Below are 71,695 nucleotides of genomic sequence, written 5' to 3' on the forward strand. Positions count from 1 at the left end.
GTTGAGGTAACCTAGTGTCACTTCAAAATTTCTTCGGTTCCGTGTTATTTGGAATGAGTTTGTTAACAAGACTTGATCAACCTTGTTAGTGGATTCATTTTGATGATCATGAGATGGATAAACTAGAAGGCACAACCTTCTATACTTTTTTTTTACTTTCTGTTATTTTAGAATAAATAAAGCAAAAATAGCATTATCCGTCTGTTTTCTGAATTATCCGTGCAATAAAAAATATCCCGAAAATAAAATTGCTAAATGCCCTGCAAATTTAGTATGATTTTTTATGGAATATTTGAGGATTTTAGGCACTGAAATCACTGCAGGAGGGGCAAGCACCAGGCCACAAGAGTGGAGGGCGCGCCCACCCCACCTGGGCGCGCCCCCTGTCTTGTGGGCCCCTGGTAGCCCCCCTCCACCTATGCCAGCACCCACACACTTCATCTTCTACCCAAAAAAATCCCCATCCAGCTCAAGCACGAGTTCTAGCTCATTTTGCTGCGATTTTCGATCTCCTTGCTCAAAGCTCCATTCACAAAAATGCTTTGGGAGATTGTTGCTTGGTATGTGACTCCTCCATTGGTCTAATTAATTTTTGTTCTAGTGCTTTATTCATTGCAAATCCTTGCTATCTTGGTGACCCTGTTCTTGAGCTTGCATGTTAAATTTATGAGGTTCCAAGTAATTCTAATGCATGATATAGGCTCTAGGCACTTGTAGGAGTAGTTGCTACCATTCTTGTTAAGTTTTATTCACTTTTATTTTGAAGTTACTAAATTTTCAGAAATTTTCAGAAAATGTTAAGGAGACCTTTAAGGGGCTCTTCTAGCCAAGGCTCTCAGGAAAAACAAGCTAAAGAGAAGGGAAAAAGTCAAGTATAATCTTCCTCGCTTAGTGGAAGTACGGTCGTGTGAATGACCATGTGATAATTTCTTGAAAGAAGCTGGAATTCATGAAGATTTTTATTCTTTGATCGAGAGTGCGGGCCTCACCGATTTCCTCCACGACCGGATAGATCAGTATCTCTTACTTACCAATACCTTCGTGCAAATTTTTTATTACTATCCTAAGAAGTAACCGCCTTCAGTATCATTTCATTTATATGATGAATTCAGAGAAATGGCTTTACATGATTTTTATGCGGTATGTAGGATACCTTTTGAGGGAGAGTTAGAGGAACCCCATCGTGAAGATGTGGATGGCTTTGTTAACACTATAGCTGTAGAGGAGCCAAAGAAAGGTTTCGAGGCAAAAATCTCTAGCATATACTTTCCTGTTTTATGTTACTTTGCCATATTTGCTAGTAGATGCTTAATTGGTCGTGGAAATAGTGGAAACTTTAATGTTCCTGATATTATCATTCTTCAACATGCCTTGTTTGGAGACAATAGTTTTAGTATGGATGACGTCATTGCTAAACGGCTAAGCCTGAATCGTATAAAAGGCCCCATATTTGGAGGTATCTATGCTTCACGTCTTTCTAGACATTTTAGGATACCTATTAGGCACTATGAGAAAGAGGATACAATCTTGCCCTCTTACATTTTAGATTACAGGAGCATGGTAGCACACAACTTTATTGTTCAGAATGATGATAAGACGCTCCTGTATAACTTGAGATTTAATAAGAAACACGGTGAGACTATTATTCTGCCTGCACCTTTGTTGTTTGATTTGACTGCAGATAATTTTCTTATTACACCGAAGGCGGTGTACGCTCATTGAGGCCAAGCATCCACTCCAGAACCTGAACCTGAGCCGGAACCTGCACTGGACCCTTATCGTGCATCATCTTTCCAGTGGGATCCGGAGATGGCCAGCTAGTGGTATCCTGATTACACTTCCCAGTACACCGGGGAGAGTAGCAGCGGTCCTTGGCATTAGGCCAACTTAAGCCAAAAGCCTAAGCTTGGGGGAGTGCGTATTTCTCACCGACTTTACATTCATGTTCACACACTAGTCGTCGGTGCTCATACTCTTTCTTTGTATTATCCATGCTAGCCTAAATTTCTTTTTCTAGTACTCTTCTTATGTGTTTATTAAACCTTAAGAAAAACCAAAAAAATTAGTTAGTTTAATTCCCATGCTTGTAGTAGAAATTAAAATGAAAACCCAAAAAAGATTTCTCGTTCTTCTTTTTACTTGGGAGCTTTTCCGTGTAAATAGTTTTATTTTCTTTCCTTTTCTTTGGGGGTTGTAGAAGACCATATTGAAAATGCTTAGTGGCTCTCATATGCATGATTGATTATTTAATTAGAGCCCATATTACCTTGTCTTCTCTCTTTTGAGTTGAATGCTTGCAGATTCTAGCTTAGTCCAATGCATGTACACTCTTATTATTTTACACATCGTTCGGTCATGCGAGTGAAAGGCAATAATGACGACATATGATGGACTTATTGAGATGAGAAAAGCTGGTATGAACTCGACCTCTCTTGTTTTTGTAAATATGATGAGTTCATCATTCCTGATTCAGCTTATTATGAAGTAAACATATTTGCAATAACATTTAGAGATTATAGTTGCTTGTGCCATGTTTGATTAGCTATGAGTTATAATGGTTTACCTTGCGTGCCAACATGCTGTTAGAATGATTATGATGTGATATGATGGGATGGCATCCTCCTTTGAATGAATTGAGTGACTCGACTTGGCACATGTTCATGCATGTAGTTGAAATAAAGTCAACATAGCCTTCACAATATTTATGTTTATGGTGGATTATATCCTACTCATGTTTGTATTCGGTGTAAATTAGTTTTAATGCATGTTTATGACTGTTGTCGCTCTCTCAGTTGGTCGCTTCCCAGTCTTTTGCTAGCCTTCACCTGTACTAAGCGGGAATATTGCTTGTGCATCCAAACTCCTTAAACCCCAAAGTTGTTCCATATGAGTCCACCATACCTTCCTATATGCGGTATTTGACTGCCGTTCCAAGTAAATTTGTATGTGCCAAACTCTAAACCTTCAAATGAAATTCTGTTTTGTATGCTCGAGCCGCTCATGTTTCCACTAGGGCTGCCTATATCTTCCATGCTAGGTGGGTTATTCTCAAGAGGAGTGGACTCCGCTCCTCATTCACGAGAAAGGGCCGGTAACCGGGATGCCCAGTCCCATGATCCAAAAAGATCAAAGCAAATCAAAATTATTAAACAAAACTCCCCCAGGATTTTTGCTAGTTGGAGGTACTCGTTGTTTCGAGCAAGCCATGGATTGATGATTGTCGGTGGTTGGGGGAGTATAAACTTTTACCATTCTGCGTGGGAACTGCCTATAATGCATGTAGTATGGAAGATACAGCCATCTCATAGTTGTTGCATTGACAGCGAAAGTATGCCGCTCAAAATGTTATTCAATCTCTATTTTAAAATCGAGCTCTGGCACCTCTACAAATCTCTGCTTCCCTCTGCGAAGGGCCTATCTATTTATTTTTTATGTTGAGTCATCACCTTCTTATTAAAGAGCACCCGCTGGAGAGCACACTGTAATTTGCGTTTATTATTATTAGTTTATATTGGGTATGACTTGACTAGATCTCTTTTATCATGAATTACAATGTTTAGTCAGTCTTTGATCTTTAAAGGTGCTCTGCATTTATGTTTTGCGGTTTCAGAAAGGGCTAGCGAGATACCATTTTGTTATATCATGTTATGATTGTTTTGAGAAAGTGTTGTCATCCGAGTTTTATTATTATCGCTCGCTAGCTGATTATGCCATTGATATGAGTAATTGTGAGACCTAAGTGTTATTGTGAGTATGGTTAGTTTATAATATTGTTGAAACCTGAATGATGGCTTTGCATATTTACAACAACAAGAGCAAATAGAGTCTGTAAATTTTTTTTCTTTATCACTTTCAGTTTATCAACTGAATTGCTTGAGGACAAGCAAATGTTTAAGCTTGGGGGAGTTGATACGTCTCCAACGTTTCTACTTTTCCAAACACTTTTGCCCTTGTTTTGGACTCTAACTTGCATGATTTGAATGAAACTAACCCGGACTGACGCTGTTTTCAGCAGAATTACCATGATGTTGTTTCATGTGTAGAAAACAAATTTCTCGGAATGTCCTGAAAATCCTCGGAGGCACTTTTGGGAAAATATAAAAAATACTGGAGAAAGAATCGAGACCAGGGGGCCCACACCCTGTCCACGAGGGTGGGGGGCACGCCCTCCCCCTCTTTTGAAATTTTAAACTCAAATACAATTGTTGATTGGAGCTTACATAGGTGGTTGAAAACACACACAATGCATCCTACATCACATCTTCAATGCCATGATAACAACACACACAATGCAGCACGGTCCAGTCAGCCTGCATATGCCAACTAATAATTGGGAAAAGTTGCATATGCCAACTCAGCACGGTCCAGTCAGCCTGCAGAAAAGTCAAAACCACCGAAATCTTGTCCAAAACAATCATGGGGGAAAGTGATATGGTTTTGGAGAGTTTAGGGGCTGATTGATCCGGTCTTAGACAGACCTGGCCAAACGGGCCGGCCTGGCACGGCACGGCCTGGCCTGTGCTAATCGTGCCTGGCCCGGCACGGCCCGCCATGGCACGTTTAATAGCCGGGCCGTGCCGTGCCGGCCCACGGGCGCTGCTCCTTGGCCCAGGCACGGCCTGATTAGTAAACGGGCCGGCCGGATGGCCCGTTTAGCACGCTGGGCTGCACACTTTCAGCCTGCTGGGCTGGTTTTAAGGCCTATTGGGCTATATTTGTGACGCCCCCGATTCAATCGTACACTAATCATGCACGCAAATGTATACGATCAAGATCAGGGACTCACGGGAAGATATCACAACACAACTCTAAAACATAAATAAGTCATACAAGCATCATAATACAAGCCAGGGGCCTCGAGGGCTCGAATACAAGTGCTCGATCATAGACGAGTCAGCGGAAGCAACAATATCTAAGTACAGACATAAGTTAAACAAGTTTGCCTTAAGAAGGCTAGCACAAACTGGGGTACAGATCGAAAGAGGCGTAGGCCTCCTTCCTGGGATCCTCCTAAACTACTCCTGGTCGTCATCAGCGGGCAGCACGTAGTAGTAGGCACCTCCAGTGTAGTAGGGGTCGTCGTCGACGGTGGCGTCTGGCTCCTGGACTCCAGCATCTGGTTGCGACAACCAGAAAGAAAGGAAAGGGGAAAAAGGGGGGAGAAAGCAACCGTGAGTACTCATCCAAAGTACTCGCAAGCAAGGAACTACACTACATATGCATGGGTATATGTGTAAGGAGGCCATATCAGTGGACTGAACTGCAGAATGCCAGAATAAGAGGGGGATAACTAATCCTGTCGAAGACTACGCTTCTCGCAGCCACCGTCTTGCATCAAGTAGAAGAGAGTAGATTGAAGTCCTCCAAGTAGCATCTCCAAGTAGCATCTCATAGCATAATCCTACCCGGCGATCCCCTCCTCATATCCCTGAGGTAGAGCGACCACCGGTTGTATCTGGCACTTGGAAGGGTGTGTTTTATTAAGTATCCGGTTCTAGTTGTCATAAGGTCAAGGTACAACTCCAAGTCGTCCTGTTACCGAAGATCACGGCTATTCGAATAGATTAACTTCCCTGCAGGGGTGCACCAACTTACCCAACACGCTTGATCCCATTTGGCCGGACACACTTTCCTGGGTCATGCCCGGCCTTGGAAGATCAACACGTCGCAGCCCCACCTAGGCACAACAGAGAGGCCAGCACGCCGGTCTAAACCTAAGCGCACAGGGGTCTGGGCCCATCGCCCATAGCACACCTGCACGTTGTGAGGGCGGCCGGAAGCAGACCTAGCCTAGCAGGCGTTCCAGTCCAATCCGGCGCGCGCCGCTCCGTCGCTGACGTCTGAAGTGCTTCGGCTGATACCACGACGTCGGGATACCCATAACTACTCCCACGTAGATGGTTAGTGCGTATAGGCTCGTAGCCAACTCAGATCAAATACCAAGATCTCGTTAAGCGTGTTAAATATCCGCGAACGCCGAACAGGGCCAGGCCCACCTGTCTCCTAGGTGGTCTCAACCTGCCCTGTCGCTCCGCCACAAAGATCCACACAGAGGGCCGTCGGGACAAAGGTCCTTTCAGCCCCCAATCCGTGAATCACTCGCGGGTACTCTTCGAGCTGACCCGACTTTAGTCACCATCTGTATAGTATGTATGTATGTATAGTATATACCCGTGATCACCTCCCAAGTGATCACGGCCCGATAGTATAGCAAGGCAGACTGACAAGAATGTAGGGCCAATGATGATAAACTAGCATCCTATACTAAGCATTTAGGATTGCAGGTAAGGTATCAATAGATGTAGCAACAATGTCAGGCTATGCATCAGAATAGGATCAACGGAAAGCAGTAACATGCTACACTACTCTAATGCAAGCAGTATAGAGGAGAATAGGCGATATCTGGTGATCAAGGGGGGGGGCTTGCCTGGTTGCTCTGGCAAGGAGGGATCGTCAACACCGTAGTCGAACTGGGGGTCGCCGGCAGTCTCGGGGTCTACCGGAAAGAAGTAACGGAGGGGGAACACAATAAATAACAGAGCAATCAAAGCATCACAAAGCGTAACATGGCAATACGCGGTCTAGAGTGACCTAACGCGACACTAGGTGGTACCGGCGAAGGGGGGGGGGAACATCCGGGAAACTATTCCCGGTGTTTCGCGTTTTCGGGCAGATGAACCGGAGGGGAACAATTGTGTGTTCTCTATGCTAGGAGTGTGTGGCGGACGAACGGAGGGTGTAACCGGATTCGTCTCATCATTCTGAGTAACTTTTATGTATAAAACTTTTTCATCCGAGCTACGGATTATTTTATATGTTTTTTTGAAGATTAAAACAATATTCGAAAAACCCTGAAATTTTGCTAAGTCTGAGAATTCGACAGTTTTAAATATTACTTGGCTGTTTTCAAAACACTACAACTATTAATCTGTAACTCCTATGATTTTGTGCCTTATATCAATATGGAGCATTTTTCTGTGGTCTATAAGATAGTAGAACTTTCATCTCTGTTAGAGTCCATTTGATTGATCACTAGCAGCTCTAAAGTAGCTATGGAATTAAAGCTGTTTTCAGCTTTCTATTAACAGAACATTGGAATTTGTGATTTTTGTAGGAATTAAACCATACATCAAAACGATTTGGTCCAGTGGGATAAAATGGAGTTTGTCATGTATACTTTCTACTCATATTATTTTTACCCATGTTAACCGCTGGTTAGATGTTGTTTAGAGGCTGTACAGAGGGTCAGACAATGTCAAATTAGAAAAGCTAGCACTAGCTACAGTAACTGAATGTTACTGTACCCGTGTAGCATAGCAGCAGGCAGAGCTGCAGCGAGCAGCACGGGCGCCTGGTGCGTGCGGTGGGCGGGCGCAGGAGCTCAGGCGAGCAGCAAGCCGCGGCGTGAGCAGCAGCAGAGGCCAGGGGCGACAAGGGGTTCGCGCGGGCGCACGCGGGAGCAGTGCTCCATGCGCGGCCACGGGAGGATACGGCGGCGACGGAGCTCGGCTCAAATGAAAAACCGCCAAACGCAATGCGAACGGGCTACCTAACTAGCTAAATCGGACCTATAGCTCACCCGGAGCGTGCTGGAGCGCTCGGACGGAGCATAGGAGCTCGGGCGCTAGCGACGAATAGGCCATGGCGGACAGCGGCGCCGGACTCGAGCAGGGGAGGTGGCTACGGTGCGAGTTCGAGCTATGGAGGAAAGGGGAAAGTATGCGGGGCTCACAGCAATGCTCACAGAAGACTCGGGGAGGACGGGGTGGCGCCGAAGCGGTGGTGTCCGCCGCGGATCGACGGCGGCCGAGGCGGTGCAGAACAAGGCGATGGCGGTGCCGCGGGCTCTCCGGCTTGGTCTCGAGGGCGCAGGCGACGAACTCGTCCACGGTGGACCTCCTGGACCCGTCGGTGTGGAGGACGGTGGCCGGTGGCCGCGTGCATGTTGACGACGCGGCCATGGAGGCGCTCGGCGAGGTGAGCAGAGAGGAAACGGCGTGTGTGTGGGGAACGGGAAGGCGGGCTAGGGTTTCAGGGTGCGGGGCGACGTTTTGTAGGTCGACGGGGGCGCGGCGGATGGCCGGCACGTGGCCATCGCGGCCACGGGCGGCTGCCCGGCGTCCACCTCCCCTCTGTGAACAGAGGAGGAAGGAGAGGGTCAAGTTGGGCTGGGCCTCCCGTATAGATAGCAGGCCTAGTGCACAGTAGTAGGCTTAGTGCATAGTAGTGTAGTTGTTTCATTTTCCAATTCTGTTTTCATTTTCTTTTCTGTTTCTGTTTTATTTTTATTTACAAAAGCAAATGACTTTTAGTTAAGTATGAGACTTGTCCTAAATTAGCATAGTTATTTTAGGCACTGCCACAAAAAGGTTTGATGAGCATTAGGATTGTGCATAAATGAAAATGGATTAATGAGGCTGTTTTGGTCATTGTTTTAATTGTTTTAGGGCAATTAAAAATTCTATATAATGTTGGATGTTATTTGATAATTAGTTAGTGAATATTTATAACCCTTTGGACATTTTTAATTCACTGTTTTATGAAACTATAATTTGACTTGTTATTTGAATTTGTATTTGAACTAAGTTTGATACACATGAGGTTTAGCAAAATTTTAATCATGATGACCTGGCATCATTAACGAAGGTTTACTGTAGCTTGATTACCCGGGCGTCACAAATCTCCTCCACTACAAGAAATCTCGTCCCGAGATTTAAGAGGGGGAGAAAGGGGGAAGGGACTTGGTTACGAGAAACCTAACGAGTCTTCTCGGTCTTGGTTGTCCTTTCGAAGAGGTTGATCCCTTTCGTTGATGTATTCATTTCTCTGTGTTCAAATCACCATGATCAACTCGTCATCCTTTCTTCGGGATCTCCATCGTACTTACGAATAGGTAAGGGTCAGCTTTACAACAATTGAATGTTATAAGGGAAAATCATCTGGGGGGGGTATCCCAAGAATGATCATAAGAGTATCTCTTGAATTGAACAAATACAACACAACGAGAGCAAGGTAAGAAGGTACCATAAGAAGTTTGAAACGGATAGACAATCGTTGTTGCCTGAAACAAGGCAACGGGTATAGGTATTGTGTTTAATACCAGAATTGATGATCCCTCGGAAGGTGGCTCATGAATTACATACGAAGCCAAGCGTGAGGAACAACCTTGGGAACAGGGGGGTGCAGGAGAGTCAGGTTTCGATCATGTGGAACTGTGGGTTATGGGCCCACCATGTGGGTTAAAGTAGAAAGGGGGTTGACACCTTGCACGGTCACGATAGCAAGGCATGTCTGAGGGTAGCCTGTCAGTTATGTCGGCAACAACATCAATACCAAGGGCGAGGGACGAAGAGAACCATTTTCCTGCTCGTTGAACGAGGCGGACCAATAGGCAAAGTTCTTGTCCATCGGTGGTTACCGGAATGTCATCAACAATAGTAACAGGGTCTTGCCGACAGAATTGTACACCGAGGTGTTTACATAAGCCGAAGAATATTACTGCTTAGATCACAAGAAGGTTTAAACAAACCAACGGTAAGGAAAAGTGGTAATCAGGTTAAAACAGAACAATGGAAGGAAAAATGTGTAAACACACATATTACAAGGGTATATCCTTTCCAAGGACAAGCAGAGCATGATATCCATGACATGATAGAAGTAGAAATCTTTTAGGTAAGGGGAGAGGAATTTCATGGCATTACCCATATAAACATTTAGCATGGTGCTTCAAATGTTCTTATTGAAAATCGAAGTACCACAGACATGCTTCGAGATAGCATTGACATGGTCATTGGTAAAGGTCAGACTTTGGATACACAAAGGATCCATCAGGGACAACTTGTAGAATAAGTCTTACAATTTCCTCACGGAAGAATGACTAACCTTGCCAAAAAGGAAACTATAACAATAGGTCCTCCGACCAGGTGTGCTAGAAACGACATCACCTTAGCGGGTCACATAAAGACCATTGTTATAACTCTTGGAAATATGTTCCAACCATCATCTCTGACCGAGATTCAGATCCGATTGGTGTCATGATACCTCAGACTCAGGTTGTCCGAGAAGAAAAGGTGCAAGACAGGTCGACGAAATGACATTGCAAGATTCTCGGGAAATGAACTATGGGAGCGGGTTCCTGAAACAATAGTTCATCATTAAACCAAGAAGAGGATGAGGAGGTGACTGATGGACTCAGCGATAACTCATTGAGGTATCCAAAAGATGGATCTCCACAATTATGTGGATAAGGAGATAACATTTGTCATATCAAATGATATAAGGTAAGCTCGAGGAAAACATACACAATTAAACACTGGTTGAAAGGTGCGCCCGAAATATGGGTTGGGTTGCACGACCAATGTCAGAATGGTGATTCAATAATTAATAGTCTAAGAATGAACGACCAACCATTAACTTCGAAGCAATAGGGTTGCTAGAAGTGCAAAATCCAAACAACACCGCTCACCTGTAGGTACCCCGGTTGGAATCAACATGAGGACCAAGAAAGAATGGTGATGGTGAGAAGTATCACTATACCAAGAATTCTTAAGAGGTGGAGTAATCCTCACGACATTCTTGACATAAAAGATGGTAACACTCCAAGGTAAAGAAGAATAAATGCTGGATAGCAAGGAACTCAAGGTATAACACAAAACACGAACAAGTTTGTGTTGGAGGGAAGGCAATAAAGTGGCCGATGATAACACAACTCATCGAGGGCAAGGATGGTATTCCTCTTCATGAATCCGGTTGATATCCTGGAAGAGCTCATAAGGTTGATGATGATCACGACACATTTGTCGAGAGATTTCATGAAGATGTAATCACTCAGCGACGACATCAAGTCAAAGGAATGACGAAGCAAGAGGTTATTGGAACCACAGTTACGACACAAACTCGAACTCAAGCTTGTTGTTTAAGGTGAAAGGGTATGACGAGGAAAATCGACATAAGCTTAGCTATCGTCGCAAATTTTGCTACGGGAAGACGGACCAGGTAGCACAGTTAAAATTTAGCACAGTAAGATATAGCCGATCAGGCTAGGAATGGTGTGATGGAGTATTAAACTTCTCAACCACAAAGTACTAGGAGTACTGAATCACATGGGCGATTCGATTCACTAATCGGTGTTCTCGGTTGACGACAACCCAGAACCCGTGGAGTGATTATAACGGGGGAAAGGTACGACTTCATTAGAAATTCATAAGATGAAGTGCAATGGGTTGATATCCTCGAGATACTAGGGGGTAATACTCGAAGGTAGATCAAAGTAAAGGTTGGGCAGGTGCAATGATCTACAGAAGACAAGTACTTCAACTTGTCCGAGAAATGGTATTTAAAAGGAGAACATGGCTGGAACAATGATTGCAAATGATCGAACCACGGATACAAGATGAACTTATAACAAGGGGGTAATTATTTTTACGAGCAGCTTCCATGATAAGTTATACATCGTGTCCATGGGCATGAACGCAAGGTTCAAGGTCGACTCCCACTTCTTCAATGTATAACCTTCCATTCACTTCTCGCTTTGATAAAGGCATTAGTGTTGAAAGTCTTACGTGGTGAAATACCAGATGAGTATGACTCGTGAAAACTTCCGAGTTCACACATATTAAGGAAGGCATAGGTTCAACCCGTCAGGGTATCGTGGAAACATATACCACAAGCTTCAATAGTAAATACCACCAGCTCGAAAATAGAGCATGGTTGAGAAAACAGAGGATACAATTTACCCAAGGCTTTATATATCCGTGGAAAGACTCACAAGGTTATTTGAATATGAAGGACGGTGTCGGGTGAAATCCAACAATGGATCGGGCGATCCACACGGAGCTGGTGTGAGTATCGGTACTCAATCAGAGGAAGAAAGAATGCACGGGCATCATATTATAGAACATCTGAATAATTCGATGCTTAGATAACAAAGGAACTATGATTTCCAAAACAAAGGATCAGAAGCAGACGCTCTGATCAAGGATGGATCAGTTGGATAGACCAGAGGCACAATTGACGACAAATAGTTTGTTCGAGAACCAGCTCATGTTCAAAATGACGTCTGAGCCGAAAAGATAATTTAGAAAGGTTGATCGATGATTGCATGCATTCGCACACATGTTGAAGCAATAGGATCAAAATGACGGTGTCAAAAGATACTAGTGAATATTGCTAGTGATACGGGAACATCCATACTGTAAGTAGACAAGTATTTGTAGAGCAATAAGCTGCTAAGGATTTTTTTTGGAGGATCGAATAGCATTTCGAAGACTTTTGTGAAACACCAGAACAACTGGGGATGAGCTGATACTTGGTAAGTGCGAGAAATTACCCGTAGGGGTAGTTATGGGGCTAGTAACTGCAAGGCAGTAGGCACAAAGTATTTTTGGAATATCCGAAGTATCTCAGGGTATCTTGTAATAACAAGAACAATCGGAAGTGAAGCTATGGACAACAAGTGTATGTAGTTATCCATATGGGTTATCGATGGTCGGGAATAACAAAAGCGGTGGGCACAAAGTCTCGAGAGAATATGGAAGAGTATCTCCGAAATCTTGTGGTGCAGCTGGCGATCACCTGTAATAAGGGGTTCTCCGGGTGGAAGTAGTTGCGAGAACCTAGAGTCAGAGTTAGTAAAATCGTTTAACCCGAGTAGAAGAGAGTGCAGAGTCCCAGAGTAAAGGTCGAGGAGTAAAAGATCCTAGTATCACCCAAATGGCGACGTGGGCCCGTAAGGCACACAACCATGTTAGTAAAAGTTTTGCAATGTCTAGACTCGACTTCGGCCAAGGAGTTGGAAAGGGGGATTCCTACAGGCAGTCGGCTCTGATACCAACTTGTGACGCCCCCGATTCAATCGTACACTAATCATGCACGCAAATGTATATGATCAAGATCAGGGACTCACGGGAAGATATCACAACACAACTCTAAAAATAAAATAAGTCATACAAGCATCATAATACAAGCCAGGGGCCTCGAGGGCTCGAATACAAGTGCTCGATCATAGACGAGTCAGCGGAAGCAACAATATCTGAGTACAGACATAAGTTAAACAAGTTTGCCTTAAGAAGGCTAGCACAAACTGGGATACAGATCGAAAGAGGCGCAGGCCTCCTGCCTGGGATCCTCCTAAACTACTCCTGGTCGTCGTCAGCGGCTGCACGTAGTAGTAGGCACCTCCAGTGTAGTAGGGTCGTCGTCGACGGTGGCGTCTGGCTCCTGGACTCCAGCATCTGGTTGCGACAACCAGAAAGAAAGGAAAGGGGAAAAGGGGGAGAAAGCAACCGTGAGTACTCATCCAAAGTACTCGCAAGCAAGGAACTACACTACATATGCATGGGTATATGTGTAAGGAGGCCATATCAGTGGACTGAACTGCAGAATGCCAGAATAAGAGGGGGATAACTAATCCTGTCGAAGACTATGCTTCTCGCAGCCACCGTCTTGCATCAAGTAGAAGAGAGTAGATTGAAGTCCTCCAAGTAGCATCTCCAAGTAGCATCTCATAGCATAATCCTACCCGGCGATCCCCTCCTCATATCCCTGAGGTAGAGCGACCACCGGTTGTATCTGGCACTTGGAAGGGTGTGTTTTATTAAGTATCCGGTTCTAGTTGTCATAAGGTCAAGGTACAACTCCAAGTCGTCCTGTTACCGAAGATCACGGCTATTCGAATAGATTAACTTCCCTGCAGGGGTGCACCAACTTACCCAACACGCTTGATCCCATTTGGCCGGACACACTTTCCTGGGTCATGCCCGGCCTTGGAAGATCAACACGTCGCAGCCCCACCTAGGCACAACAGAGAGGCCAGCACGCCGGTCTAAACCTAAGCGCACAGGGGTCTGGGCCCATCGCCCATAGCACACCTGCACGTTGTGAGGGCGGCCGGAAGCAGACCTAGCCTAGCAGGCGTTCCAGTCCAATCCGGCGCGCGCCGCTCCGTCGCTGACGTCTGAAGTGCTTCGGCTGATACCACGACGTCGGGATACCCATAACTACTCCCACGTAGATGGTTAGTGCGTATAGGCTCGTAGCCAACTCAGATCAAATACCAAGATCTCGTTAAGCGTGTTAAATATCCGCGAACGCCGAACAGGGCCAGGCCCACCTGTCTCCTAGGTGGTCTCAACCTGCCCTGTCGCTCCGCCACAAAGATCCACACAGAGGGCCGTCGGGACAAAGGTCCTTTCAGCCCCCAATCCGTGAATCACTCGCGGGTACTCTTCGAGCTGACCCGACTTTAGTCACCATCTGTATAGTATGTATGTATGTATAGTATATACCCGTGATCACCTCCCAAGTGATCACGGCCCGATAGTATAGCAAGGCAGACTGACAAGAATGTAGGGCCAATGATGATAAACTAGCATCCTATACTAAGCATTTAGGATTGCAGGTAAGATATCAATAGATGTAGCAACAATGTCAGGCTATGCATCAGAATAGAATCAACGGAAAGCAGTAACATGCTACACTACTCTAATGCAAGCAGTATAGAGGAGAATAGGCGATATCTGGTGATCAAGGGGGGGGGGCTTGCCTGGTTGCTCTGGCAGTCTCGGGGTCTACCGGAAAGAAGTAACGGAGGGGGAACACAATAAATAACAGAGCAATCAAAGCATCACAAAGCGTAACATGGCAATACGCGATCTAGAGTGACCTAACGCGACACTAGGTGGTACCGGCGAAGGGGGGGGGAACATCCGGGAAACTATTCCCGGTGTTCGCGTTTTCGGGCAGATGAACCGGAGGGGAACAATTGCGTGTTCTCTATGCTAGGAGTGTGTGGCGGACGAACGGAGGGTGTAACCGGATTCGTCTCATCATTCTGAGTAACTTTTATGTATAAAACTTTTTCATCCGAGCTACAGATTATTTTATATGTTTTTTTGAAGATTAAAACAATATTCGAAAAACCCTGAAATTTTGCTAAGTCTGAGAATTCGACAGTTTTAAATATTACTTGGCTGTTTTCAAAACACTACAACTATTGATCTGTAACTCCTATGATTTTGTGCCTTATATCAATATGGAGCATTTTTCTGTGGTCTATAAGATAGTAGAACTTTCATCTCTGTTAGAGTCCATTTGATTGATCATTAGCAGCTCTAAAGTAGCTATGAAATTAAAGCTGTTTTCAGCTTTCTATTAACAGAACATTGGAATTTGTGATTTTTGTAGGAATTAAACCATACATCAAAACGATTTGGTCCAGTGGGATAAAATGGAGTTTGTCATGTATACTTTCTACTCATATTATTTTTACCCATGTTAACCGCTGGTTAGATGTTGTTTAGAGGCTGTACAGAGGGTCAGACAATGTCAAATTAGAAAAGCTAGCACTAGCTACAGTAACTGAATGTTACTGTACCCGTGTAGCATAGCAGCAGGCAGAGCTGCAGCGAGCAGCACGGGCGCCTGGTGCGTGCGGTGGGCGGGCGCAGGAGCTCAGGCGAGCAGCAAGCCGCGGCGTGAGCAGCAGCAGAGGCCAGGGGCGACAAGGGGTTCGCGCGGGCGCACGCGGGAGCAGTGCTCCATGCGCGGCCACGGGAGGATACGGCGGCGACGGAGCTCGGCTCAAATGAAAAACCGCCAAACGCAATGCGAACGGGCTACCTAACTAGCTAAATCGGACCTATAGCTCACCCGGAGCGTGCTGGAGCGCTCGGACGGAGCATAGGAGCTCGGGCGCTAGCGACGAATAGGCCATGGCGGACAGCGGCGCCGGACTCGAGCAGGGGAGGTGGCTACGGTGCGAGTTCGAGCTATGGAGGAAAGGGGAAAGTATGCGGGGCTCACAGCGATGCTCACAGAAGACTCGGGGAGGACGGGGTGGCGCCGAAGCGGTGGTGTCCGCCGCGGATCGACGGCGGCCGAGGCGGTGCAGAACAAGGCGATGGCGGTGCTGCGGGCTCTCCGGCTTGGTCTCGAGGGCGCAGGCGACGAACTCGTCCACGGTGGACCTCCTGGACCCGTCGGTGTGGAGGACGGTGGCCGGTGGCCGCGTGCATGTTGACGACGCGGCCATGGAGGCGCTCGGCGAGGTGAGCAGAGAGGAAACGGCGTGTGTGTGGGGAACGGGAAGGCGGGCTAGGGTTTCAGGGTGCGGGGCGACGTTTTGTAGGTCGACGGGGGCGCGGCGGATGGCCGGCACGTGGCCATCGCGGCCACGGGCGGCTGCCCGGCGTCCACCTCCCCTCTGTGAACAGAGGAGGAAGGAGAGGGGCAAGTTGGGCTGGGCCTCCCGTATAGATAGCAGGCCTAGTGCACAGTAGTAGGCTTAGTGCATAGTAGTGTAGTTGTTTCATTTTCCAATTCTGTTTTCATTTTCTTTTCTGTTTCTGTTTTATTTTTATTTACAAAAGCAAATGACTTTTAGTTAAGTATGAGACTTGTCCTAAATTAGCATAGTTATTTTAGGCACTGCCACAAAAAGGTTTGATGAGCATTAGGATTGTGCATAAATGAAAATGGATTAATGAGGCTGTTTTGGTCATTGTTTTAATTGTTTTAGGGCAATTAAAAATTCTATATAATGTTGGATGTTATTTGATAATTAGTTAGTGAATATTTATAACCCTTTGGACATTTTTAATTCACTGTTTTATGAAACTATAATTTGACTTGTTATTTGAATTTGTATTTGAACTAAGTTTGATACACGTGAGGTTTAGCAAAATTTTAATCATGATGACCTGGCATCATTAACGAAGGTTTACTGTAGCTTGATTACCCGGGCGTCACAATATTTTAGGTATATATATATAATATTTTTTGAAAATATATAAAAAAATTAAACGGGCCGTGCCGTGCCGGCCCGCGTGCCCAGGCTCCAGGCCCAGGCACGGCCCAAGGCGTGGCGCGCGCCGGGCACGGCCCGTTTAGCCCGTGCCGTGCCTGGCCAATGGCGGGCCGTGCCGGCGTGCTAGCGGGCTGGCCTGTTTAGCCCGGCCCGTTTGGCCAGCTATAAGTCTTAGACCGGGGGGGGGGGGGGGGGGGGGGATTTTGATCCACGGAAAACGATACTTTCCTCTGACCAAGCCCAAGTTCGGACTTGAGTGCAGCGCAGCCCAGGCAAAAATGGCCCGTTTCTCCCTGTTGGTCGACCTAGCCGCTCGCACCGCCTCTGCCTCTCGATATCTCCGTCCGGCGTCCGCCGCCGCCCCGCTGTCCGCCACCCGCCCCCCTCGCCCCCCCCCCCCCCCACCCCCCGGCGCCTGCGCTGCTCCGCGCGGCGCTTGTTCCTAACCTCGCTGACCGGTGACCAGAGTCACCGTTCCTGCCTCAGCCCCGGGCCCCGGCCGGCGGCCGCCGTTCCCGACTGCTCCGCAGTGCTGCTGCTGTCCTTCTGCTGCGCCAGGATTGGGTAAATTTTTTGTGCCAAATTGATGCGTTTGAGTTCCTCTCTCCACTGTATTTCAACATTGTATAGAAAGGGTGAAACTGAATTGAAAAGAATTTTGTTTATCACTTTACTCGAACTGATGCAGTGTTGTGTCAACATTTTTTTATGTCATAGAATTAGAAGAATTTTGCTGGAAAAAAATTATGTTGCCAATTATTTTTTTTGGCCTGGGGTTTGCCTCAATCCTGACTCAGCCCACAGATCTTTGCCGGTCACCTGTTCTTTTTCTTATGTGTCACTCTGTCATGTGCATGTCAGGTGTTCAGCAAAACTCCTAATGGGTAGCTGCATATCACTAATTTATAATACTAGGGAGAAGTTGATTGTTGAGCCTTTTCAGCTTATATCACCATCCCTGGGCGCGCGTGGTAGCCACCTCTTGTGGCAGTGGTGCTGGCTTGCTATACTGAACCTGTTGTTTATATTCATCTTATTTGCACCTTCTGAGTGCATTTATTTTGTTAGGCCAGTTATGGATTCTTAGATGCTGGGAAATGTTAGTACAATATGCAATATCTTATTGTGGAGTAGATACCTAGATTTGTCTAACTAGTTGACCCTCTGTATAACCAGAAACTTCCCTACATGGGGAAGAAGCCGGGCAAGGCCGGCCCTTCCTCGGCATCCAGGCCCATGAACCAGGCCATGTCACTCCGCGAGGAGACATCCGGGAAGGCGCAGGCCGACGTGCCCTCCCTGCTGAGGGTCCAGCACCTGCAGCGGCTGGCGGCATGGGCGAGCGGGGTGGCGGGAGTTGACTCGATCGGGGCGCTGCTGGGCCACCGCCTCGCCACGAACGCCGAGGCGTCCAGGATTCCCATTGAAGCCTCCACCTTCCTTTGCCAGAGGTGAGAGTTAAAGCTTACTGTGTGTTTTTAAAATGCTCCATTCATGTGTCTAATTGTTTGACCATATCAATCTGATTATTATCTACCCATTTGAAATTCTACTATAGTTTATTTGTGTGCGACGTATGTACTATTATATTGTTTTCGGACAAATGCTTGTTCTATCAAAGTAGCATGTCTGCATCTTGTGATGTGGCAAACTGAGACTTCGAGAAACAAACATGTTGCTGATAATATTTGATTGGAGAAATGGGGAAGTATTAGGGGCTTATTACCTGAGTTTTGTTCTTTTGTTCACATAGGCAAAACTGTAACAGAATGACTGAGTGAATGAGATGTATCTCAGATTCTCAATTTTGTTTTTTACTTTTTACATGGAAAGTCTTATTTGAAATATCTAATGGAAACTTCCGCCAAATGATTAAGAGTTGAGCTACAGTGTACCAGTCCTACCTTAGGTGTCGACTGGGCACATTGACTGTACTGGTTGGCACAGTCAAGTAACTGACTAACTGGTTGGCACAGTCAAGTAACTGACTAACTGGTTGACTAGTCGCTGACTAATCTCGGCAAATTGACCCCCTTGATTCAAGCGACTCAAAATCTTAGTCCCTGCCCGCGCAGCCTCCAGACTGAGTCACCTCCTGGGTGTTACAAAGCCTAACCTTGTCAGGCCAATGCCGGAGTAACTGGGGGCCACAACAATGGCCGTTGCTGCCCTCCTGAGTGATATTCTCATCTGCCCTCTCCGCTCCTTGCTGAACTCATGATTTGTGCTTTCATCCGTTCCTTCCAATCCTCTGCCGTGCTGACTTATTTGTTCGATTTATGCTTTCCTCTCTTCCTTCCATATCGTAGTAGCAGCATATCATAGGCAGAGGTAGCAGGCAGAGATAGAGCCATAAGTTGCTGCCAGCGGGAGCTGTTTAGAAGTAGGGTCCCTCCATCCTGAGATCCTAAGAGGAAGCCAACTAAGTGCAAGGACCCCAGTATCAGTATATACACATACAGTTGGCATGTTGAAATCGGTCTACAATTGTGTCAACTCTGCTGTACAATTATCTTGCTGGATCCATGTTTGCTTGGACTTCCAATTACCTTCCTGAAAGTTTCTCAATGCAGTATATCAGTTCAAGCACTTGTTTTCTGCTAAACTCCTGGCACTCACTAAGCAACAATATTTGTTGGCTTACATTGATTAAGTGGTACCACTTTATTGCAGTGATTTCTGTTCTGTTTTCAGCACCCATTGTTGCTGAGATGCTGTCTCCTATAGCTTTGAAAAACTTGTTTTATTCAGTGAGAGCAATCTGTCAGGTACAGATAATGTTTAGATGGGTGGTCGTAAGGCAAAAAAAATGATTGAACATGCAAAATTTAAGTGAAACATCTTGTGTTTAAAACAATGAACTACACAAAAGCGAGAGAATGGACGGGAAGGTTATTGGTCGTCCAGTTCGCAGGACCAACATTTTGCATGTTACATTGGTTCTTTACCGGAATGCACCTTAGCTGATGGCTCTGGATCCTTGTTTGTCAAAATGTGAGCTTACCAGCATACAAGAACTGGAAATAGAAAACTGTGCTGATAATGTTGTATGAGTATTCCGTCTTAGAGCAAATTACCGCAAAGCTTGTCTGTCTTGCTTAACCTTTGATCTCAGATCTGTTATAGTGCTATGTATGTATCAATTTATTTTTAATACGCCTTACAGTTTGTAGTAATGCTAGAATATTTGGAATTATGTGTTTAGCTCAGAGCACCACATTCAGACTCTTTTGATTTAGCAAGTCTGCAAAAAGGTCCTTCAGAATATACTACTCCCTCCGTCGCAAAATTCTTGTCTTAGATTTGTCTAAATATGAATGTATCAAGTCACCTTTTAGTATTAGATACATCCATATCTAGACAAATCTAAGACAAGAATTTTGGGACGGAGGGAGTATTAACTAACAACACTAACACTAATACATCTCCAATCTGCTGTATGTTTATAAGCAGCCAGGTTGAATGGTCGGCGGTATTCTTGTACATTTATAGATTATATATGTGGTCAATGCAGTTTGTTATTTATGCTGCATTTTATTTTCTATTTTTGTACCTTTGTCCATATCAATAAGCCTAAGATGTACCTCTGAAGAAAGATTATTCGAATATTGCAGGTGTGAATCAATCTTACAGCCAGGTTTCAACTGCACAATCCGCATAAAGAACAACAAAAAGAAAGCAAAGCGGCGCAAGAAGTCAAATCCTGGCCAAAACAGTGTTGTCTATGCATGTCATTTCTGTGGAGACCAAAACCTGATACGGGGTAGTGGAAAGGGTATCGTGAAGGGCCTGTTATCATCAAGAAAGCCTGTTAGCACAATGTTGAAAGGAGAAAATATGAACGTGCCAACAGTAACTACTAAAAAGGGGATCGAGCATTCTGTAACAGCAGCCTCACAACTGGAATCATCCAGGTTGAAAATATCCACTCCTGAAGATTATAGAATGGAGAAAGGGGCAGTTTTCTCAATGGTGGATCGTGGTCAGTTAGCGGCTGCACACGAAGACATCCTGCAGAAAATCGAAGTAGAAAGCGCACATGATAAATGTGTGAATGGGATTGAGTCCGCGGCTTCTAAAAATACTACAACATGTGAACCCGATGTCACTTCTCAAGCAGAATTTCTAGCTGGGTCAAACTTTGTTACTCCTCTGAAGAGCAAACTGGCGGAAGTGGCTGCGCCTATAGGTTCAGCAGAACCATTGAAGACTAGAAGTACACTGAACAATAAAGCGAAGAATTGTGGTTCAGTTGCTGCCAAGGCCCCTGGAAGTTATAGCAAGTCAGCATCAAATAAAAAGTCTGCACCAGGTGATTCTACTCAGCCAGCTGGCAGTTCAAGGAAGCGGGCAAGAAAAGGGTGGACTACACTGAAGCAGATTGCTGAGAAGGACGAACTTGAGAGAAAAGAGAAGATGGATAACTTTGTAATCCCGTTCTTCATGCAGTAGAATGTCTTTTACTGTTGGCCCCTGTTGTAAACGTTCGGCTGGGAGAACTGTTACATTTTTAGTGGTATTTTTTAGTTTTGTACTTCTGCACCAATCATGTCGTCAGTAGTATGAAAGAAATATAAAGTTACCAAGAAATTCAAAATTAAACCTAAGGTAGATAGCTATCAGTCAAAGGAGAATGAAAGCAATGTAGGCGTGCTTGGCTCGAGCTGCCAATCTGTGAAAGGTAAAGTCAAGTACTCTGCTTTGTTCTTGGCTAAAGGATTAATAATCCAGAGATCCATTCATGCAGTTCTTTTCCATATTATAATCAGATCCAGGTTGCTAGTTGTGCTCCAGATGCCATACAATTCTTTTTGTTTTTGGGATCAACATTGGCTAACAATTCCTGACATGTGAATTGGCTACGTTCTTCAGCATGACCCACTCCGTCAGAAAGTAAATTGAAATTGCATGTGTACTAGTGCACCAGTGTAGTAGTAACTCTGTGAACTATTTGATGACTATAACCTGATTCTGATAAGACAAGGGTACTTGCATAATTACATTTTTGCTCTTATTTCTGTACGCATCAGCATGATTTCTTCAGATTTTGTTCATGTTATGTAAACAGTTTTGTTGCTAATTAAGTATTCCTTTGTTTCTGTCAGATACCATCGCAGTCATGCTATGGAGTGGAGTTGTACATGCAGTTCACCACTCTGGATTTGGTAACATCTTGAGACTGATTTGTATGGCACTTCTTTAGTTGACCTGGTACTAACCTATATAGCATCCATCTTTAGTTCTTGGGGAATCTCGTGCCTGAATCCTGTAGATTTGGCACGAAACCAGTGTTCCAAACATACTGGCATAACAGTGCCAGACTGATGATTCGCAGTTGCATTTTCACTGTAGATCACATTTCCTTCGGTGCTTCCACATATAGCAGTAGTTGAGTATCATTTGTTTTCCTGTCATCAAAAACATCAAACAATTAGCACAATGGAGATGGCATTGGCCAATTGAATATGTCATGATTTTGCTTCTGCAAACCAATCAGTACAACACTCATCTAGGTAAACAGAATGATTGGTTGGTGGGTGCTCTGAATTGAACTAGACGGTCGACAACAATTGTTTATACTTCTCAGTTTTTTCGGAACAAACATACTTTTTTTTTTTCTTGTACTCGCTCCTATGAGATGGCACATGCTCATGAGCTTAGCGAGCCATACATTCGTCTGGTGGCATTCCGGACTTAGAGCCATGTATAGCTACATGCATGCATGTTATGATTTTATTTTTAGTGTTATAATTCACTGAATAGTTCCGAGGCAAGCGCCACCTGATGGCTGTGACCAATGTCACAGCTGAATGAACTAAATTGAACATGCGCTGAGAGGTCACTGGGATCGTCGGTGGTGTTCCTCAGCACCAGCGGTTAAGACAGCAGTTGTAAGCAATGACTGTCGGGCGACAGCCCTATGTCATTACTATTGACGGGCAGAAGAACACCCCCAAGAGTGTGGAGTGGTCGCTTTTGGTTGACAAACTTTTTTTCTACTTCACTTTAATTTTCTAGTGTGCTTTTTTCCTTTTCTTTGTCCACCCGATTATTTTTCTGTTCTTTCGTGGTTTTCTTTTTGCTGCAGTATTTTGATTTTCCAGGACTTCATTTTTACCGACCTTCTCACTGCTACAATACCTCTCAGTTATTGGAGTAAGCTCCAGGTTGCATTCATGTGAAACAGAGGCAGGGTAACTCAGATAATTGACAAGACGTAAGGAAGCTGCACATTATATTCAGGGCACCTCTCATTTTCTCTGATCAGTTTTACAATTAAAAATAGGAGAACATTCGTTTCACAATGGATGCTATTCTCAGTACCTATATATACAGAGCAGATGCGCCCGTACACAGATAGGCGAGAGTGATGAATCATTCGGATGCATGACTCTGTTCAAGTGCTGATTTAGCATACTCCTTTGTTATTTTCTCCAGCATCACAACCACATCGCTCATCGTCATCCTGTCGTCAGGTGCGAAGCTGGTGCAGCGCAAACCCAGCTCGAATACTGGCGCTAGAAACCCTTCAAAGCTGCAGCCAGAAGCGCCTTGGAGTAGATGGACATCTACAACATGGATGAGCTCCGCAGGAAACGCTTCAAAAACCCATTGCCTAAGGCTTAGATCTCCATTGAAAAAGGCATCGGTTGGTCTCTTTCTAGTGAAGACTTCAAGGAGCATGACCCCGTAGCTGAACACATCAGCCTTCCGTGATGCTTTTCCAAGGAACCGTACTCTGCTAAAGGAATTCATGAAAGGAAATTTAAGGCATGATTGATTGACCAAAAGGGCTTAACAACAATAGACCGAGCAAGCTTAATTACAAGGTCTAGCCGAGTACCTGGTGCCATGTAGCCAATTGTCCCAGGCATGCTGGCAGAGATCATAGAGTTGTCATCCCGGAGTAGCAACCTTGCGATGCCAAAGTCTGCCACATGCGCCGTCATGTGCTCATCGAACAACACGTTGCTAGGCTTCAAGTCACAGTGCAAGACCACCTCATGGTGTTCATGGTGCAGGTACTGCATTGCCAGTGCCACTTCAAGCATGATGCCTAGCCTCTCAAGGAACCCCAAGTATGTTGAGCCTTGAGGGTAGTGTAGGAGCATCTCCAAACTACCATTAGGCATGTACGGCAACACAAGTGCTCTGAAGTCCAAGTTGGAACAGGTGTTGAGTATCCTTATGAGGTTGCGGTGTCGTGCCATGCGCAATACACCACACTCAGTATTAAAGCTTCTGATAGCCTGCTCCAGCTGCATGTCTAGGACTTTTATTGCAACCATCAAACCGTTGCTCAATTGTCCCTTGAAAACTTTTCCAAAGCTTCCAGACCCCAACATCTTATCATCACTGAAGTTATCAGTAATACGAACTAACTCATGGTAGGAGACTAACTGATGGCCTATTACAGAATCAGTCGGATCGGCCGAGGCATTAACAACATCTCCTTGTGTAAGCTTTCTTCCTATCAATAGGTATGAGAAGATAGCAACACCACAAAAAGCTACAATGGCAGCAGGGAGCAGAAATTCCAGCAAATGCCTACTTCTTGAGCGGGGATTGGGCAAGGCATGGCAAAAATCCCAAGTGTGGAACACCACATAGTCCAGCATTCCCAATCAAAGATTGCAATGTGAGGGTTGAGAAAACACCTCCCTCTGGTATTTGTCCTTCTAGCCTATTGAATGAGAGGTTTAATGTAGTCAAGTAGGTAAAATTGGCAAGGAACTTGGGAATTTTGCCGGAAAGATTGTTGGAGGAGAGGTCTAATGTTGCCAAGCTGGTTAACCTTTGAAGCTGGTCTGGGATTGAGCCATCGAACGAGTTGTGTGACATATTTAGGTAGGTTAGCATGCTAAGTAGAGAAAATGATTGTGGGATGGTTCCCGTCAAGAAGTTCGAAGAAATGTCCATTTGATCGATTTGTATTAGACCATCAACATTGGTCGGTAATGCGCCAGCAAGGAAATTTTGGAAAAGAAATAGCTGGATAAGTTTATCAAGCTGGAATAAGCTTGTCGGTATCTTTGAACTTACTTGGTTATTGGACAAGTCAATGTATTCCAACATGCTAAGATTGCCGATGCTGGTTGGTATAGAGCCAATGAATTTGTTTCCTTGGAGAAACAACCTTTGTAGACCCACGAGCATGCCAATTTGTGTTGGTATTGAGCCCAAGATACTGTTTCGAGAGAGGTTAAGAAGCACCAGATTTTTCATTGTAGTGATGGACTCTGGGATTGCCTCGGTGAGTAGGTTGTTCGAAATATCTAACCATTCAAGGTTGGATAAGTTTGAGAAAGTAGCTGGAAGTCCACCGGTTAACTTGTTGCGACCCGCACGAAAAGTGGTCAACTGTGTAGAGAGGTTTCCAACGTGGCTAGGGATGGGCCCGGTGAATGAATTTCCCTCTATGAAAAGGAGTTGGAGATCCCTACAACGGGAAAGATCTGATAGGAAGCCCAGATTCCCCTCTAAATTGTTATCTGTTAGAATAAGCATGTTCAAAGCTGCAATGTTGCCAAGTGTTGCTGGTATGGATCCAGACAGTGGATTTATTTGCAAATCGAGGTAAGTTAGTTGAGATAAATTGCCGAGGGTAGGTGGAATTGCACCTGTTAGATGACTAGTGGCAAGGTGCAATTCGGATAGCTGGCCAAGTTGTCCAAGTTGAGCCGGAATGGATCGTGCCAACTTGCAGAATGACAAGTCTAGGGCATACAGTGAAGTGGGGTTGCTGAGAGCAACTGGGATTGGACCAAAGAGCTCATTCCCACCCAAGAGAAGGTAACGGAGATTGACCAGCTTGCCCAGCCATGTTGGCACAAGACCCTGAAATGAATTGCTTGAAAAGGAAATAGCTTGAAGGTACTGACAAGACATGAGCCCCAATGGGATCTGACCTGTGAAACTGTTGTCTGCAAGGCTGATTTTTTCTAGCGATGGTAGATTAAAACTTGAGTTGGTAGGGAAAGAGCCAGTTAAGTTGTAGTTGTCACCGAGCCATAAAGAATGCAGTTTGGACATATTGAAGATGGCTGGGGGCACCGGACCGGCGAGATGATTTACTTGCAGGTCCAGTAACTCTAGCATTTCTAAGGACGCGATGCAAGGCGGTATTGCTCCGGACAAGCTGTTGTTGCCAATGTCTAGAACAGTCAACATTGCTGTGTTGTTGAATAGATGGACCGGTATGGTGCCGGTGAAGGAATTATGTTGCAGCTTTAGGAGGTTGAGACCATGTAGGTTCTGTAGCTCGACCGGGATTGGGCCAGAGATACTGTTAAAGCCTAGGGTAAGAACCTGAAGCCTGGTGAGGTTTCCTATAGTGGGTGGGATGCTACCCGACAGGCCATTCAGCATAAAGTTTAGATATTTTAGGCGATGTAGTCTTCCTATGGAATCAGGGATTGAACCGGTGAGGTTTGTGCTGGTGAGGTTGAGGACCGAGAGGAAAGAGAGGTTACCAAGCTGAGGAGCGAGCGATCCATGGAGGGGTATGTAGGTGAGGCGCAGAGCTGTGACGCGCCGCCTCCTTGAGCTGCACGAGACGCCGACCCAGTGGCAGAAAGACGTGCCGGTGGTCCAGTTGCTGGCAAGGATGCCGAGAGGATCAGAAAGTTGGCCTTTGAAAGCCAACAGTGCGGCAAGGTCCGTGTCGTTGCCGTTGCCGTTGCCGTTGGCCGGAGTCGGAGAAGAAGTACCTAGAGCAGCTAAAGAGAAGGCTGATAGAAGAAGAAGTAGGACGCTGGAAATGGATGCGGTGGCCATTGAGCTGCTTCTGCCTGATGTTCATTCATCTAGCTTTGCTGGTGATATATAGTGCTGATGTTCGTATGAGGTTTCCGCGGACTTTCGGACGTATTGGATGCTACCCAAACACTCAAAAGTTCTTTTTGGAATGCCTAATCGCTACTAGTCAAACTTTAGTCCATCTGCCGGCAATCACAAAGGACTCTAGCGAATGATTAATTCCACTAAGCATGGCACGATAGAAAGCTCTCCCGTGCTTGAAAGTGGCATATTAACAACATGCCTAGGCTAGGTTAATACGTCTTCCGAAGAGGTTATATGTTGGCAATAGCCCTCACTCTCTCACCTTGTTCCCGGTGGATGCACACACATGCGCATGCAAGCTGCTCCAGCAAATGGACAGAAGCAAAAACATAGGAGGAGCAGAGCAGCACACACACATGTTTGTTTTACAGGCAACGAATGCCTTCCGGCTCTGCTCTTTTGATGTCCTCTTAGGGTGTGTTTGGTTCGAGAACCAAGTGTAATGTAATGGAATGATTCCATTCCATAGGAATCGGTCGGTTCCGTTCTTCAGTTTGTTTGAACTACAAAATGGAATGGAATGGAATTAATTGGTTATGTTGTTTATGTGTTTTGTTGGAGAGATGGAACTTGCAATAGTCAGCCCGTTCAAAGTGGAATGGAATGGAATGGCGGTTGCTTCTTCCGATTTGCAGATTGTTCATTGGTCCATTGCTAGGATCATAGTGTGTGTTCATGACTAGACTGATTGGTAGGATTGCTCACTGATATGTAGACATATTGCTTGGATTGCTATGTGATCAGTGCATTGCTTTCTTTGATCAATGCACTGATCATAAAAATGCACATTGCTATCATCACTGTGCATTGATCAAAGCAGCCAGTTACTAGATGTGCATTGTAGTGGTAGATCGGCTCCACATCGATGTGCTAAGGAGGGAGACGGCAGCGATACCTCTGTCCATGCTTGGCCGCAGGCCAAAGCTTGGGCATAAGGTAGTAGAACTGGTTTTGGAAATATGCTATGGAGACCATAATTAATATATTATTATATTTCTATGTTCATAATTAAGTTTATATTTTTGGACTATAATTGCATTGATTCTCGTCCCTAGTCATGCCTCTAGGGCTAGCTCATGTATTGATGGTGATCATGTTTTCTTGATCATGGGCATTGTTAAAGTAACGAGGATACCAACAATAATGAGAGAACACATTGTTATCAAAACAACAATGTTGGATATACCAAGTTATGAATTAGTACGTGATACGTCCATTTTGCATCATGCTTTTATATCGATATTTATTGCATTATGGGCTGTTATTACACGTTATGTCACAATACTTATGTCTATGCTCTCTTATTTTACAAGGTTTACATGAAGAGGAAGAATGCCGGCAGCTGGAATTCTGTACTGGAAAAGGAGCAAATATTACATACCTATTATGCACAACTCCAAAAGTCCTGAAACTCCACGGAAGTTATTTTTGGAACTAATAAAAATATTGAGTGAAGAAAGTACTAGAGGGGGCCCACACCCTGGCTACGAGGGTGGGGGCACGCCCCCTGCCTCATGGGCCCCCTGTCAGGCCTTCGGTGCCCATCTTCTACTATATGAAGTCTTTTACCCTGGAAAAAATCATAAGCAAGCTTTCGGGACGAAACACCGCCGCCACGAGGCGGAACCTTGGCGGAACCAATATAGGGCTCCGGCGGAGCTGTTCTGCCGGGGAAACATCCCTCCGGGAGGGGGAAATCGTCACCATCATCATCACCATCGATTCTCTCATTGGGAGGGGGGTCAATCTCCATCAACATCTTCACCAGCACCATCTCCTCTCAAACCCTAGTTCATCTCTTGTATCCAATCTTTGTCCCAAAGCCTCAGATTGGTACATGTGGGTTACTAGTAGTGTTGATTACTCCTTGTAGTTAATGCTAGTTGGTTTATTTGGTGAAAGATCATATGTTCAGGTCCTATATGCATATCAATACCCCTCTGATTATGAACATGAATATGATTTGTGAGTAGTTACGTTTGTTCCTGAGGACATGAGAGAAGTCTTGCTATAAGTAGTCATGTAAATTTGGTATTCGTTCTATATTTTGATGAGATGTATGTTGTCTCTCTCTAGTTGTGTTATGTGAACGTCGACTACATGACACTTCACCATTGTTTGGGCCTAGAGGAAGGCATTGGGAAGTAATAAGTAGATGATGAGTTGCTAGAGTGACAGAAGCTTAAACCCTAGTTTATGCGTTGCTTCGTAAGGGGCTGATTTGGATCCATATGTTTCATGCTATCGTTAGGTTTACCTTAACACTTCTTTTGTAGTTGCGGATGCTTGCAATAGGGGTTAATCATATAGTGAGATGCTTGTCCAAGAAAGGGCAGTACCCAAGCACCGGTCCACCCACATCAAATTATCAAAGTAACGAACGCGAATCATATGAGCCTGATCAAAACTAGCTTAACGATAATTTCCATGTGTCCTCGGGAGCATTTTCCTTCATATAAGAATTTGTCTAGGCTTGTCCTTTGCTACAAAAAGGATTGAGCCATCTTGCTGCACTTTATTTATTTTTGTTACTTCTAACCCGTTACGAATTACCTTATCACAAAACTATCTGTTACCAATAATTTTAGTGCTTGCAGAGAATACCTTACTGAAAACCGATTGTCATTTTCTTCTGCTCCTCGTTGGGTTCGACACTCTTACTCATCGAAAGGACTACGATAGATCCCCTACATTTGTGGGTCATCAAAACTCTTTTTTGGCGCCGTTGCCGGGGAGTGAAGCGCCTTTGGTAAGGAAAAATTTATATAGTGTGCTGAAATTTACTGTCACTTGTTACTATGGAACATAATCCTTTGAGGGGCTTGTTCGGAGTATCTTCACCCCGACCAATAGAGCAAAGAGTTGCTCCTCAACCTACTGAACCTACTGAAAATGTTTACTTTGAAATTCCTTCGGGTATGATAGAGAAACTGCTAGCTAATCCTTTTACAGGAGATGGAACATTGCATCCTGATTTGCACCTAATCTATGTGGATGAAGTTTGTGGATTATTTAAGCTTGCAGGTATGCTCGAGGATGTTATCAAGAAGAAGGTCTTCCCTTTATCTTTGAAGGGAGAGGCATTGACATGGTTTAGGCTATCTGATGATATGGGATCATGGAACTACAACGATTGAAATTGGAATTTCATCAAAAAAATTATCCTATGCATCTTGTTCATCGTGATCATAATTATATATATAATTTTTGGCCTCGCGAAGGAGAAAGCATCGCTCAAGCTTGGGGGAGGCTTAAGTCAATGTTATATTCGTGCCCCAATCATGAGCTCTCAAGAGAAATGATTATTCAAAAATTTTATGCTCGGCTTTCTCTCAATAATTGCTCCATGCTCGATACTTCTTGTACTGGTTCTTTTATGATGAAGACTATTGAATTCAAATGGGATTTATTGGAAAGAATTAAACTCAACTCTAAAGATTGGGATCTCGACGAAGGTAAGGAGTCAGGTATGACACCTAAGTTTGATTGTGTTAAATCTTTTATGAATACCGATGCTTTTTTTGAGTTTAGCACTAAATATGGACTTGACTCTGAGATAGTAGCTTCTTTCTGTGAATCATTTGCTACTCATGTTGACCTATCTAAGGAGAAGTGATTTAAATATAATCCTCCTATTGAAGTAAAAGTAGTTGCACCTATTAAAGTTGAAGAAACGACTATCACTTATAATGATTCTATTGTTCCTACTACCTATATTGAGAAATCACCTTTTCCTGTTAGGATAAAGGATTATGCTAAAGCTTCAACTGTGGTTCGTAAGAGTAATACTAGAACACCTACACCACCTGAGCAAATTAAAGTTGAACCCAGTATTGCTATGGTTAAAGATCTCTTGGCTGATAATATTGAAGGACATGTTATTTACTTCTGTGATGAAGCTGCTAGAATTGCTAGACCCGATACTAAGAATAAACATAGACCTGTTGTAGGCATGCCTGTTATTTCTGTTAAAATAGGAGATCGTTGTTATCATGGCTTATGTGATATGGGTGCTAGTGCAAGTGCAATACCTCATTCCTTATATAAAGAAATTATGCATGATATTGCACCTGCTGAGATAGAAGAAATTGATGTTACAATTAAGCTTGTCAATAGAGATACTATTTCACTAGTTGGCATTGTTAGAGATGTTGAAGTCTTGTGTGGGAAGGTTAAATATCGTGCTGATATTCTTATTCTTGGTTCCCCAGAAGTTCTTGTGTGGGAAGATGGATAACTTTGTAATCCCGTTCTTCATGCAGTAGAATATCTTTACTGTCAGCACCTGTTGTAAACGTTGGTCCGGAAGAACATTTACAGTGTTTAGTGATACTTTTTAGTTATGCACTTTTGCACCAATCATGTTGTAGAAATATAAAGGTGCGAAGGAGTTCGAAATTAAACACAAGGCAGATATGCTAGCAGTGAAGGGAATGAAAGTTAAGGCTTGAAGATTCACCGGTGCGGGTGCGCTTGGCTCGAGCTGCCAAGTTGTGAAAGGTAAAGTCAAATACTCTGTTCGGTTTCCTGCTGAACGGTTAACAATCTAGAGTTTGTTCTCTGTATACAGTTTTTGGGCCAGAGCGGCACAATTTCTCCAAAGTTTGTTCTCTGTATACATTTCGGTTGCTAATTGAGTATTCTATTATTTGTGACAGATACTATCGCAGGGACCATGCTATGGACTATAGTCCACCACTCTCTGTTAGTATTTGGTAACATCTTCATACTCGTATTTTTGGCACTTCTTTAGCTGCTCTGGTACTAACCTAGTATATAGCATCCATCTTCAGTTCTTGGGGCATCTCCTGCTTGAATCCTGTAGACTGATGATTCACAGTTGCAAACTGTTTTCTTATGCCGAGTTTTTTTTTTAACGCTTACTTGGCGTACAGGTGTCTAAGCCGAGGGCGCCACGTGGAGCCTGCCACCATGGGCTGTCACTAACTCACTATCCCATTAATTCACAGAGGCAAAGATACAACTTTGTTTGATGCATGATATTGTCGCTATGCCATGGTTTGGTGAGGATTCTTATTCTTTGATGTTGGAACTGCCACTGCTGTTGGCTTGATCTAGCATTGGGGTGCCGACTGCTATTGTGTGTTGGCTTGATCTAGCTACTACCGGATAAAAAGATAACCACATAATTTTTTATCCATATCTTGACTCTCTCAAGTCACAGGACAATTACACCGGCAGGGTGCTGCATTTACTCGTGCGTGTATGGTGCAAAACTCTAGGTTTAGAAAATTGATCCTGAATTGGACACGCCCTAGCCGATCATTAAGTAAAGCAGAATTTACCAGTGCATCCTATTAAGTAAAGGGGGTGTATACTTGGATCGGAAGGAACGTCAGCAGCGCCCATTGCTTTACGAGTGTTCATGCCTTTGATCAGGATATCTACGAGTACATCTTGCCGGTGCATGCCCAAAATTTCTCAGATCTGGATGTTCTCAAATCAGGAGGGCTGGTAGCAAGATCAGAAGAACAGATAGCAACGTGCAATTTCCAAACAGCACTTACTGCCGTTTTTTTTGCGTATAGATCATCCGCTGTGAATTTATTGCTAGAAAAGACCACCTGCAAGTGTAATTGCCAAAATTACCGCGACGGCGGGCCTGGCAGGCAACACGTGTCACGTGCCACCACAGGTGGCGGCAGCCATTGTATCTACATGATTTGGAGCGAGGCAAGGATATGGGTAATGGAAGGGGGAGCCACGTGGAGACGCCATGCATGGGTTGTTGCTGTGCGCGACGTTACAGCACACTGCGGGTGTTGGTTGGTAAGAGCATCTTCAACCGGACCTCTCATACCTGTCTCATACGTCCGGGCAGGCCGCCCAGTCACTGACCAGTCACGAATTTTGGACCTAAACGGGTCTCTCAAACCTCCCTCAAATGTCCGGGCTGACCGGCACCCCTCATATCCAGCCTAAATATGAGGCGGATATGGGGCGGTCCAGGCGCGTCTGGGCGTGCCCGCCACGTCGACTTGGCCCAGCCTAGCCCACGCCTACCTCACAAATATCGTCGTCCTGAAAACCCTAGGCGGCAGTCAATCTGAACTCCACTCCACTCCCATCTCCGTCCACTCCACTTTCGATGGCCGGCGACCGAAGCAACGCTGCCTCCGGTGGGGACCCTGGCTCCGACGACGACTTGTCTAGCCTGCTGCGCGAAGCGGACCCCGACGATGTGGAGGAGGTCGCCCTCCGCATCGCCTTGAGGCGTTCGGTCATCGACCAAGGCGGATCCGACAACGGCGGATCCACTTCGTTAGCGCCCCGCGCCCGTCGACGCAGCACCGGCGACGTCGCCGGCCCTTCCTGCCCGGCGCGCAGCTCCGACCACTCCGCTCCGCTCTTCCAGGTACGGCTCCACCTCCAGCTCCGACGGCGACGCGCCTCCACACGCCGATGCCTACACGGAGGAGGGGCACAACCGCGCCGACGGCCGGAAAGGGAAGGGGCCGGCGAGGAAATTGTGATTTCCTCCACCTTCCTCGTTCTGTTTATATTTTATCTATGTTTGTAGTATGGATTTGCACTATCCGCCGTTGAATTCCAATGTACTCCCTCCGTTTTTATTTACTCTGCATATTAGGTTTGACTGAAGTCAAACTTCACAAAGTTTGACCAAGTTTATAGAAAAATATAAACATTTACCATAACAAATCTACATGACATGAAAGTACATCCAACAATGAATCTAATGAAATCGATTTCTAATTGTATATGTTAATATTTTTGTTTATAAACTTTGTTAAAGTTTAGAAAGCTTGACTTTGACCAAAGCTAATACGCGGACTAAATAAAAACGGAGGGAGTATCATGTTTCTTTTGTCCCGCTAATCTGATGAACTGCGATATGATCATGTGTTTTACGTAGCGTTGCATGAATTGCATGGTTTTGAGGTTTAGGATATGAAGGACGCGAGTGTGTAAAACGAAATATAAGGTGTGCCCGGTTATTATCCGCGGATGGGGCCCGTCCGGTCGGATTTGCCCAATCCGTGTGTAGATGCTCTAAGTGTTGTCTGGTTGTGCCGACAGCGCATGTGCCTGCCTTTATTCGATTATAAATGGTTCGCTTCCGGCAGCACACTCACACATTTCCTCGGTCTCTCTCTCTCTCGTTTGCTCTCTCTCAACTTTGTTTCCTTTCTCTGTTAGCATATGTGCCATTGAAGAAAATAGTCACTTTGGCTGCGATTTTGATCGATTTGAAGGCCGATTCAGAAGATGTTGTAGTTGAAGAAAAGATGGATCAAGGTAAGATCTATCCATTTTTGTGTTTTTTGTTTGCATGCATGCTATTTTTTGTCTGTTTGACTAGCCCCTAATTATGTATCCTCTGCTGTTGCAGGCATTAGTTGATTATTTTGGGGAGCCATTTGAAGTACTTGGAGTAGGATCTGTCAGTGAGAAGTAAACTAAGAAGTTGAACATCAAGGTATGAGCTATCCAATATATTGTACATGCATGATATAAATTAGTTGGTTATGGAGCTCGTAATTAGCTATGCCATGTTTTATTACTGAAATTTTAGATATGTCACCGGAGGAGATATGTTGCACTTATAGTAGGAATTTCGAGAAGATGTAGTTCAAAATGTTGTTGACCAATATTAGCACTGTCCAGCGGTGGTATCTTCTTTCACATGCACGATGTTGTTAGTATTATCATTAAGTTGTAATTAGTAGTTTTGTTTAAAGTTTATGAAGGTTTAGACGAGGAGTTTTCACAACAAGTATTTGTAGATATTGTAGATCAGTGTAAGGTCCTTCAACTGCGTTATTTTATTTTGGCATGCAAGATGTGCTTAATTAAGAAAAAAAATAGTACTCCCTCCATTTTTGTATACAAGGCCACTATGAAAAACACATTTTGCATCTATACAAGGCCACCAACAGTAAACAAGGCAAATATTAATGACGTTTCTCGTACTAGTAACTCATGATTTAATTACTAGCATGCATGTAGCGGATGATAATGACATGCTCACCTACTTCCTCCCTCACGGCCACCCAGTTTCCTCCAATGTGCATGCACTCTATTAATTAACTCGGTAACCGAGAAAACAAATTGCCTTGTAAAGCACACATTAATTTTTATCTTGGTACCTGTAATTTGAGTTTGTGGCTTGTATATAAGGCCCCTCCCAATGCTTCACCTTGTACCGGTGCTAAGCATGCCATGTAGATGAAAAATATGATGTGGCAAGGCAATTAAGAGGAGAGAGATGGGTTTGATGACCCCAGGAAGAACCAACAACGCTAAGCACGTGAACCTAGGCAAAACATTTAAATGAAGCAAACTCACCAATGCATTGGGGAGGTTGGTTGCTAAGCTATTTAATATGCTTAGCACCCCATCTAAGCACCTGTCCATTCGGAGCAGCCTAAAAATGGAGGGAGTACTATAATCGGAGTTTGCATGATTAAATGCACTGTTATTTCGTGTGCTATGTTTAGACCACCTAGGTAGTAGAGTTAGGAAACCATAGGTAGTAATTTTTTATCTCACGATCATCTTAGTTTTATACATGTATTTTAACTTCTACTCCCTTCGTTCCGAATTACTTGTCTTAGATTTGTCTAGATACGGATGTATCTAGTACTAAAATGAGTCTAGATATATCTGTATCTAGACAAATCCAAGATAAATAATTTAGAACGGAGGGGGTAATTTACTTAATGATGTATATAATTAGGTATTTTGGATCATTTTAGCACCAAACAAAGAGGAGATGACGCAGTTGAAGATATTGTATGTCGATATTTGCTCTCCATTTTTAGGTGACGAGTTCATACATACATATTTTATGTTTATGAATTTGTTAGCAGAAATAAATATCCGTGGCTAATATTTATGTTCATGTTTATAATCTGTTAGCAGAAATAAATTTCCATGGCTAATATTTATGTTCATACGATAATAGGTGGACTCTCCTGACACAACATTGATGATATGTTGATGGTGACGGATATTATCTCGAAATATCGTGACACGTAATTTATTTCTGGAACGACATCCATCTCCAGGTTGAGGTATAAATAAACGGTGGTTTTGGTGCGCTTGCATGTGGTCTTTTCTGGCATTACACCCGTGCAGTTAGTCTACAACGCCAAAATTTCTTGTGTCTGATGCCATCATTAAAGGATACCTATTTTCTAAAGGCAGTGCATGCTCATAATTTTATTTTTAAAAATAAGCCATAATTGTACTTAGCTAGGAGGTACACCAGACAATTCTACTGTGAATGTGTTCCTCTGAGCATATACCCGCACTTGTCATACATGTATCAGACACAGACCATGGCACGCGAGCAATTTCATAAAAAGTTCATACTTCCTCCGTTCGGAATTACTCGTCGCACAAATGGATGTATCTAGAACGTCTAGATACATCCATTTGTGCGACGAGTAATTCTGAACGGAGAGAGTATTTAGTAAAGGTAGTGCATGCTCAAACTTTCATTCTTAAAAATAAATCACAAAAAATATATTACACATCTCTATCTCTTCTCAGTCTTATCCATCTCAGCATTCGAACCACAAAAGTGTACACATTTGTTACAAAAATAGGAATCAGAATCCTAATTATTTAGTCACCTACTTACACGAGTTCAAATTCTAGTTAGCTACATACACACACGGTTTCCCATGGCTTTAGTTAGCAAGAGTACAAATTCTAAATTAGCTAAACGTACACGTGGTGCTCTGCTACAAATACAAACGGCTTCCGCTGGCTTAGCTAGCTTTGTACGTCGGCTTTGTGCTAGAAGTCGCTTTTGTACGCCGCCTTTCAAATAGCTAGCTTCGATTTGATTAAGGTGCTTAACAAGTACTCCCTCCGTTCCAAATTACTTGTCTCAGAAATGGATGAATCTAAAACTAAAATACATCTAGATACATCCATACTTGCGACAAGTAATTCGGAACGGAGGGAGTAAATTTGTGTAAGGTACGTTCGTTATCTCTTTTCATACGACCTCCTTCCCCATCCATATGAATAGTATAATCCTGCCATGTACAAATGAAATTTATCATCATCAATTTGGAATTTCCGGACAAGTAAAATCCGATGAGGAATAGCTGTTAGTTTGTATATACAGTGAAGAAAAGCCAATCAGGTTTACTACTTTTTTTTTTGCGGGGAGGTTTACTACTTACATTATACAAACTCCCATGCACATTTGTACCGTTGCCTTTCTGCTAGCAAGCTTTGCTTCGATTAAGGTGCTTAACAAGTTAAATTTGCATAAGGTATGCTCGTTATCTCTTTCCATACGACGTCCTTTCACTGTTTCACATCGTCATTAACAATATGATCCCGCCATGTACAAATTAAATTTATTGTCAGCAATTTGGAATTTCCAGACAATTAAAATCCGAAGAGCAATAGATGTTAATTTGTATATGAGAAAAGCCTTCCGGGTGTAATGTTTACATTATACAAACTCTATGCAGACAAGTCATTTGGATCGATGGATGCCACTGAACAAAGAAGAAAAAGAGATAGAGAGCGGTATGCAAGAATGAACGATGAAGAAAAACAAGAAAAACGGAAAAAACGTCGTGAAGCCTATCAACGAAGCAAAACAAATAAAGATTCAAGGAAGAAGCCAGATGTAAAGACAAAAAAAAAGATCACAATATGCAACTATGAGGCCAGAACAGAAGAAAGCTAGAATAGAACAAATTAGAGCTAACCGTGAGTTGAACCGCTCCAAATATTCAATTGCGATGAAGAACCCTGCATATATCGCAACCGAACAGGAAGTTAGTACTTCTACGTTTCCTGTAAAACACAGAAAGCATGTGACGCCAGGAAAAAGGCAAACATCGCTACACTATTGTAATGAAGAATTCACGACAAGACAGATGAAAATGGTTTCTGTAACATCACAAGAAGACGGATCCATGCCGGCAACCAGCAAAGATGACATAGGACCTCTAGAGGAGTCAGAAGTCATGATTTACGGTAATACTCTTAATTTTATATAATATCCGCATTCCAAATAAATATACATTTGTCTATACAACTAACCATCTTTTGTGGATAGACAACCCTTCTTCAATGTTTCCATGCACCACAGAAGTGGATGCACCAACACAAACACTCTACAGTGATGATAATAGTAAGGTGGCTTTGTGGCCAGACATCCCCTCTTCATTGTTTCCAACAATCAAAGAAGTGGATGCACGAATACAATCATTCTACAATGAGGATCACGGTAGGTTCATAAATTTCATATATACTTTTATGCAATACTAAAATTATATATATAATAGTCAGAACTTACTACACATGTAATGATGAAGTCATATGTGAGCAAGAAGCAACCATCAAAGAAGTAGATGCACCAACACAATCAATCTACCATCAAGATCATGGTAAGGTTACCAATTTCATATATATTCTCATGCAAGTCAGAGAAAAATATATATAATAAAAGTTTACTACACAGGTAATGATGAAGTCATATTTGAAGAAGACACAGACGAGGAAGAATACATGTTCTCCGGCGAAGGTATGCTCAATACAATCTAACCATATTTGCATCATTATATTACTCCACTACTAATTTCTTGATGCGATAAATCAAACCAGAATGGGATAGAGAAGTGGAAATCAAAACTTGAGAAGACCAGGAATTTTACAACCTTGATCCGTATGATTTCGTCTATAGCAACATACCAAAGATCACACACATGCTCAAAATGGTACAAAATTGCAGCTTCTGTAATGCAAAAAAATTTATGTATGAATCGAAGGGGTTATGCTGCAATAAAGGACAGATAAGACTAGCCAATCCAGATACACCATCTGAACTCGTGAGACTTTGGACAAGCAACGACTCTAATTCAAGACATTTTCGAAACAACATAAGATTTTTCAATGGACACTTCTCATTTACTAGTCTATACTGCCATCTTGATAGAGACACAACTGACATGCGAACAACTGGTATTTACACCTTTCGAGCTCATGGTCAGATCTATCGCAATATACACTCATTTGGTGATATTAGGTCAAATCCAAAGCATCTGGAGCTATACTTCTACGATGATGATCCAAACTTAGAGCATCGATACCGCCATTGTCGCGAGGAAATGTACAAGCAAGACAAGCATGTGATCAGAATAATAACGGACATTCTACGCGATAACCCATACTCTCATCAGTTTAGGAGTTTGGGACAAGTCCAAAACCTTCAGGACTACAGAGTCATCTTGAACCTTGACCAAAGATTGGACCAAAGAACATACAGTGCACCCGTCACTTCAGAGGTAGCTTCAGTGTCGGTTGAAGGAAATGAAAAAAGAAATACTTATGACAAGAATGTAATACTACTACATGGGAATAACAACGAAACCAAGCACATTAGATCATATTATGGGTGCTATGATCCATTGTCGTATCCTCTATTCTTTCCAAGAGCTGAACTGGGTTGGCATAGGAAAATCCCAAAGAAGGATGCACCCGAGGAAGATGTTGGTGCTAATAATATCAACAATGACGATGACACATGTAAAAATTCCGTACATTGTTCCCTTCAAAATTCAACTTTCATATATCATATACTTCTACGTATCCAACTAATTTTTATATTGCATTATTTGCACAGATCCAGTGAATGGCCTCTGGGTAACCATGAGAGAATACTACTGTTATAAATTCCATACACGACCAAACATATTCAACCCAATATTGCACGGCGGACGGCTTTTCCAACAGTTTGCTGTAGATACATATATCAAGATTGAAAACTCCAGACTAGATTACCTATGGCATCATCAAAAGGAAATAAGGGCAGATCTATACCAAGACCTTGTAGACAATATTCAAGCTGGAGAACAAAAGGGAAATGCAGTTGGAAAACGGGCAGTACTTGCCTCGTCATTTATTGGAGGGCCACGAGATAAACTTCGCCGGTATCAAGATGCTATGGCTTTAGTTAGAAAATATGGAAAGCCAGACATATTCCTCTCAATGACCTGCAACCCCAGATGGGAAGAGATCACACGTGAACTACAATCTGGACAAACACCACAAGATCGCCTAGATATTGTCGTTCGTGTTTTCAGGGCGAAGTTGGAAGAAATGAAAAAGCAACTATTTGAGAAGACCATTCTTGGAAAGGTTAAGGCATATACATATGTCATAGAGTTCCAAAAGTGGGCATTACCCCATGCTCATTTTTGGCTCACCATGACCAGAAAATACAAGTACACATGTCCGGAACAGTATGACAGAATCATCTCTGCCGAGCTCCCTAACAAGCACAAGTACCCAGACCTATACAAAATGGTAATCAAACATATGATACATGGTCCTTGTGGTGCATTGAATAAAAAATTTCCATGCACAAAAAATCGTCTATCATGCAAGAATAATTATCCAAGGCCATTTAGTGAAACTACAATTCAAGGCAAGGACTGCTACCCGCTCTATAGGAGACGCAATAACGGCAGTACCGAAATTGTCCGAAATAGGAAACTCGACAATAGGTGGGTGGTTCCTTACAATCCCTATCTATTAAGGATGCTCAACTGCCACATAAATGTTGAGATATGTTCAAGCATTAAAGCCGTTAAGTACCTATTCAAGTTCATGTACAAGGGTCATGATCGAGCATTAGTAACTGACAAAGTAGACGAAGTGGAAATTGACGAGATTCGACAATACAGAGACGCACGGTGGGTGACACCTACAGAAGCATTGTGGAGAATATATGGCTTCGAACTAAGCAAAATACACCCATCAGTATTGCAGTTGCACCTACATCTCCCAAATATGCACATGGTTTCATATCATGGCAAGGAAAAAATAAAAAATATTATCGACCGTGATGGCACCAAAAAATCAATGTTGACAACATACTTTGAAGCAAACAACTTACATGTGAAAGCACGAGGCATACTATACAGGGACTTTCCGGAATATTATACTTGGCAAAGACGAGGGAAGTTTTGGCAAGAGAGGAAACGAGCCGCTCTGTCCCAGGTTGGCAGGATCATCTCAGCACACCCGGCTGAAGGAGAACGATACTATCTTCGGGTTCTCCTAAACCATGTGACAGGCGCCACCAGCTATGAAGGCCTACGAACAATTGATGGACAAGTAATGCCAACCTTCCGTGAAGCTGCAAAAAAAAGGGGGCTCATTGAGGCAGACAACACACTGGATGACTCCATGACAGAAGCAGAGTTGTTCCAAGTGTCCTCATCGCTACGAAGGCTATTCACGACAATCCTGGTGTTTTGCATGCCCAATGACGTCCGTAGCCTTTGGAACAATCACCTCGAGGCAATGTCAGAAGACTACAATATAAATTGCAAATGCAAGCACACGGTTGAACAGATGGTGCTGAAAAATATTAGTGACATCTTGCACTCAATGGGAAAAGACATAGAATTGTTTCCTCTTCCAAAGATTGACAAACAACATGGCACAACAAATGATGTACCTAAGGAGATCATAGAGGAGACCTCAATCGAGTTAGATCCTGAGGACGCATCTTTGCATAAGAACCTAAACAACGAGCAGAGGAAAGCCTATGATAAAATCCTAGCTACAGTTAACTGCCAAAGAGGAGGCATATTCTTTGTCGATGGACCGGGAGGCACGGGAAAAACTTTTCTATACAGGGCTCTTTTGGCCACAATACGCGGACAAGGCAAGATTGTTGTGGCAACGGCCACTTCAGGTGTTGCTGCTTCCATAATGCCTGGAGGGAGGACCGCACACTCGAGGTTCAAGATTCCATTAAGAATAGACGATGGAGATATTTGTGGGTTCACAAAACAAAGTGGGACAACCAAGCTACTCCAAGCAGCATCATTAATAATCTGGGACGAAGCATCTATGACTAAGAGGCAGACAGTGGAGGCACTAGACAAAAGCATGCGAGACATAATGGACAAACCAGATCTTCCATTCGATGGAAAAACGGTTGTGTTTGGTGGAGATTTTAGGCAAGTGCTCCCTATTGTCCGAAAGGGAACAAGAGCCCAGATAGTAGATGCATCACTACACAGGTCCGAGCTCTGGAATTGCATGCATCAATTGAAGCTTATGCGCAACATGAGAGCTCCAAACGACCCATGGTTCACAGAATACCTACTACGCGTTGGGAATGGAACCGAGGAGACAAATGATGATGGTGAAATACTTCTACCAACAAGTATATGTGTGCCAAATAAGGCGGATGATAATGGCCTTGATAGACTGATTGACAGTATCTACCAACCTGCTTCCCTAAAAGATCCAAAATACATCACGTCAAGGGCAATTTTATCGACAAGAAACGACTGCGTAGACAAAATCAACCTAAAAATGATTGATCGCTTCCAAGGGGAGGAGATGGTGTACCACAGCTTCGATTCTGTAGAAGACGACCCACATAACTACTATCCACCAAAATTCCTAAACACACTCACCCCAAATGGATTGCCTCCACATATGCTAAAGCTCAGAATAAATTGTCCAATCATACTACTCAGGAATATTGACCCCGCTAATGGACTATGCAATGGCACAAGGTTGCTCGTACGTGGGTTTCAGAAAAATGCAATTGATGCAGAGATTGTGGTAGGGCAGCACTCTGGAATGCGAGTTTTCTTGCCTCGGATACCATTATGCCCCTCTGACGACGACATGTTCCCATTTAGTTTCAAGAGGAAACAATTTCCAATCAGGCTCAGTTTTGCAATGACAATAAACAAATCACAAGGTCAGACAATAGCAAATGTCGGCGTCTACTTGCCTGAACCGGTATTCTCACATGGTCCACTATATGTTGCACTTTCTAGAGCGACCACGACAGCAAACATAAAGGTACTAACAGGTACACATGATGAGAACAAGGAGAAGAATAAGAAGATCAGTACAAGTGACACATACACAAAGGAGGAGAAGAAAAACAAGAATAAGAAGATATCAGTGCAAGCAAGACATACACAAAGAATATTGTCTACACAGAAGTCCTCACCAAATAGGTAATGCAACTTTTGAATTTTTTGTTAGAAGTTCAGTTTCAACATCATAGGTTCATGTACGACCAACTTAAGTATTTTATATTTCACATTCGCTGCTGATTTCCTAACCTTAAGTTCATTACTTGGATTCTACAGAACCACTGCAGCCAACTATGAACTTCGCAGTTATAATTCAGAACTACTTATCATCTTGAAGGAGCATGTCTTGATGTCCTGAACCACTATCCCATTCATGGATATGTCTGTATTATGTGTCCGCGAATTCATTCATGGTTATTTAAAACTTTGATCAATCTGACGGTCCCCATTATGTTTGTACTAGCTATAACAATAATCTGTGTGTATATGCAAATTTAGCAGCAAAATGTGTTGTTAAGGGGAAACCGAGACTTACCAGTCAAAATAAGAACATATTTCTCGCCTTGGAGCCGTTGTTGCTGCTGCAACACAGATTTTCTAAACATCACTTTCTCTAACTTCCTCAAACCTGAAATATATCTGACTCATTTTGTAAAAATACATTTCACAGCTATAGATAAACAAACCCACCGGAAGACTATATGTATATATATGCAGATGCTAGAAAGGTTCTACTTTCTCCGTCCGGAATTAGTTGACACTCGAACGGATATATCTAAAAACAGATACCTGTGAATGTCCAAATAGCACATGCACACTTCATTAACACTGACTTTCATGGGATTGAGATCCAACTTTTTGGAGCACTACAAGAACAGAGACACAAAAGGCTATGTACAGGAATAGATGAATATAATCCTGTTGATATAGTATATCGAATGGGCGAGCCGCCCCTCCACTACTAGGGAAAACCTTATACACAGAATCTTAGCAGCAGCGCGGCACAAAAAGAGGCGCTACTACTAATTAGCAGTAGCATGGTTAAGAAAAGCACGCAACTGATGTAAATTTAGCAGTAGCGCGTGATGTCTAAACCGCGCTGCTACAAAAATGCACCGACAGTACCCAACAACCTAAGTTTACCAGCAGCGCGTCATCATGACGCATGCTACTCCTGATGCAATAGTAGTAGCGCGCTTTTTAGTCACGTCGCTGCTGCTAATTTTGAAATTGTCCACACGGTTGGCCCATTTAGCAGTAGCGCGTGCGACTAAAGGGCGTTGCTGCTACGCTCTTAGCAGTAGCGCGTTGCCTCCCGCGCTTGTCAGGACCCCGACTCGATGTCACATCGATCTAGCTGGTAACACCTCATATCACTTTGCGGCCTCACGCACGGTATCCCCACGGGTGTCGTCTTACCTTTTCCCGGGACCGTTTGCGCCTTTTGGCTCACGTATATGATAGTGTCGCTAGCATCCATATGATAAAGAGCCCGGGCTGACATGACTAGTCGTAAACCCAAAGTGGCACAGACTTACAGGGACAGGCATCCATGACCCAGCTTCGAACGTGTCGGTCATCAGCAAGTGGGTCCGGGCTGTAGCACTAGGCTAGCAGGACTCCGGTAAACCGGGCTGTAGCGGGCTAACAGGACTCCGGTACTCAAAGCGTGACATTTCCCCGAAGGGACAGACACAGGAACGAAGAAGGACACATGCCGGCCAGCCTAAGTGTTCCAGAGCAGTAGCAAGCTACCATGGCTCAGCGGTAACATTAGGAGACATTTCCCGGTAAGAGAGGCTACTAAAGATAAACAACTAGATAGTCAGATCCCACGCATACCAAGCATTTCAATCATACACACAATATGCTCGATATGTGCAAATACAACGAAGCATCACAACATGACTCTATGACACAAGTACTTTATTTAAGGCTCAGGGAGCCATACATAACATTCACAAAGGTACGGGTCTCACGACCCAACATACAAGTCATACAATCATACAAGCCAGCAGCGGAAGTACATTGTCTGGGTACAGACAACTAGTAAAATAAAAGAGGCTTGGAAGCCTAACTATACTACGTGGTCCATCACAAGCTCAGGGTCACCACCTGGGTCTTTAGCCTACTCGTTGATGTCAACGTCTACATAGAACCCATCAGAAGGGGTTGCAGCGTCTTCTGTAAAGAAATGTAAATTATAGCAACATGAGTACAAAGGTACTCAGCAAGACTTACATCAGATCCTACATACATGCATAGTATCAAGAATGGTTGGTGGAGTTATTGCAGCAAGCCAGCTTTGACTCTTGGCTAGACTATCCTACGATACTCCAACTTGAAATGGTTTTGCGCACACGAGTCCACTACTCACCACTTCAATACACTACCGAGGATCCACCCCCGTCTTCCTACGGAAGAGCCATCCTCGGCACTCACACTTATCTTGAGGCTTTTAGTAGTTTCCATTTACTTGTCTATGAACTGTATAGGCAACCAAGTAGTCCTTTACCGCGGACGCGGCTATTCGAATAGATCATGATAACCCTGCAGGGGTGTACTTCTTCATACATGTTTCCACCACTTAGCGTCTGCACACGACATGTGCTCGGCAGACTTCAAGCGAAAGCCGACGTGGGTGTAGACCACGACCTACCTAAACACTTAAGCCTCTAGTCCAGGTTTATCGCCTATTCAGGTTCCATCCGCAGGGAGTCCGGCCGAGGTTTCCCATACGGCCCCGAACGATGTGAACAGGGTTCCCGAGATACCTAACGGGTATTCGGTACACCCGGCCACGTACCTACCGCAGCCCACCCCTACGGTCAGCGCTGTCCACGGCCTCCAGTAGGCTACAAACACCAGAAACTACTTGCAACTCCTGGACAGAGAGCTAGGGTGAATAAGAAGTCGAGCGGGGTCATATTTCAGGGCCCAATGCATGGTAGTAGCTGTATCTTAAATCACACATACAGATCTCAGTGCTTAAGGTCGGCTTCAATGAAACAACCCACCATGTACTCCTACATGGCCTCTCATCGATACCTTTACCAAATCGTGTTCACCACACCACTCTCATTACCGACATAATCATTTCACTCTAGCCCATCACCCAGATGAACCAGACCTGACACGACTCTAAGCATAGCAGGCATAGCAAGGTAGGAACAACACATACACATGGCTCAATCAACTCCTACACATGCTAGTGGGTTTCATCTAGTTACTGTGGCAATGACAGGTCATGCAGAGGAAATGGGTTCAACTACCGTAGCACACAGCAGTTTGAATCGCATTGTCTTAATGCAGTAAAAGAGAGCAGGAGCGAGAACATGGGATTGTATCGATATGATCAAATGGTTGGTTGCTTGCCTGATGGTTCGATGCTCGGATATGATTCTTCGTTAGGGTAATCACGGTACTCCTCGGAGACAGAATCTGTCGCAAAGGACATCGATACACAAGCATCACCAAACAATGTGCAACAATATGATGCATGCATGAAACATGGCAATATGAGTGTGTTGGGCTAATGCAACTAAAACCAGAGGGGTTTGAACAAATTTGAATCAAGGATTCAAATTTCAAACTCAAACATGGCCTCTTTAAGTGATTTTCCTTATTCTGCTTAAAACATCAATTTAACTTGTTTGATCATGCATGAAAATAGTACAGATGGATAGATTGAATTTTTCTGATCATTTTTCATATATAATTTGTCCAATTTGGAGTTACAGAATAAAAGTTATGAATTTTTGAAGTTTAATTAATATTCTGGAATTTCCTGATTTAATTTAAATCCAGAAAATCAATTACTGCGTCAGCCTGTCGTCAGTGTGACGTCAGCAGGTCAACGGAACAGGTCTGGGTCAAACCTGACAGTGGGTCCCGCATGTCAGGGTGATTAATTTAATTAAAAGTTAATTAAAACTAATCCTGTTTAATTAACAGGGCTGGGCCCCACCTGTCATTGACTCAGGGGAGTCAACCAGGGCCCACCCGTGGTCAAAGTCAAAGTCGGCTGCCGGCGTTTAGTCGCCGGCGAGCCCGACGCGGCGGCGGAAGTGGTTTTGGTCATTTCGGCCACCAAACGGACCGCGGAGACCACTGGAGTGGAGCTGAGGACAACCCGCAGCTCTTGGCGGAGTCCGTTGGGGTCGGGGTGGCCGGAGTCGACGGCGGCGAGCTCGGCTGCGGCCGCCGGGGTTCGGTCGTGCACGGGAACGGGGTTGGAGCTTGAAGTCGAGCGAAGCGAGGCGCTAGGGATGCTCTACGGGGTCTTGCGAACTCGTTGGACTCGCCGGGGTGACCAAATGGTCACCGGAGCTGCGTCGACGGCGAGCTCGGCGACGGCGGAGGTTCGGCCGTGGTGGGGAGGAGGCTATGGTGAGGGAACGAGGGGGAGAAGAGGGGGAAACGGTGGCGTAGCTCACCGCGGTTGTAGTGGGCGTCGAAGCGGGCTCGGGGACGTGCCGGAGACGACGAATTCGACGACGATGATGATCGGAGCCGAAGAGGGGAACAGCGACGTGGCGGCGATGCAGGGCTTCCGGGGACCCGTGGAGCGGTGGGGAGGAAGAGGGAGTTGTGGGGGAGCTTCTGAGCTAGTCAGGGGAGCGAGGGGTGGCCGGAGATGGCTGCTGTGGCGAACGGCGGCGACGGTGGTGTTCGGCCGTGAGAGAGAGAGAGCGAATGAGAGGAAGGAAAGAGCCGGGGAGAGTGAGAGAGAGCAGGGGGGATCGGGACGGGCTGCGGGCGTCGTCCATGCGGCCAGGAGGTCGTCGGCAAGCAGGAGGTGGCCGCGCGGCCGTGCGCGCGCGAGCACGCAGCAGCTTCGGGGCGAGGGGAGGAAGACGACGGAGGGCTACAGTGCTGGGCTGGGTCGGTTGCTGGCTGGGCCGCACAGGGAGGAGCCCAGGTAAGTTTTTCCCCTTTTCTTCTGTTTTCTGTTTTATTTAATATATCTGCAACTTTGTTGAATTAAATAAAATACCTAGGCAACTTCAAAAATCACCAAACTATTCCTGGCCCATAGTTGGATTATTTCCAACATGAAACATTTTAGTTTGGAGATATTTGAGCATTTAAATATTTTATATTATTTTAAATGCCCAAATTCAAATATTTATGATTTAATTCAAAAACCCTAGGATGGCCTAGGAAAATGTGCACCATTTTTGGCAGAGGTTCTGAACCAAGACAAAAATGATGGGCATTTTAGAAGGGCATTTCAGGTTCATTGAAAAATTATTTTAGTAACCCTAGTTGGTTTCAGAGGGGACTGGGGGTTCTGTCATCCCCATTTCAAGTTTCTGATGAATGAGTAAACATGATGCAACACTCTAATGCATGACTAGCTAGGGTGTGACAACTCACCCCCACTCAAAAGAATCTCGTCCCGAGATTTGGGTTCCTCCGGGAAGAAGGCGGGATACTCGAGTCGAAGACGATCCTCCCTTTCCCAAGTTGCTTCATCCTCAGAATGATGCGACCATTGAACCTTGAGAAACTTGATATTATGACGTCGCGTGGTACGTTCGGCTTGATCGAGGATACGAATGGGGTACTCTCGATATGTAAGATCATCTTGGAGATCAAGCGTTTCGTGTTCCACTTCACGGATAGGATCCGAGAAGCAACGCCTGAGTTGAGAAACGTGGAAGACATCGTGAACTCTGGAGAGATGCGGAGGTAGTTCCAACTGGTAGGCAACTTCTCCTCTTTTGGCAAGAATGCGAAAAGGTCCAATGTAACGAGGAGCCAATTTGCCTTTGATACCGAAACGATGGGTTCCCTTCAGAGGGGTGACCCGAAGATAAGCCTTCTCGTCAACCTCGAAAGTCATAGACCTATGTTTTCGGTCATATTGACTCTTTTGACGAGATTGGGCTGTTTTTAACTTTTCACGAACGATACGAACTTGATCTTCTGCTTCCTGAATCATGTCCGGGCCAAAGAATTGTCTTTCCCCGGTCTCTGACCAGTTAAGGGGTGTTCGACATCGTCGTCCATAGAGAACTTCAAAAGGGGCTTTACCCAAGCTAGATTGATAGCTGTTGTTGTAAGCGAATTCGGCAAATGGAAGACACTTCTCCCAGTCCATTCCGAAGGAGATAATAGAAGCTCGAAGCATGTCTTCTAGAATCTGATTGACGCGTTCCACTTGACCACTCGACTGAGGGTGGAAAGCGGTGCTAAAGGAGAGACGGGTTCCCATAGCATTTTGGAAACTTTCCCAAAATCGAGAGGTGAAAAGACTTCCTCGATCCGAGTTAATTTCCAAAGGAACACCATGGAGAGACACTATTCGGGAGATGTACAAGTCTGCCAGCTGACTAGCAGTTATACTCTCACGAACTGGTAAGAAATGAGCTACTTTGGAAAGACGATCGACCACGACGAAAATAGCATTATTCCCTCTCTTGGTCCTGGGAAAACCGGTAATAAAATCCATACTAATTTTATCCCATTTCCATTCAGGAATAGCTAAGGGTTGAAGGGTGCCAGCAGGCCGTTGATGCTCTGCTTTTACACGACAACAGACGTCGCAATTAGCAATATACTGAGCAATTTCTCTTTTCATCCTAGTCCACCAGAACCTCTGGCGTAGGTCATGATACATCTTAGTACTACCGGGATGAATGGTGAGAGGAGATTCATGAGCCTCCTTAAGGATCAGCTGCCGTAGATGCTGGTTCTTGGGAACCACTAGACGGTTCTCGAAGTACACAACACCATGATCATTTGTGGAGAAACAACTAGCACCTCCGCTAGCAATGTTCTCTTTAATTTTAGATATTCCCTTATCTCGCTTTTGGGCAGCGATGATTTGATCCGTAAGAGTAGGTTTTGCTACCAAGGTGGAAAGAAAACCTTGAGGTACAATGTGAAGGTTAAGCTTCCGAAATTCCTCATGGAGAAGCGGTTGACTTTGTTGTAACATCAGGTTGTTACAATAAGATTTACGACTTAGCGTGATGTTGGCTTTCCCTGGGGTGTAGGTTATTCCTAAGTCGAAGTCTGTGATCAATTCAACCCAACGTCTTTGCCTGAGATTCAGATCCGGTTGGGTGAAAATGTACTTCAGACTTTGGTGATCAGTGAATATTTCGCAACGATTTCCGAGGAGGTAATGCCGCCAGGTCTTAAGTGCATAGACTACGGCTGCAAGCTCTAGATCATGAGTAGGATAATTCTCCTCATGTGGGTGCAATTGCCGTGAAGCGTAAGCAATTACGTGTCGATCTTGCATGAGAATGCAACCTAGTCCTTGTCGCGAGGCGTCGCAGTAGATAACAAAGTCCTTGGAGAAGTCTGGCGGTACCAGTACGGGAGCAGAGGTCAGGCGTCTTTTCAGTTCCTGAAAGTTGTGCTCGCATTGTGGAGTCCATTCGAACTTCTTATCTTTCTTGAGGAGTTCGGTTAGAGGTTTGGCAACTTTGGAGAAGTTCTCGACAAAGCGACGGCAATAGCTCGCTAAGCCTAGAAAACTCCGAACTTGCTTGACCGATTCAGGTGGAGTCCAATTAAGGACGGCTTGAACTCGCTCAGGGTTAACAGCAATACCTTTACCAGATATTACATGACCCAGATAGGTCACTTCTGGCAACCAGAATTCACATTTAGAAAATTTGGCATAAAGGCGATGCTCTCGAAGTTTCTGCAACACTAGCCTTAGATGTTCGGCATGTTCTTCCTCGTTCTTGGAGTAGATGAGTATATCATCGAGATAAACTACGACGAACTTATCCAAATACTCCATGAAGATTGAGTTCATTAACCGAGAAAAGGTGGCTGGAGCGTTGGTTAAACCGAAGGACATGACGGTGTACTCGTATTGGCCATAACGAGTAACAAAGGCCGTTTTAGGAATGTCCCCGTTTCTGATTTTGATTTGATGGTAGCCCAACCTCAAATCCATCTTGGAGAAGACTGAGGATCCAGCGAGCTGATCATACAGATCGTTGATTCTGGGAAGTGGATATTTGTTCTTGATTGTGACCAAATTGACAGGTCGGTAATCTACAACCATCCGGTCCGTACCATCCTTCTTCTTGACGAATAGGACGGGGCAAGCCCACGGAGATGAACTAGGTCGGATGAAACCCTTTTCAAGGACTCATCGAGTTGTTTCTTAAGCTCGGCTAGTTCTAGGGGTGCCATCTTATAGGGTCTTCTAGCAATCGGAACGGTTCCTGGAATGAGGTCTATTACGAACTCAACATCCCTGTTAGGTGGAACACCTGGCAATTCCTCTGGAAAGACATCCGGAAAGTCACGGACTACCGGAACGTCCTCAAGGTCTGGCAAAGGGCTGGCGTTAAGAGAATATAATTGTCGCTTGGCTATTCGGGTCAAGACATTAACTATCTTCCCCGAAGGATGGGTGAGTTGAACAGTCCTAGAGAAGCAATCAATTTTGGCTTGATGAGCTGACATCTAGTCCATACCCAAAATGATATTAATATCCGAAGATTTAAGGGCTATCAAAGATGCAAGGAAAACAAGTCTGTCGACTTGGATTTCATTTCCATAACTTACCCTAGAGGTCTGCCATCTAGACCCAGGGGTAGAGATTTCCATAGTGGATGGCAAGTCACAGAATGCAACGTTATGCAAACGAGCATAATTTTCAGATATAAAAGAATGAGAGGCTCCTGTATCGAAAAGAACAGATGCCGGGTGGCAGTTAACAAGAAGCGTACCGAGAACAACGTTGGGGTCCTCTTGAGCTTCTTCGGCAGAGATACAGTTGACATGGCCACGTGAAGCGGTGACCGGTTTAGCATGAAACACCTTCCCTGTCGGCTTGCCACGGCCAACAGCTTTAGCAGATTGATTGGGGTTGGTCTGGGGACACTCATGCATATAGTGACCAGATTCCCCACACTTGAAACAAGTCACGGAACTGGTACGTGGAGGAGCATTATTGGTTGGACCCCCATAGGGCTTGGCCGGTGCAGACTGTTGAACAGGGCGAGGCGCCTGGAAAGATGGCCTCGGTGTGAATCTGGGTGGCAGAGCGGTGTTGGGCACCCACACGCGGCGCTTCTGAGGACCAGCACCAGATGAGGAACCCATGTCACGTCCATGCTTGCGTGTTGCGTCATAGTCAGTCTGACCAGTTTCAGCACTGATGGCTTTGTTGACAAGTTTCGAAAAAGATGTGCACTCATGCAGACGGAGGTCGCGGCGAAGCTCAGGACTAAGGCCCTTACGGAACCTTGCTTGCTTCTTGGCGTCAGTAGAAACTTCCTCAGTTGCATATCATGCGAGATTACCAAACTCCCTGCTATAGACATCCACAGAAAGTCGGCCTTGGGTGAAATTGCAGAATTCCTCACGTTTACGGTCCATGAGACCCTCCGGAATGTGATGTTCACGGAAAGCCTCGCTGAACTTAGCCCAAGTAGTGACATGGCCCGCTGGGCGCATAGCTCCATAATTCTCCCACCATAGACTGGCGGGGCCTTCAAGATGATATGCAGCAAAGGTGACCTTGTCAGCCTCCGCTACCAGCGCGGAACGCAGCTTGTGAGAGATACTGCGAAGCCAGTTATCAGCGTCGAGAGGCTCGACGGAGTGGTGGAACGTGGGTGGATGCAGTTTGATAAAATCACTGAGTGACACCACGTTAGCCCTCTGATGGTGTGCTGTGTTCTGTTCAATACACTCCAACAAACGGTTTGTCTCCCGCTTGTTTCTCTCAGCTTCCATCATAACCTCGGCTAGTGAAGGAGGATGAGGCAGATTTGCATCCCTGGCTTCACTGCCTTCGGCCTGCTCTTGGGAAGCAGGGTTAGCGCGCGTGTTGACCATCCTAGGTAAACAAGACAATGATTTAGTCAGAATGATAAAATTCCGACATAGGATACATAATGTAAGGAATAACTCGGAATGCAAGATGATCATCCATATGACATGGTAGATACAGAAACTGCTTCTTTTATTCCATCGTCATACACACCATACAAGGTTTAGTACAAGACCAAACAAAGTACTATTACGGTGAGAAAAAGGATTACATCTCATCGGAGGCATTCCAAGCTCCTATACATTATTTTTCTACACCTCCGGAAAGAGTACAACTAGGTCATATCCCACGAGTCACACAGGACGATAGACGACACGGCTAGTGCGAACTAGTGATACTACCACTACTCAGACCGATCCGTAGTAGTCCTCGTAGAAGTCACCTCCATAGCCTGGAAGCTCAACATGATCATCCGGAAACAGACGGTCTCGCGGAGCTTGTGGACCATAGGGGCTAGGATGAGGCCTTGGACCAACAGACGGTGGCCTGCGGGGACCGCGAGGTGGGGTGATGCCTCCTACATCACGCCAAACCATCACGTCTGGCAGAGCAGATCTCACAGGATAGAGATCGCGCATATCTGAGAATCCAGCTTGTACCGCCGGTGCGAACCGAGTCAAAGTGGCCCAGTGGTCAGCACGGGTATTGAAAAGCTCTAACCTTAAGGCCCGATTTTCACGGTCCTTATCCTCGAGCATCTCAGCAGTGGTGCGAGTCCGTGAATCCTCCTGAGTGGAGTCAGCATAAATAGCCTGGAGATATCCTTGTGCTCCCGGAAGTGATCCTGGCATATACCGGAAATCAGAGTCCCGAAATAAACCAGATCTGACTCGCATAATGGTCATCATAGAGTAGGCGGCGTCCTGCACAGCCATCTCAATAGTAACCCCGAGTCCATAGGAACAGTGAAGAGGCTCGGTGGATCCAGGATAAGATGGAAATATCCTGACAGTGCAGAGATACTGGCTTTGATTGAAGTCCCGAAATTGCTCTTCGACCGTGTACTCAGGATACCAGCGGTATCCTGCCTCAGTCATTACCCTGACCAACTTGGCAGTATGGCCGGGTACATCTAGGCATCGAGTCAGGCGAACCACTTGATTAAGGTCGCGAGTGGCCATCTGAAAGCATAATCATAATGCAAAGGCATTAGAATTTCTAGCAAAATTTTGGCAGCATAACAGCTGTAAATGCTCAAAAAGGATTTTGAGACATTTGACAAAGGATTTCGTACACACTCAACATCATCATATCAAAGTTCTGAAACCATTCTGGCAACATAATGTGGTAGTAGAACTGAACTAGGCTTGTATCCATCAAACTTATAAGGTACTACTGATTAGTAACACGTGATCCTGATAGAGAGAATAGATCCTAATTCCTTAACCCCGGTGGAAGAATGGACTGACTCAGATCAGAATATCATAAGGTATAAGAAGTAAAAAGAGCCTTACGTTCCAACCCACAAACAATTCCCCTACATATAACTAAAGAATTTCTAGACTCAACATCGACCAGTTTGGCTTGGAGAACCTACAGGCAGTCCGGCTCTGATGCCAACGCTGTCAGGACCCCGACTCGATGTCACATCGATCTAGCTGGTAACACCTCATATCACTTTGCGGCCTCACGCACGGTATCCCCACGGGTGTCGTCTTACCTTTTCCCGGGACCGTTTGCGCCTTTTGGCTCACGTATATGATAGTGTCGCTAGCATCCATATGATAAAGAGCCCGGGCTGACATGACTAGTCATAAACCCAAAGTGGCACAGACTTACAGGGACAGGCATCCATGACCCAGCTTCGAACGTGTCGGTCATCAGCAAGTGGGTCCGGGCTGTAGCACTGGGCTAGCAGGACTCCGGTAAACCGGGCTGTAGCGGGCTAACAGGACTCCGGTACTCAAAGCGTGACATTTCCCCGAAGGGACAGACACAGGAACGAAGAAGGACACATGCCGGCCAGCCTAAGTGTTCCAGAGCAGTAGCAAGCTACCATGGCTCAGCGGTAACATTAGGAGACATTTCCCGGTAAGAGAGGCTACTAAAGATAAACAACTAGATAGTCAGATCCCACGCATACCAAGCATTTCAATCATACACACAATATGCTCGATATGTGCAAATACAACGAAGCATCACAACATGACTCTATGACACAAGTACTTTATTTAAGGCTCAGGGAGCCATACATAACATTCACAAAGGTACGGGTCTCACGACCCAACATACAAGTCATACAATCATACAAGCCAGCAGCGGAAGTACATTGTCTGGGTACAGACAACTAGTAAAATAAAAGAGGCTTGGAAGCCTAACTATACTACGTGGTCCATCACAAGCTCAGGGTCACCACCTGGGTCTTTAGCCTACTCGTTGATGTCAACGTCTACATAGAACCCATCAGAAGGGGTTGCAGCGTCTTCTGTAAAGAAATGTAAATTATAGCAACATGAGTACAAAGGTACTCAGCAAGACTTACATCAGATCCTACATACATGCATAGTATCAAGAATGGTTGGTGGAGTTATTGCAGCAAGCCAGCTTTGACTCTTGGCTAGACTATCCTACGATACTCCAACTTGAAATGTTTTGCGCACACGAGTCCACTACTCACCACTTCAATACACTACCGAGGATCCACCTCCGTCTTCCTACGGAAGAGCCATCCTCGGCACTCACACTTATCTTGAGGCTTTTAGTAGTTTCCATTTACTTGTCTATGAACTGTATAGGCAACCAAGTAGTCCTTTACCGCGGACGCGGCTATTCGAATAGATCATGATAACCCTGCAGGGGTGTACTTCTTCATACATGTTTCCACCACTTAGCGTCTGCACACGACATGTGCTCGGCAGACTTCAAGCGAAAGCCGACGTGGGTGTAGACCACGACCTACCTAAACACTTAAGCCTCTAGTCCAGGTTTATCGCCTATTCAGGTTCCATCCGCAGGGAGTCCGGCCGAGGTTTCCCATACGGCCCCGAACGATGTGAACAGGGTTCCCGAGATACCTAACGGGTATTCGGTACACCCGGCCACGTACCTACCGCATCACAGCCCACCCCTACGGTCAGCGCTGTCCACGGCCTCCAGTAGGCTACAAACACCAGAAACTACTTGCAACTCCTGGACAGAGAGCTAGGGTGAATAAGAAGTCGAGCGGGGTCATATTTCAGGGCCCAATGCATGGTAGTAGCTGTATCTTAAATCACACATACAGATCTCAGTGCTTAAGGTCGGCTTCAATGAAACAACCCACCATGTACTCCTACATGGCCTCTCATCGATACCTTTACCAAATCGTGTTCACCACACCACTCTCATTACCGACATAATCATTTCACTCTAGCCCATCACCCAGATGAACCAGACCTGACACGACTCTAAGCATAGCAGGCATAGCAAGGTAGGAACAACACATACACATGGCTCAATCAACTCCTACACATGCTAGTGGGTTTCATCTAGTTACTGTGGCAATGACAGGTCATGCAGAGGAAATGGGTTCAACTACCGTAGCACACAGCAGTTTGAATCGCATTGTCTTAATGCAGTAAAAGAGAGCAGGAGCGAGAACATGGGATTGTATCGATATGATCAAATGGTTGGTTGCTTGCCTGATGGTTCGATGCTCGGATATGATTCTTCGTTAGGGTAATCACGGTACTCCTCGGAGACAGAATCTGTCGCAAAGGACATCGATACACAAGCATCACCAAACAATGTGCAACAATATGATGCATGCATGAAACATGGCAATATGAGTGTGTTGGGCTAATGCAACTAAAACCAGAGGGGTTTGAACAAATTTGAATCAAGGATTCAAATTTCAAACTCAAACATGGCCTCTTTAAGTGCTTTTCCTTATTCTGCTTAAAACATCAATTTAACTTGTTTGATCATGCATGAAAATAGTACAGATGGATAGATTGGATTTTTCTCATCATTTTTCATATATAATTTGTCCAATTTGGAGTTACAGAATAAAAGTTATGAATTTTTGAAGTTTAATTAATATTCTGGAATTTCCTGATTTAATTTAAATCCAGAAAATCAATTACTGCGTCAGCCTGTCGTCAGTGTGACGTCAGCAGGTCAACGGAACAGGTCTGGGTCAAACCTGACAGTGGGTCCCGCATGTCAGGGTGATTAATTTAATTAAAAGTTAATTAAAACTAATCCTGTTTAATTAACAGGGCTGGGCCCCACCTGTCATTGACTCAGGGGAGTCAACCAGGGCCCACCCGTGGTCAAAGTCAAAGTCGGCTGCCGGCGTTTAGTCGCCGGCGAGCCCGACGCGGCGGCGGAAGTGGTTTTGGTCATTTCGGCCACCAAACGGACCGCGGAGACCACCGGAGTGGAGCTGAGGACAACCCGCAGCTCTTGGCGGAGTCCGTTGGGGTCGGGGTGGCCGGAGTCGACGGCGGCGAGCTCGGCTGCGGCCGCCGGGGTTCGGTCGTGCACGGGAACGGGGTTGGAGCTCGAAGTCGAGCGAAGCGAGGCGCTAGGGATGCTCTACGGGGTCTTGCGAACTCGTTGGACTCGCCGGGGTGACCAAATGGTCACCGGAGCTGCGTCGACGGCGAGCTCGGCGACGGCGGAGGTTCGGCCGTGGTGGGGAGGAGGCTATGGTGAGGGAACGAGGGGGAGAAGAGGGGGAAACGGTGGCGTAGCTCACCGCGGTTGCAGTGGGTGTCGAAGCGGGCTCGGGGACGTGCCGGAGACGACGAATTCGACGGCGACGATGATCGGAGCCGAAGAGGGGAACGGCGACGTGGCGGCGATGCAGGGCTTTCGGGGACCCGTGGAGCGGTGGGGAGGAAGAGGGAGTTGTGGCGGAGCTTCTGAGCTAGTCGGGGGAGCGAGGGGTGGCCGGAGATGGCTGCTGTGGCGAACGGCGGCGACGGTGGTGTTCGGCCGTGAGAGAGAGAGAGCGAGGGAGAGGAAGGAAAGAGCCGGGGAGAGTGAGAGAGAGCAGGGGGGATCAGGACGGGCTGCGGGCGTCGTCCACGCGGCTAGGAGGTCGTCGGCAAGCAGGAGGTGGCCGCGCGGCCGTGCGCGCGCGAGCACGCAGCAGCTTCGGGGCGAGGGGAGGAAGACGACGGAGGGCTACAGTGCTGGGCTGGGTCGGTTGCTGGCTGGGCCGGCCAGCTGGCTGGGCCGGCCAGCTGGCTGGGCCGGCCAGCTGGCTGGGCCGCACAGGGAGGAGCCCAGGTAAGTTTTTCCCCTTTTCTTCTGTTTTCTGTTTTATTTAATATATCTGCAACTTTGTTGAATTAAATAAAATACCTAGGCAACTTCAAAAATCACCAAACTATTCCTGGCCCATAGTTGGATTATTTCCAACATGAAACATTTTAGTTTGGAGATATTTGAGCATTTAAATATTTTATATTATTTTAAATGCCCAAATTCAAATATTTATGATTTAATTCAAAAACCCTAGGATGGCCTAGGAAAATGTGCACCATTTTTGGCAGAGGTTCTGAACCAAGACAAAAATGATGGGCATTTTAGAAGGGCATTTCAGGTTCATTGAAAAATTATTTTAGTAACCCTAGTTGGTTTCAGAGGGGACTGGGGGTTCTGTCATCCCCATTTCAAGTTTCTGATGAATGAGTAAACATGATGCAACACTCTAATGCATGACTAGCTAGGGTGTGACAGCGCTACTGCTAAGACGCAGCACCCCACCACCTTTTCCCACCCGTCCTCCCCTCCCCCATCTCCTCTCCTCCCTTTCCCCTACCTCCCACATCCTCCCTCTCTCTCTCTTCTTCTTCTTCCTCAATACTTCTCCCCCCATTACTCTCCCTCTTCTACCTACCTTTCTCTCTCTTCTTTACTCCTAGCTAACTACACCACCTCCATTAATGCATCTCCTTTCTCTTTTTCCTTCCCCCTCCACTAGTTGAAGTTGTCTCCTCCCAAATTAGCTAGCTAGGTAGGTGTAGCATTTAGTTAAGTGACCTATTTGCCCCCTAACTAGATCTATCTTTGTCAAGAAGAGATTTGTGCACTTTTGATCTCCCTACGTCATCATCTCCACCGTGTGCTCGATCTTGAGATAGAGGTGATTAAAATTTCATGCTTTTGCAAAATGGAAATATGTGTGTGTGCGTGTGTGTGTGTGTGTGTGATATGATAATTGGACAATATGATGGAAATTGTGTGTGTGGCATGAGTTGACGCCAAATTGTGTTTTTGAGTTGCCTATGTTTTGCCGAAATGTCGATTTATTTCCGTTTCGGCGAATTCCGGGCAAACTCTAGATCTACATATGTCCTATTTTTAGGGAAGGTCATTGCCGAATTTTTGTATGACTTTGATGCATGCACGCATTTTTATAATCAAGTTTATTATTACCGTGCATACGTTCATGATGGTCAGTGGAATGATGGTGGACAGGTGGTTGCGGTCGGCGGTGCAGGACATGAAAGAAAATAACCATACAGAGGTTTTATGTCCGTGTCGAAAATGCAAAGGAATAGTTTGGCTCGACCCCTATGACGATGGTCGTGTCGAAGCGCACCTGCTCATGACTAGTTTCATGGATAGCTATACTCGGTGGATAATTGAAGATGAGGATGACGATGTTGAGGACGCCGACGGTGCAGGCAATGACGACACGGGGCAAGACGATGAGCTGATCAATAATGGCAGCGGGGAAGAGGCCGGACATGGCGGCGGAGAAGGGGCCGGACATGGCGGAGTAGAAGGGGCCGGACATGGCGGCGGAGAGAACGTGGACTCCAGGCAGCAGAGTTCGTCGGTACTAAGTTCAATCATGCGGGACCCTCATGTTCAAGCACTGCTTCACAAGGAGACGAGTACTGAGAGAGCTGCTTCTAGAGAGGAGGCTAAGCTGGAGCAACTGGTGGTAGACTCGAACACTCCATTGTATGATGGTTGCAATCCTGAGGTGACCAGCTTGAGTTTCACGCTCCAACTCCTGAAGACGAAGGCTAAAAACAAATGGACCGACACTAGCCTCGATGAGCATCTCAAGTACCTAAAGGATGTTCTTCCTGCGGGGAATCTATGTCCTACTAGTGTTGATGAGTCCAAGAAGATCGTGTGCCCTCTTGATCTGCCGCATGTTAGATACCATGCATGCATCAACGATTGCATAATTTATCGGAAGGAGCACGCGGAAAAAACAAGCTGTCCGGTGTGCAATGCTTCTCGATACAAGAAGGCCAGGAAGAAATGTCCCCAGAAAGTTGTATGGTACTTACCGATCACTCCCCGTCTCCAGCGGTATTTCGTAGATCCCAAGGAAGCAAAGCTAATGCGCTGGCATGCGGAGAGGAAGAAGCCCGACGATGGAGATGATCCGAAGCTGAGACACGTCAAGGATGGAAGCCAGTGGAGAGCGTTGAGCAGCTTCTATCGGTATTTCGAATGTGATGCAAGGAACATCATGCTCGGTGCGTGTACCGATGGCATGAATCCGTTTGGCAACCAGACCACCAACCATAGCACATGGCCCGTGTTTGTATGGATGTACAACCCCCTCGGTTGTGCATGAAGTCGAAGTACATTCACATGAGCATGCTTATTCAAGGGCCAAAACAACCAGGAAATAATATTAATTTGTATCTGGGCTACTTCAAGAGGAGTTAGACACTTTATGGAAAACACCGGCCAAGACATGGGACGCCAGCAAAGGCGGGTATTTCTACATGAGAGCTGCGCTGATCACGAGGGTGCATGACTATCTCGGTTACAGATATGTCGCAGGCCAGGTGTGCCATGGATATTGCAGATGCACGCGGTGCATGGATGATACAACGTCTCAGCAGCTAACGCCAAGGAAAGATGGCGGGTCTGGGAAAATCGTGTACATGGGGCATCGAAGATGGCTCGAACAGGACGACCCGTTGAGAAACTGTGGAGATCTATTCAATGGTCATGCTGAGCATCGAGGACCTCCACGTAAGAGGTGCCAAAATCGATGAGCTATTGAAAAACTGGAAGAGTGCCCCGCGCTGGGAAAGACGATGAAAAAGGCGCCGGAGCCGCTGTTGAAGGTATGGAAGGCGAGGTCTGTGTTCTGGGACTTGGAGTACTGGAACAAACTCGATACACCTCATTGTCTTGATCAAATGCATATATGTAAGAATGTCCTTGAGAGCTTGCTCGCGACACTGATGAACATGCCGGATAAGACCAAGGATGGGCCGAAGGCAAGATAAGACTTGCAAGATTTGAATATCAGGGAAGATCTGCACATGCCGCCCCATAAAAAGTCAGACGAGACAGAGACGGAGACAGAGGCGTGGGAGAAGAAGGGCTAGAAAATAAAGAAAGAGGATTATTACCCCCCTTCTTGCTTCACCTTAAGTCAGGCTGAGATTGGTCAATTTTTTAAGTGCCTGACCGGAGTCAAAGTTAGTTCCGGTTACTGTGGCAAGATAAGCAGATATCTAGACACGACAAGAAAAGGCTCAGCGGGATGAAGTCCCATGACTGTCATGTGATGATGACGCAGATACTAGCTGTTGCCCTTAGAGGGATAGTGGACAAGCACGTCCGTGACACGCTTATTGGTCTCTGCAACTTTTTCGAGTCATCTCTCGAAAGTTGATCAGTCTGAAGCAGCTCCGAAGGCTACAAGAAGAGATCATTGTGATACTGAATGAGCTTGAGATGTACTTCCCGCCCGCGTTCTTTGACGTGATGGTGCATCTATATGTCCATATTGTGGACGACATAATAGACCTGGGGCCATCATTTCTGCACAACATGATGCCGTTTGAGAGGATGAATGGGATCATCACAGGATTCGTTCGTAACATGTCCCGTCCGGATGGAAGCATCGTCCAGGGCTATCTGACACAAGAGTGCATCTCTTTCTGCGAGAATTTTCTATATGGCGCAGACCAGCCGCCTGGTGTTAGTGTTGGTTTGCCCGTTAACAAGCACGATGGGAGGCTCGAAAGAGAAGGTCACTCCAACGGTCGCAGGGAACTGCACGTGGCATACTCAGATCGACGCAGCGACTTTGACCTAGCAAACTTGGTAGTGCTACAACACCTAGACAAGGTAGATCCTTTCGTGGCACTGCACAAATAAATTATCGCAAAGAAGTATCGTGACCGGGGGGTATGCAGGACGGACACTTAAGTTACTAGAGAGCACAACTCTACTTTCCTGCATTGGTTCAAAGAGCATATTATTGCTAATCCCCGGAGGAGGGCTCTAAGGACGGATTGCTCATATACGCCTTAGCACATGGCCCCTCGCCCAACCTCCTAACCTATCAGGCATACGATATCAACGGATACACGTTCTACACGGAGGCCAAAGATATGGATAGTGATGATCAAAAATCAGGGGTGACGATGGAATGCATGACCGGCAACGACGACGGTGCAACTGAAAGATTTTACGGAAGGTCTAGGAGATCTGGGAGCTTGACTACTCTGGACTGCACAACACGACGATGTTCCATGTCAGATGGGCTAAGAATGTCAAAAGAGAAAACCAGAATTTCACTACCATGACTATACCCGACGCCAAGAGCGGTACCGTGAACGCTATCGCAAAAAATGAGCCATGGGTACACGCTAAGCACGTGACACAATGATTCTTCATAACCAACCCGCGCAATCCCAGCCATGTTGTTGTGAGGAGAGGCAAAAGGAACATCATTGGAATGGATGGAGTCGCCAACGAGGAAGACTACGATCAGTACGGCAACCCAACGAGGGAAGATGATGATGATGATGAAGTTTACGTCAAAAGAAGAATCAATACTACATTACCTAAGAAAAATCGTACTCCATGAAAAAGGCAAAGTCACAATGAGGGGCTCAATTATTCTTCAACGAACAAGAAGGGAAAGAAGCTGACTCAAAAATGAAAACGTCAACGCTGAGGAACCCTATGTTATCGGTCAAATGATGTAATATATATGTTCCTTTTTTGTATACACACTTAGCCATTATTACGCATGGTCCAATGATGTAATATATATGTTCCTATTTTGTATAGATATTTAACCGTCAAATGATGCAATATATATCGCCTTCAATTCCCTTCGTCAACTGATCTCGGAAAAAAGGTGAGAGAAAATAAAGGAAAAGAAAATAGAAGGAAACAAACAGGAAAACTGTTATATAGGTACGGGTTATAGTAGCAGCGCTTTTTTGAGAAACGAGCTACAACTAGTCAAGGTAGCAGTAGCGGTTTCTACACGAAACCGCTATAGCTACCTAGAGTAGCTATAGCACGTTTTTCCTAAACGCGCTACTACTATGCCCACTTAACCCCAAAAATCCCCACTCCTCTTTTCATCCCGCCTCTTTTCCCCCAAATCCCCACACTCTCTCTTCCCCCGTCGCTCCGCCGGAGCCCTCGCCGCGCCTCTGCGCTCGCCCCCGACCCCGACGCCGACCGACCCCGCCGCCAGCTCTGGCCCTGACGCTCGCCCACGGGCCCGGCCCCGACCCCGGCTCCGGCTCCGGCCCCGGCGCTCGACCCCAACACTACTAGGGAAAATCCTATACACAGAATCTTATCAGCAGCGCGCTTTAAAATAAGGCGCTGCTGCTAATTAGCAGTAGCGAGGTCGAGCTTAACTCGCTGCTTCTCCTATTTCAAGAGGGCATGTCAGCTTCTCCTATTTGATGTATTTTTACTTTCTCGAAATCTCTTTATTATTACCAGTGGTGATTATATTTCTGCCCGATGACTTGTTGTCATATTGTTTTAGGAAAGAAACCGACAAACAAAGAGAGAAAACTTAAACAAGAGAAATGTATGAGGATGTCGGTGTACATAGTATCTAGTATCTGAAAGGGAAAATGAAGGGAAAGTAGTATCTAAAAGGGAAACTGAAGGGAAAGGGGTATGGGAAAATGATGAAAGATATAGCAGTAGCGAGGGACTGCGAAATTGCTACAGCTAAGTAATAGTAGCGCATTCGGAAAAAAGCGCTGCTGATATCGTCATCAGTAGTAGCGCGGGTACGGACCGCGCTACTACTACAAGTTAGTTGTAGCGCCTTATTAGTAGCGCGGCCACCCACGCTGCTGCTACACTCAAAACCCGCGCTACTACTAGGGTTTTCCCTATTAGTGCAACCCCGACCCCTCCTAACCTCGGCCGTCGTCAGGCCTGCACCCTCTGTAAGCCCCCCACCTCTCCTCCTCTCTCTGGTAGCTAGTTTTTTGGTTAATTTAGTTAGGTTTTAGTTAGGGCAGATGGTTAATTAGGTTATATATTTAGTTATGAATTTAGCTATATTTTTCTTCCTTTTTTATGCAAATTTGAAGTGGACATGTGATGTTTTAGACATGTCATATTTTGAAATTTGGACATGTCATTTGGACATGATGATTATGTGCAGGGTAAATGATCTGGGTGGCCTATGTTACGCCGGAATGTTGATTCATTTCCGTTCCGGTGAATTTCAGGCGCTCGATATGTCCATTTTTTTTAGCAAAGGTCATGCCGAAATTTTTCATGAATTTTGGCATGATTTGTGCTAGATAGTAGGCATATCGAGTGCTGAGAAACGACATTCCGGCAAACATAGATTTCTTTTTTATGTCATTTCTCATTTTTTTCATAGTTTTAGAATTAAACAAGGAGACTTAATCATAGGAAACATGTCGAACAACAAAGAAACTGGGCCTTCTGACCAAGATGCAGACGAGATGGATTATGAGGGTGAACAAGAGTACCTCGACTATTTGACTGCTAAGAAAATGCAAAGTCAAGGTTTGCATGTCGGCCTCGATGATGGTACTGATGCTGACATCGACACCGACGGCGCCGGCACCGATGGCGGCGCCGAGACCGACGGGGAAGGTGCCGGCGAGGAAGATACCAGCGGGGAAGGTACCGGTGCCGATGCCGCTACTGAAAAGAAGAAGCAGAAGAAGCAGAGGATACGAAAACCTAACAAACTAGGGATTGGACGACTGGTGATCACAAAGATGGCACCTAGCAAGTTTGAGCCATTAGAGCAACCTCGCAAGTGCTATGGGAACCAAGTAGGATGCATCCTACGGGAATGCACGAGCATCAACGACGATGACTTAAGGAGTAAAGAACATTTGACGCAGTTGCTCCTGACGAAGTTGCACAAGAGATTCAAGTTTCTCGACCGGGATGATAACATAGAACAACCGTGGGATGATCCGAAGATGAAAAAGAATAACAATCACGCCATGGGCATGTTCAGCAATGATTTGGCCTCCTGGAAAGGGAGGGTGAAACGAGCTATTGAGGCTGAGGAACCCCTGTCCAACATTCTGGAGGAAAATCCGACACTTACGGAAGAGGATTTCGAAAAGTTCAAGGACACTTGCGCTACCGAGGCAGCCAAGTCTAAGGCTGCGAAATTCAAGAGCCTTCAGTAAAGGAACACGGGGAAGCATCGCCTCGGAAGCCGTGGCTACCTCGGTAAAAGGCCCATATGGGATAAGGAGGACTCGGAACGTGAAGCCGCGGGTATCCCAGACCCCTTTGCGAAGTTCACCAACCCCTTGGAGCGTGACTTCATCAGGGCCCGCTACAAGTGGGACAAGGAAAAGAAGGTTTTTTACATGGACCAGATCACGAGGAAATTGATTAGACTACTGGTAATTATTCTTTTACCACCTTACATTTAGCTCCAGATCTAGTCAACTACACATTCCTAAACGGTTCACGCTCCTTCTGCAGGAGAAGCAACACCAGCTTGTAGCCGAAAGCCCTACTTCTTCGATGAGGCCCAAGTGGGGCACCCCTCTCAACCGGGCCTTGAACGAACTTAAGGGACTCCCTTTGGACCAGCGGCCGCAATATGGTCGTGTGCACGGCGCTCGAGACGGCGCCACGTGGAAGGTGTTTTACAACGAGGGCCCGGAGGCCAAGAAGCAGAAAAAGAAGTTTAGTCAGGCGGACATCAACACGAAGGTGAAGCTTACGTTGAGAAAAAAGCAGCTGAGGACGCGAAAAAACAGCCGAGGAGAAAAATGAGTTGCTACAGCAGGCAGCCAATGCAGGTGTAACTGCCTGCAGAAATGATTTTGCTACTAACTTGGTTCCAGCTATCATCAACTGGATGAAGGAAAATCCAGACAAGACGGTACATGATTTCTTGTTGCCCAGTTTCGTCGGGAGCAACTCCGTGAACAACACGCACCATCACTTGCTCATGCAACCGGGCCTCCTCTCGCAGTCGCTCCCGCTCATAGCAGCCCGTCCTCAGTCTCTGGCGCGCTTGGTGGGCCTTCGTCTTTGGCTGAGCTCGACGCCCTCACAGTAATTACATGTCGCACCAACATATATATATATATATATATATAGAGAGAGAGAGAGAGAGAGAGAGAGAGAATATTTCGTTTTCGTTGCCTTTCGGATGTTTTACGCCACAGACATGTGTTTGCAGGCCGAAGAAACCCCGTGCACCATACTCTACTTGATCAAAGGCCAGAAGGTGGATGTGAGAAAGGGGATGATAATGAACCCCTTGCAACCCATGTTCCACAACCACCCGATCCCCGCTGGGCACTTCAGAGTTAACTTGTCCAGTGTGAAATCGGGGCACGAGCATTTGCCTCCTCCAGTACAGCCTGTGGGAGAGGACGACGAGACCCTGCCGCGGATTGGGAGCTGCAAGGGTTGGGTGCTGCTATGGCCGAAGAATCTTATTCGTCTGGAGCCGGCCGAGAGCACACCAATAACCACACATCAACAACCATGTGCGGAGACCACCACCCTGCCTACGCAATTACCAGCTCCTGTAGTGCCGGGTGAGAGCGGCGGACGACGTGATGAAGGGGCGCAATAGTACTGGCTGATGTAATCGGTCCTGTAGAACATAGAATGGATGATGAGACAGAGGTCGACCCAATGGGTTTCATCAATACAAACGCGTATGAATGTGACATAGATATGATGAGTCAACCATATGACGAATCGGGCTATCAGCATGCTAATGAGGATATGGATGTTCTGCCCGGGCAGGAAGGTCGTAGCAGGGATTGCAAAAAGTCTCTCTTCATGAAATCCTCACAGGACGCGCCTGAAGATGCCGCCTCAACACAGGCTCAACTAGCATAGGGTCGTATAGTGCTTAGCCCGGGAACACTGGGGCAGGGGTTAAGAAAGGGTCTAGAAGGTGTGCCCAAGAAAAAGGAGAGGAAGAGATCGGGGAAGATTGCTGCCTCCAAACAAACCAGAGCACATAGCAGCCAGATGATGGATTCTGAAGAGCATGTACCCGTGAAAGGTGCGGCTATGTTCCATCTCACGGGCGAGCCGATGCTACCGTCGAAACCGCTGGAGGCACCATCAGGGGATCTCAGGAGACTGCACGACCACGTGTTGTCGACTGAGAAAAGCTTACTAGCCTTGAAGGATCCAGGATATCTGACATACGCGGCTCGTGTGCCTCAGGGGAAGTGCTACGTCGACACACGGCCGCGGAGGTGTTCTTCCTACGATTTGACCATATCTTTGAGATGTTTCTGACAAGGCGGCTCGATTTTACAATCGTCCGCCTTTTTGCACTACATATGAGCTCCGTCATGAAGAGAGAAGAAGTCTCGCAAATCTGTGTGGTGGATCCGTACTACATGCACGAGTCTTTCTTGAGTCTCGGCGACTTTGAGCGTGAAACTGCTAGGGACTACCTCCAAAACTTCATGGTAGAGAATAAGGACCAGGAAATTGTCCTCCTGCCTTATCATCCAAAGTAAGTCAGTTCCGGACAACCCTTTCGTACATTTCAATCATTCCTTCTCGCTCATATGGAGAATAATTTGAGGTGTCTTTTCCCCGCAGCAACGGGCACGCTGTCCTTATCGTTCTTTACCGGCGAGTCTCCCACGCCGTGTATTTCGACCCTTCCAAAGACTACAAGAAGAAGGACTACACCCACATAATGAATATTCTAGATGATGCTCTCCAAGGCTTGAGCATTAGAGGTGGCCACATGCAGATCAGGAAACAAAGGAACAAGAAGATGGGTTTCACGCATAAACCTAACTTTTGCTGCATCCATGTCCCAAAACCAAGCAAGAAGGATGGATTCTACATCCTCCATCTCATGATTGAGTTCAACACGGATCACCAAAAGCTTCGCATGACAAGCAGAAATGATGATTATATCCACAAGTGGCTAGAATCTCATGGAGAAGTGGATTATATACTTAGAGATAACTTCTTTCGCATCCAAAGGGACATTGCAATGATCATCATGAAAGAAGTCGTGATGAGAAGGGGATGTTCCACCACGGCCCTATATCGCGAGCTGACGTCCGAACTCGCATAGGCATGCAACGTCAAGACCTCACGCCGTTCAAGAAGCTAGGGTCCATCCTCGATGATATGGAAGGATGGAACTTCTAGTGATTTCCGATGCCGATGATGGTGATATGTGTCGGTTGAACTTGTATACTTTCTGTAGCGATGAAACTTTGTGATGTCCACGGTCCCTGCCGAACTTGCGTAACGCTACTTTGTTTGTTTGGGTACGATGACCTACGTACCTCTAGTTAATTAGTTTGCATATTGTATGTTGCATCTAGGTGCTAATTAACCCTTTCTTTTTCGTGTTGCTCTAATATATTTTGTTGCATATGATTGTACATCCTCTTGATGAAGAGGCATCTCTAACAGGTACCTAGTTTCTTGATGGCGAGATGGCGGTGCTATGTCGTGTACAAAGGGAAGCTTCCGGGGGTGTACAACGAGTGGCCTGACTGTTAGGCGCAAGTGAATGGGGTCTCGGGCGCCAGCCATAAAGGCTTCAAAAGCAGACAAGAAGGAGAATCTAGTTACTTGAGGTTCACGCTAGCGCGAGAGAGGACTCGTAATCGCCGCCTCATATACTGCATAGTTCCGCTCTCACTCATTGTGATAGCTCTTCTCGCGTATACCATTGTTTAGATGGATGACTTTGTAGTTGCAAGTATTCGAGACGTGCATGTATCGCTATTTTTGAGATGATGACGAGATACCACTTTGTGTTGGATGATGATTATGATGAGACTATTTGTATGTATATGCTATGATTACATTTGTGGTCTCGCAGCCATTTGTATGTGTATCATGATGGCATTTGTATCTGCTAAAGATTCTTGTATAAAGCATGTTCAAATACAAAACAAATATGCAGAAAAAAACAAAAACTACTAAAATTAGCAGTAGCGAGTCGAGAAAAGTTAGCAGCAGCGCCACAGTAGCAGTATCGCGTTTAGGCAAAGCGCGCTAGAGCTATTAGCAGTAGCGAGCTTCCACGAAGCGCGCTGCTGCTACACTTGTATAGCAGTAGCGCGGGTGTGCACGCACTACTGCTACGGGTTAGCTGTAGCGCCTTATTAGTAGCCGGTACCCCCGCTACTGATATACCTAGAACCCGTGCTGCTGCTAGCCTTTTCCCTAGTAGTGCTCCGTCGCCACCAAATCATGAGCTGCCCTTCCCCTCCCCTCCCCTTCATCGCCCCCACCCCCATCCCCAGCGAGTGGGCGATCGAGGGGCCCCAGACCCAGTTGTCGGTCCTCCCTTCCTTCCCCTCCGATGCTGCCGGAGGTCGGCGTCGGGCAAAGCTCCTGCCTCTGGCGGCGGCAGAGGTGCTGCCTCCCCTCTCAAGTCCTTGGGTGGCGCCGGACGCCCCATCTCGAGGGTGTGATCCCGATCTGGATCGTGCTGGTGCCGATCTGGACCAAGGAGCCTTGTTGGACAATGGCGGCGTGGCGGCCGACCGACGTCCCATCGGTGGCTTTGGCGGCTGGGATGGCGTAGCCCTTCCCGATCAAGGTTGGAGGGCCCTGGATTAGGGGTGGTGGACCCTGGGATACCCTCCATGTCTGGTGGCGCTGGGCGGGTGGGCTATCGGGGATCAGACCGAGTGGCTGACGATTCACCGGCTGGTTGGTGTCGTGGCTTGCTGCCCCCGCAGCCAATGGCGCCAAGCCGCCCCTTCCTCCAACCCATGTTGTGTGCACTCTATCTTATCGGACATGGCCATGCTGCTAGTCGGTTACCGGATTGGGACGGAGCGGGAGATGGGTATGTGGATTGGGATAATTCTCAGGTCGGTTCCTGCCGGCCACGGCGGTGACGACACCCGAGGGTGCCGTTTTTCTACATGGAGACATCGTTCGGGTCCGCCCCACCTTTTCCCGCCTCACGGTCTCTTGGGTGAAAACCCTAGGGCGGCGACGACACGCTAGTAGAAAACAGGGCTTTCGTTCGGCTAGAAAAGAGCATTAATCCCGGTTGCATTACGAACCGGGACTAATGTGAGCATTAGTCCCGGTTCGAGCGGCGAGGGCACCGTACAGGCATTACTCCCAGTTCAAATGGGACCTTTAGTCCCGGTTGGTGCCACAAACCGGTACTAAAGGGTGCGATGCCCATCAGTACCGGTTCGTGGCACGAACCGGTACTAAAGGTCTAACCTTTAGTACTGGTTCGTGCCACGAACCGGTACTAATGGGGTTGAGACCTTTAGTACCGGTTCGTGCCACGAACCGGTATTAATGGTGCAATTTTCAAATCCTACCCCCCCCCCCCCGGTGTATCGCCTTTTCAGTTTTGTAAAAAGCAAAAGAAAATGATAAAAACTTAAAAAGTTAAAATCCTTCGAGATGTAGTTATGTTACCACATCTACTAGTTAGGAAAATTTAAAAACTTAAATTTGGACATGTTTTGCAAAAAGTGTAGGGAAAATGTAAAACGGCTATAACTTTTGCATACGATGTCAGAAAAAAATGTATAATATATCAAAATGTTCAGCACGAAAATCCGCATCCGATTTTGACAGCCTACAGCTTGTCTACAAATTTTTAGAATTCTCAAATTCTAAAAGGAAAAAAAGTTATGCTCAAATTTCAGTTTTTTTTTGAATTTTTTTAAATCTGGTCAAACTATGGTCAAACTACTTATTCAAGAAGTATTAGTGTTACTAAATAATTATTCAAGAATATTACTGTTACTAAATAATTATTTCAGTTTTTTTAATTTTGGTCAAATCTGGTCAAACTATGGTCAAACTACTTATTCAAAAAATATTAGTGTTACTAAATAATTATTTCAGTTTTTTTGAATTTTGGTCAAATCTGGTCAAATTGTGGTCAAACTATGGTCAAACTATTTATTCAAGAAATATTAGTGTTACTAAATAATTATTGTTTTTTAGAACAATAGTTTCAAACTCAAACAGTGAAATATGTGACTTCATGCTCAAGCTAAATTCCTGAGGGTTAATAGAATTGACATCTTATTATTGTCAGGAAAACAACAAGTGCAGACTTGGAAACGAGGGAGAATAGAACCCGGAAGTTAAGCATGCTCAGGCTGGAGTAGTGAGAGGATGGGTGATCGGCCGGGAAGTTAGATGATTTGGGATGATGAGGGGTGATTAGAGATTAGAGGTTAAATTGAGCAGTGATGAGGGGTGATTAGAGATTAGAGGTTAAAATAATTCAGAAATTTGAAAATCAAAAAAAAAATTCAATTTTTTTTCAAAATAAGTCATAAAATTTCTTTAGTACCGGTTGGTGTTACTAACCGGGACTAAAGGTGGACCTCCAGGCAGCGGCCACATGGAGGGCCTTTAGTCCCGGTTCATGTAAGAACCGGGACTAAAGGGGGAGGCTTTAGTAACGAGAACCGGGACTAAATGCCCTTATGAACCGGGACTAAAGGCCCTTTTTCTACTAGTGGACGCTCTTGGCATCGTGTCCTTCTTGAGAGCTATGTGGCGGCGGGCCCCGCTTGGGTACTTTGGCAGTTGCAGATGGTGTGCCTCCGTTCCTCCAAGTGGTAGTTGTTCCAGGGAAACCCTAGGTCTGGGTCACTTTGGTGTCGTTCTTTCTTCCTGGGGCATCGTATTTGAGTAGTGGTTCACTGGAGAGGCCAACCGGTGAAGTGGTGTTACATCGACCACATTGAAGACGATGGGTCTCGGCGACGTGGAGCAGTGGAGTCTCAGTGTCTGGACACGGTTTGATCGACGCACGCAGGCTGGTGGCGCTGTCTGCTGTCGTCGACGACATATATGATTGGCAGGATCTTTGTAGTAATTCCTCTTGAAGACAGGGTGACGGAAGATGGCGGCGGCGTATCTTAGAGCGTGTGCAGGTGGTGCACGTTATGGGATGCCTAGACGGGATGGTCTTAAGACCACTGAATTAGATTGTGTCTATATGCTTGTTATACTCTGGTAAATAATCAATAAAGATGGCTACATGCATCATGTTGATGCAGAGGCCAGGGTAATCCTTCTTTTCAAAAAATAGTATATAGAATGGAAAACTACATAGAAGTATACCACATTAATTAAAAAGGTCAATCTATCTATCTATCTATCTATCTTTTATTATACTAGCACATATGCCCGTGCGTT

At 45.4% G+C, this 71,695-nt stretch overlaps 3 protein-coding genes and 1 pseudogene across 8 annotated transcripts; 2 read left to right on the forward strand and 2 right to left on the reverse strand.

Annotated features, from left to right (window-relative positions):
• Positions 1-4,995: 4,995 nt before the first annotated feature.
• Positions 4,996-8,037, reverse strand: LOC123083262 (uncharacterized). Of its 2 annotated transcripts, none has more exons than XM_044505345.1 (2): positions 7,745-8,037; positions 4,996-5,116 (listed from the first exon to the last, which is right to left on the reverse strand). In XM_044505345.1, the coding sequence occupies exons 1-2, from the start codon at positions 7,959-7,961 to the stop codon at positions 5,016-5,018; spliced, it is 318 nt and encodes a 105-aa protein (XP_044361280.1). In that variant the 5' UTR covers positions 7,962-8,037; the 3' UTR covers positions 4,996-5,015. The 2 variants fall into 2 exon arrangements, with proteins under 2 accessions (XP_044361280.1, XP_044361279.1); XM_044505344.1 differs by having other exon boundaries at positions 5,000-5,116; positions 7,733-8,036.
• A 9,148-nt stretch (positions 8,038-17,185) lies between these two features.
• On the forward strand, positions 17,186-21,394 carry LOC123088254 (uncharacterized). Its single transcript, XM_044510453.1, has 3 exons — positions 17,186-17,368; positions 17,981-18,255; positions 20,419-21,394. The coding sequence occupies exons 2-3, from the start codon at positions 17,993-17,995 to the stop codon at positions 21,254-21,256; spliced, it is 1,101 nt and encodes a 366-aa protein (XP_044366388.1). The 5' UTR covers positions 17,186-17,368; positions 17,981-17,992; the 3' UTR covers positions 21,257-21,394.
• Positions 21,395-22,921: 1,527 nt separating this feature from the next.
• LOC123088255 (LRR receptor-like serine/threonine-protein kinase EFR) lies at positions 22,922-26,581 on the reverse strand (annotated as a pseudogene).
• A 7,000-nt stretch (positions 26,582-33,581) lies between these two features.
• LOC123088256 (uncharacterized) lies at positions 33,582-43,068 on the forward strand. 5 transcript variants are annotated; one of them, XM_044510456.1, is made up of 11 exons: positions 33,582-33,925; positions 34,020-34,106; positions 35,367-35,451; positions 35,595-35,703; positions 37,126-37,639; positions 37,722-37,892; positions 37,981-38,052; positions 38,127-38,189; positions 38,270-39,190; positions 39,288-42,660; positions 42,796-43,068. In XM_044510456.1, exons 9-11 carry the CDS (start codon positions 38,371-38,373, stop codon positions 42,875-42,877), a joined length of 4,275 nt encoding a protein of 1,424 aa, XP_044366391.1. In that variant the 5' UTR covers positions 33,582-33,925; positions 34,020-34,106; positions 35,367-35,451; positions 35,595-35,703; positions 37,126-37,639; positions 37,722-37,892; positions 37,981-38,052; positions 38,127-38,189; positions 38,270-38,370; the 3' UTR covers positions 42,878-43,068. The 5 variants fall into 5 exon arrangements, with proteins under 5 accessions (XP_044366391.1, XP_044366392.1, XP_044366389.1 ...); XM_044510457.1 differs by having other exon boundaries at positions 35,386-35,451; XM_044510454.1 differs by lacking the exon at positions 35,367-35,451.
• Positions 43,069-71,695: the final 28,627 nt, after the last annotated feature.

The sequence above is a fragment of the Triticum aestivum genome, chromosome 4A (assembly GCF_018294505.1).
Source record: "Triticum aestivum cultivar Chinese Spring chromosome 4A, IWGSC CS RefSeq v2.1, whole genome shotgun sequence".
Classification (NCBI taxonomy): domain Eukaryota; kingdom Viridiplantae; phylum Streptophyta; class Magnoliopsida; order Poales; family Poaceae; genus Triticum; species Triticum aestivum.

Excerpts from the sequence above, each read along its gene's own strand:
- LOC123083262 (XM_044505344.1), bottom strand. The coding sequence starts at position 7,961 with ATGGCCGCGTCGTCAACATGCACGCGGCCACCGGCCACCGTCCTCCAC. Across the intron at positions 5,117-7,732 it reads AGTCTTCTGTGAGCATTGCT|ATGCTGGAGTCCAGGAGCCA; the intron begins GTGAGCCCCGCA and ends TGTCGCAACCAG.
- LOC123088254 (XM_044510453.1), top strand. The coding sequence starts at position 17,993 with ATGGGGAAGAAGCCGGGCAAGGCCGGCCCTTCCTCGGCATCCAGGCCC. Across the intron at positions 18,256-20,418 it reads TCCACCTTCCTTTGCCAGAG|GTGTGAATCAATCTTACAGC; the intron begins GTGAGAGTTAAA and ends CGAATATTGCAG.
- LOC123088256 (XM_044510456.1), top strand. The coding sequence starts at position 38,371 with ATGCTCAAAATGGTACAAAATTGCAGCTTCTGTAATGCAAAAAAATTT. Across the intron at positions 39,191-39,287 it reads CAACAATGACGATGACACAT|ATCCAGTGAATGGCCTCTGG; the intron begins GTAAAAATTCCG and ends TTATTTGCACAG. Across the intron at positions 42,661-42,795 it reads CAGAAGTCCTCACCAAATAG|AACCACTGCAGCCAACTATG; the intron begins GTAATGCAACTT and ends TGGATTCTACAG.